At 40.8% G+C, this 72,089-nt stretch overlaps 2 protein-coding genes and 2 long non-coding RNA genes across 5 annotated transcripts; 1 reads left to right on the top strand and 3 right to left on the bottom strand.

Annotated features, from left to right (window-relative positions):
• Window positions 1-13,768: 13,768 nt before the first annotated feature.
• On the bottom strand, window positions 13,769-15,812 carry LOC120438798. The gene is made up of 3 exons (XR_005612147.1): window positions 15,670-15,812; window positions 15,207-15,380; window positions 13,769-14,946 (listed from the first exon to the last, which is right to left on the bottom strand). It is a non-coding gene; the product is annotated as an uncharacterized LOC120438798 (long non-coding RNA).
• Window positions 15,813-17,756: 1,944 nt separating this feature from the next.
• Window positions 17,757-23,559, bottom strand: LOC120435024 (ribonuclease inhibitor-like). Its single transcript, XM_039603758.1, has 3 exons — window positions 23,527-23,559; window positions 23,026-23,468; window positions 17,757-17,934 (listed from the first exon to the last, which is right to left on the bottom strand). The coding sequence occupies exons 1-3, from the start codon at window positions 23,557-23,559 to the stop codon at window positions 17,757-17,759; spliced, it is 654 nt and encodes a 217-aa protein (XP_039459692.1).
• Window positions 23,560-25,091: 1,532 nt separating this feature from the next.
• On the bottom strand, window positions 25,092-37,136 carry LOC120438799. Of its 2 annotated transcripts, none has more exons than XR_005612150.1 (4): window positions 36,998-37,136; window positions 28,448-28,633; window positions 28,083-28,184; window positions 25,092-25,152 (listed from the first exon to the last, which is right to left on the bottom strand). It is a non-coding gene; the product is annotated as an uncharacterized LOC120438799 (long non-coding RNA). The 2 variants fall into 2 exon arrangements; XR_005612149.1 differs by having other exon boundaries at window positions 36,688-37,080.
• Window positions 37,137-65,371: 28,235 nt separating this feature from the next.
• Window positions 65,372-70,869, top strand: LOC120438790 (H-2 class II histocompatibility antigen, A-U alpha chain-like). The gene is made up of 4 exons (XM_039609224.1): window positions 65,372-65,454; window positions 67,604-67,849; window positions 69,827-70,111; window positions 70,630-70,869. The coding sequence occupies exons 1-4, from the start codon at window positions 65,391-65,393 to the stop codon at window positions 70,749-70,751; spliced, it is 717 nt and encodes a 238-aa protein (XP_039465158.1). The 5' UTR covers window positions 65,372-65,390; the 3' UTR covers window positions 70,752-70,869.
• The last annotated feature ends 1,220 nt before the right edge of the window (window positions 70,870-72,089 follow it).

Below are 72,089 nucleotides of genomic sequence, written 5' to 3' on the forward strand. Positions count from 1 at the left end.
CCTCAAGGGCTGGTGTACTGCAACATTTTGATGTGTCCCTAGTCAAACACAAATGAATTTGACAGGGATTTCTGAGAATCTCCCAAATAGTTCTTCAGCTGAGACAAATGAGTCAGAAAACACAAACACTGCAGTTGATTTACTTGCAAGGGTGGCCACAGAGCGCTCGTACACAGAGAGGCACTCACGGACTCGCGCCCTGTCACTGTCTGCGTTCTTTATCTATACAAGCTGGTTACACGTGTGTACAAAGATAAAGTTATTCCAAGAACTCAGAGCTGAGGTTCCCTTTTCTACATCTGTATGTTCTCAAAACAGAGGAAGCTGTTAGTTGCTAAAATAAGTTTATCACACAAGAGTTTATATGAAATGTCACGTAGACATGTGGTTTGCTTAGTGATCCTAAAAGGGCACATTTCATGTAGCTGATCACACTATGTACAATTTTCTCTTAACAGAATTAAAGGGCTGAAATTCCACCTCAGCTTGCAGTCAAGTACTATAGAGTTTTCCTAATGACCTAATAATTTTACTCTGGTGTGTTGTGGCAGGGACATGTTTAAAAGTTTCAGGACACTGGCCCTCGAGGACTGGGCATTGACACTCCTGAGCTGAAGTGTTAATGTGTGTCTGTTTTTTTTTTTTTCAAATGCAGTAGAGTGACTATGTTTTAAAAGATTTGATTCATTTCAGCAGTCGAAATTACAAGTTACAGCTGGACCTCAATGTGAACCAACGGACTGCTTCACAAAAAGGAGAAGATGGAAAATCAGCTTCAGCAGAATAATGTTAGTGAAGTCTGGAGAGGCCTTAAAACCATCTCGGGCCAAAAAGATCAAAACTCGCTGCCCATGGGGGATGGGAGGTGGGCAAATGAACTGACTCATTTATTTAACCGGTTTGATTCATCCAGGATGCAGTCTTCAATATTTGTTGCAATTGTTGCACACTAGCCCACCCCTACTGCTGCTGTTCCACTTCTGACACCTCAGCCACTTCACACATCTTCCGCATACCCTGGTACTACTCCTCATCTCCAACCATAGCATCCAGTACACATCCAACATGTTACTCCAGCCTGTCTCTCTCAACCATCCAGGTTTGAAAGGAACTGAGGAGGATTAAAGCCAGGAAATCAGTGGGTCCAGATGGCATCAGCTCAAGGGTTGTCAGGTCCTGCATAGATCAACCGTGTGGGGTGATGGAGCACATCTTCAACCTAAGTCTGAGGCTGGGGAAAGTCCCACAGCTCTCAAAAACCATTCCAGTGACCTCAACAGCTACAGGGCGGTGGCTCTGATGAAGACCCTGGAGTGTCTTGGTCTATCATTGATTAATAGTCTGGTGTGAAAAATTGCTGCCACACCACCCACTCGGCCTGTGCTTCGAGGTTTCTGGTAGTTAGAATGGCTCGGGGGTGTTGATTCATTTAAACTAACATAAAACTAACATAATCATCCGGCTGCAACCAGGTTTCTGTAAAGCAGAGTAAATCGATTTGTTGATCAATTATTAAGTCATGTACTAACAGAGACTTGGAGGAGAGAGACCTAATATTTGATTGATTGATTGATTGATATACCTTTATTAGTCCCACAAGGGGAAATTTCATGTAATAATCCACATTTTATGTCTGTGAAGGTTCTCAGTCATCCAGGTCATCGTAGTCAAAGGAGTTTGCAAAGAAAAGCGTCTGGACTTCTTTGAGTTGCTTGAAGACGTTTCACCTCTCACCGAGAAGCTTCTTCAGTTCTAAGGTCAAATGGCGGAGAGTCCCAGATTTAAACCCAGTGGGAGTATCCCCAAAGAGGACAAAAGGACCCCTGATGATCCTCTAATCGCCTGGGTCCCAATCAGCCAGGGTCATTGTGAAACCCCCTGGGGCCAGGTTTCACTGAGCTCACTGAAACCCTGGTTGATAGGGACCCACACCCATTTTCACACCTTGGCTCAGGTGATTAGAGGATCATCAGGGGGTCCTTTTGTCCCTCTTTGGGAGTGGGAGTTTGGGGATAAATCATGACAGCACAGGAACAAGCTCTGAGCACAAGATCCATAGAGGCTGGGGTCTATCACACCAGGCAAGACCCCAGGTGCAGGCTGTGTAAAGATGCCCCAGAGACAATCCAGCACATAACAGCAGGGTGCAAGATGCTAGCAGGCAAGGCATACATGGAGCGCCATAACCAAGTGGCCGGCATAGTGTACAGGAACATCTGTGCCGAGTATAACCTGGAAGTCCCGAGGTCAAAATGGGAGATGCCCCCAAGGGTGATGGAGAATGACCGAGCTAGGATCCTGTGGGACTTCCAGATACAGACGGACAAAATGGTGGTGGCTAACCAACCAGACATAGTGGTGGTAGACAAACAGAAGAAGACTGCCATAGTGATCGATGTAGCGGTTCCGAATGACAGCAATATCAGGAAGAAGGAACAGGAGAAGCTGGAGAAATACCAAGGGCTCAGAGAAGAGCTCGAGAGGATGTGGAGGGTGAAGGTAACGGTGATCCCCGTGGTAATCGGAGCACTAGGTGCGGTGACTCCCAAGCTAGGCGAGTGGCTCCAGCAGATCCCGGGAACAACATCGGAGATCTCTGTCCAGAAGAGCGCAGTCCTGGGAACAGCTAAGATACTGCAGGACCCTCAAGCTCCCAGGCCTCTGGTAGAGGACCCGAGCTTATTGTTGTTTTGCCTGTTACTGTGCTTGAACAGAAGTGTTACACGTTGTTTAGTGAGTGTCTGATAAGTGAAAGAGCTTAAGGTGCAGTAGGCCTTTCCAGGGTGTACACCGACTTTCACCCTGTGGCAGCTGGAACAGGGTCCAGCCCTCATAAACCCTCAATTTGACAAGCGAAGAGAATGGTTGAGTCAAAGTTTCTGCACAAAATCTTTATAACTGGAAGTCACAAGTGAAGTTTCAGATCAACCATTTCATATATTTTCATTATTCTATGTTAAATTAAAATGCACACACACACATTTTCAGGCTTTTTAAAAAAAACATATAGCTTTTCATTTTGTTCACATTGAAGAATGTTCCTACTACAGATTGCACAAATTGAACAAACAAAAACAAAACAAAACTTCTCTCTGCAACCTCTGCAACCTCATAGTCACAGTTTTAGATTCCTGACACATTTAAATTTGACTGAGCTTCAAAGCAAAATCACTGCAGATATAAGTGAGCAGTTTTAATATTCATCTACTATCATTGTTCAGAGTGAAGTGAAATACAAACTCTGCAATGTTTTCCTGATCCTGGAAAAGCTGAAGCAGCGTTATGTCAAGCAAAAACAAGACTGTTTCTCGTGATTGTTAACCAAATATCCATAACATTAAAAAAAACATTCTGTAGTTTAATTTTAAGAAAGAGAACAGTAAATATCGTCCAGGTATTGAGGTAAAAATTATGTCACTGAAAAATGAAAGGCAGAATGAGGTTCAGAAAGGACAACATAGTTTTAGAAGCATGAGAGAGATTAAATACGTTTTGTTTGTCTTTGTTTTGAGTTGTTGGGTTTTTTTTTAGGGATTTTTTGTTTCTTAAATAACAAACTAAGAAAAATTATCTTTCTCCCTGCCTTTTTCAGGCCAATCAGCATTTACACCATACAAGTAAAAGGGGGGCTGCTCTAATCCCTATCACCGCTGGGGTTCTGCTCCACCGGAACGAGTCTGACCGCCACCCTTACACCTCTAAATTCTGCACATCAATAAATCATGTTCATTTGTTTCTCACATTTTAACTGTTTTACTCACCAGTAGATTAATATCCACTTCAGTCTTGCTCTCTTTCTCTCTCTCTCTCAACCAAAGAATATTTGAAAATAGGACGTGATTACATTAAGATCGTTTAATTACCAAAGCAACATACCAAAATGCAACAGAGGCTCTTAGATCTAGTGATGTTGAGACAAAAATACTAATATTGGGAATTTTAATTAAAAACTGCTTACAAAAACACACAAAACACTTACAGGTTGTCAACACCAACCTGGTGTTTTTGTAAATGGCTGTTTACAAAACAAAATAATATGCATTAAAAAAAGTAAAATAATCTGAAGCAGCAAACACTATAAGCAATGTTCCACCATGACTGCTCAGCAGTAAACAAAGCAATCAATAAACAAAACATGCTTGTTGCTTCCCCAGTTTAACTGAATTCAGCTGGTTAATAACCAAAGAAGCTTTTAATAAGAATAGTGCTTCTGAATATCTGAAGATCAATCTCAGATGTCCACTTCACTACTTTTATTAAGGTTGATGTTTGCTTAATTTATCTACTTCTTTCACAGAATCTTCCCCTTTTGTCTCTCTCTCTATGTTACATTCAACCACCTGTCTGATTATGTGCAGCTACATCTGCTGCAGTGCTGTGTACAGCACTGTACTGTTACAGTCACTGCAGCATTGAAGCTGTAGCATTTTATCTGCAGCTACTTCTCCACCAGTGTAGCAGCACAGAGACAACAGCTGATTGTCGATGGGGTCTTTCCGCATCACAAAAACCAAAATCACAGCCATGAAAGGATTGAACAGAAATAAATTTACGAAGATTATAGGAATGAGAAAATAAGGTGAAATTGATAAGATATAACAGATCATGAGAGGAAGGAATATCAGACAGTGATTAACTAACAACAGAACTAAGATTCCTACAATTCTCTGTTTTTCTTCAGTGGGCACTGAGGTGACAGCAGGCAGAGTTTTGAGGGTCCAAACCAAAGTGATGACGAACAGGAAAAAAGGGACGAGGTTAAAAAAAATTAACTCAGAGCATGAAATCATTTCGAAGAATGCAACAACAAATTCAGTGATAATAGACAGGATCCAGACCAGAACAGAGAGCAGCACAGAACCTTTGCATTTCCACTGTGGACGGGTGATGACCAAACACCTGCAACACAAGACAGACATACTGGTCAATACAGGAGGACATTTATCTTTAGAGGGACGCTTGAGAATGTGATTGAATGCAATACAGACAGAGAAAGACAGACCGATACCTTTCAGTAGCAATGCAGATCTTGAAGCTAATATTAGCAATCACAGCACAGCACAAAATGCCAAGAGAAACATAGCGATAGAGAAATAGTTCACGGGTTTTTTTGATGATAAAAATGATGATCAGCCCGCTGAACTGGATTAGATTGGAGATTAAGAGGTTTGTGTAGTAGGTGATGGGGACTTGCTTCCTTCGTACCTGCAGAAAATATCAATGCAGCAAGTCACATTAATGCAGTAATAAACATGACATTCAGAACTAAACATTTAAATGTTTACAGAAAATGATGTAGAGAGCTAGTCGTCTTTTAATAACAACTGTATTAAGTGTCCAGAAATTTTATTTTTAGTGTGATTTAGACATAAGAAACTCAAAAATGTGGAAAAGCTGCAAAATCTTCTGATGGAATAAAAAAAAGACAGATTGGTGGAAAATGTGCAATGAAGAAGCCTTCTTACATTCATTCAGTCTGCTGTCTGTTTTTTCTTTATCGGGTGATGTTTCCTGCTCCTTTATCCCACCTGACGCCTGGACTGCTGTCTGTGGTCTTCAGCATGATCACAATATGTTATTTATGTATTTTGACTGGTTTAAAATGACAGGACAGTAAGCTTATCAGTGTATATTCCAATAAAAGCATCTAGTTTTAACTCCAACGTGTTTTTCTTTTGGCGTTGGAAAGTCCCCTGAAATTAAGAGGAATTGAAAATCAATTCCTTTCTTTTCTTCTGTGATTATTATGTGCAAAGACTAGCCATAAGAGGAGTCTTTTAGGTTCTACTGATGAGACGATGTAATTGTTTTACTTTTCTACTGGTAAAATCTGAAGGATTATTCATACCATGACACTGTCATTTACTGAGTAGTTGATTATGAAAATGGCGTGATCATACACCATGGCTTTCACAGTCACCTGATGACAACCAAGACTATTCTGTGGAAATTTGACACACATAACAGATAGATAATAGCTCTGTTAAAGTTTCCTAATCAATTCCAGGAAAGTTGTTGCAGAGGCATGTGTTGTACAAATACTTCCAAAACTTGTCTTTGCCTGCTTGTACACATTGCTTCTTTGGTTCAGGTCTGTTATGTGTTTCTACAGAGTTGTGTCTACATGTCTAAGGCAGATTAAAGCCCAACTTAGGCATTCATTAAGTAATCCCAGGACTGCAAAAGAACTACAAACTCAAGGTCTTGCATTGAAAAGAGCTTGAGTCAATATATTTTACAGTATGTCACAATTTCAAACCCTTAGTTGTACCACTACCAATGAAAGGTTAATGGTGTTAGATTTAGTGTCTACTTTTATGTTTTCTGTGTTAAGTATCTACCAGACAATGTGAGCCCCAAAACGCTCTTCAATATTATACTGTCAAAGTACATGTGTAGTATGGTGAAGAGAAAAAAAAGATAATCAGTGACATATGAGTCTATGAGTGACCTTCAAATCATAGACTCAAGTCTACCATTTGTACAGAACCTACACAAACCTCCTTTAAATGCAAGAAGCAGTTTACGTAGTAGTTTACTTAGATATATATATAGTCCTCTATGAAAAAAGTTCTTGATTGATTTTGTCCACTTCTGCTTATGGAATATTAAATGAAGAGTTTGTCAGACAGTATTGCAAGAACATCGTGCATTGCACAGCTGAGAAGATCCTGAAATTCCTCTATGATGCTCTGTATAGTGCTGGTTGGTAAGAGCATTTTAGCCTGCATTTTTAAATTACACAAAGCCAACTGTCTCCTAATAGATTAACTGTGTCCTGTCCTTGTATTATGGCAAATTCCCCAATTTCTTGATGCCTTGACTGCTGAACTGTCTACTTATGTTTTCGAGAAATACGGCTGGAAAATGATGTTCGGACACTGAAGTATTTAGAGCGATCTTCAAATGGACATAATACTTTTTTCCCGTCTTTGATGTGAAATCTGAGATGGGCACAGAGTTGTACAGTTTCGTGCAGCATACCCACATCCAGGAACTTGACAGCTGAGGTCACCAGTGAACTTATAAAACTCCTCCTCAGTGGTCTCCCTTCTTGTTCTGTGATTCCTATGCATATGTGAATGAAAGGCAGAAAATGTTCTGAGCGTGGCAGGACAGTTCTCAGTTCCACAAGAAAGCTTATAGTTAGCTACATGTTTGTGGCTTTTAACATGCAAACTGAACAATATAAATTTGTGTGCACGGAAGCCACACAATTTATAAACACACATAGTTGCAAAAAGTTCAATGACCAATTACCTTTCCTAAATGAAAAAAACCCAGAAAGAAAAATAAGAGTATTGTCAATAGAGACCAATTCCCAGTTTTTACATGATCAAAATTAATAACAAAAGGCTTCAATAAACAGAAAATGTGTGCTGACAAAAGACGAGAGAGCAGTGCACAAAAATGAAAAGATATTTGAGCTCGACGCTTTAATGGGTTTATCATGACTTAGTCAGCACCCCGCACCGTACAGGTAGTACAAGCACACCTGAAAACACTGACCAGCTAACAGCTTTAAGCATTTGGGCGCAACCTCGGTAGTTCACCTGTTGCAAACGTCCAAGTTTCTATCAAGTCTCATAAATCCATCGGCAACTATTACCTAACTAGTCTTTTGAGTCTCCACATTCATAGATATTGATATTTTGTCTTAGCATTTGAATGAAAATAACCTGGCTGGGTAGCTTAAAAGTCAAAACAAACAGAAATAAGAACGCATTTCTGACTTCTGTCGAATAAGTGAAAAAACACTTACCTTCAGACTGATTAGCTGGTGTCAGTCCAACTTTAATGTTTCCCATGTCAGTCCGTTTTAGGGAAAAAGTGTTAAGTTTAGTTGTTTCATTTACTTTTGAGATACTCCCGCATGGACGAGAAATTTGGAGTCTAGCAGAGTTGTCATGAATAGCATACGATCTTCAGATATAATCCAATCAACCGTGCATTTAACCTGACTGAACTCCATCCAGTTACCTCTGACTACTTCTAAGTTCCACATGTTAACGGTCCGTAAATTGTCTCTGTTGTTCTTCCACCGTCTCATCATCACTCTGTGCTGCAGCGAGCTGGATCTGTGGCACAGAATAGTTGATGGCCATGTTGTTCTCCTGCTTTGCAGCTTTGTTTGAGTTTGAATTGCGTCTTAAACGTGCAAAGCTAAGAAAAGCAGATCAATATTTTCTTCTTCTTGTTATTTAATGGTGGTTGGCAACCAGCGAAAAGAGCATTAGCCGCCTCGATCAATATCTTCTATCCGCCATTGTTGTTTTGAAAGTGTGCGCCATACGTCACGTTGTACGTCAGGTAAAGGTGTGGTCTCGACTATTGCTCTGAGATGTGTAACCAGTGCTACACACACCTGTCGCATAATACGCTTTAAAAACGTAACATTGGCTTTAAAAACACAACCCAACGCGCTAAACATGAACAAACAAAAACACCCGTGTTACATTATCATGTGTATCCAGGACATCTCTTCTGAACCAAGACGAAGTGGTGCTACAAGGAGAGTGCATTTTATAGCAGTCTGGCCTGCCACAAAATGCACCGCTAAAAATACAGTTTCTGCTTGTCCCAGGATTTATTAAATTTGAGAGTGAAGTTGTAGGACTGATGCTGGTTAGTGGTGTAGGTTTCATGGATGTGACACCTGAACTTGTGTAAAATGACCACCAGAGCATATTCCGAGACTTCTGGTTAGTTCACTGTAGTTAGGCAGAGGTGTCTTAAAAGTACCACCTTATACAGAAACAATGAAGTTCCAGTATAAAAAAGAATAAGAAGAGAAAAAAGCTACACCCTGCTAAATGAAGTAACTTTTAAACATTACTTTAAATGTAACATATAGAAAGGAAATCAGTCTAAGTATACGTTACCTACATTGGCCCCTGTTTTAGTATATAGAGATATCTATAAGGATACTCCTTAACTTAAAAATGATGCTGCATATTGCAGTTTACATGTGATACTACTCTCACAATGAATTGCATTTTATGGTAATACACTCTGAATGAGGATTTAAGTAGTTACTCTTAGATCTACAGTAGAAAACAACAGAAATCCCGATGGTGTAATAGTATAATCTCAGTAACATCACCAATTGTTACATTTGCTGTATTTTACAGCTGTTTCCATGGGTACAGTGAGTTACCGTAAAAATAATGTAATCTCATGGAATTTTCCCACAATTACTTGCAAATTACAGTACTAAACTGCAAACATCCTTTAGAGTTTTTTACTGTTGATTTTGCAATACTAAGCTACGGAAATTACTGCAAAGGCTAACAGTGTATGTTGGTGGCTCTGGACTCTGAGGGGAACTTTGTTTGGAACAAACTAGATCAGATGTTGACGTCCTGGCAGAGGCAAAGAACTTTGATTTGATATTTGATTAGATTCATGTTTCAGCTCAGACTGACAGAAATATTTGAACTGCTGCTGTGTTAAAGGGAACACTGCTGTTAGAAAGCACCTGATTTGTTTCTGCACACTGAATGTTGCACTTCTCATACTGCAGTACTATTAACATAAGGACACATTACACTACTTTGAACTCATGATTGAATGTTGCTGTAACAAAGCCATTAATGGTGATTCAAAGTGTTCATGGTTGCCCAGCAATACAAATGATTGTATAAGTGTGACTGATCCACTTTCTAATGTGTGTGTAGCCACACTGTGTGTCCCTGTGTCACAGGTGAGTCTGTGTATCCAGGTTCTATGAGGAGAACAGGATATAGTGACTGAGTCCAGCAGCTTAAAGTCTGACTCCATCCTCCATTTAAATAACTCACACCAACAACTGAACAGCTTTGCCTTTGTGTAGCTGACACTTCATTTTAATGTCCTTCTGTTCTGGTTCATCTGGTTTCAGTTTCTATGAGCACACAGGTTTCATCAGTGACTCTATGACCTCAGTAATCCTTGCTGGGCCTTAATGCTCTGAACAAAGCTGCACATCACAAGACTAAATAGAATCAGTCTTTCATTTCTCACTGCTGTTTGACTTCAGCTCTCAATGTCCCACCATAACCCATGGAAGGAATTACTGTCCATCCAGGCTCCTGAACATGAAGCTGATGAAGGTGGAGTATTGTGAGGGCTGATGGAGATGATGATGAAGATAGTTAGCTGGTCTGCTAGTTAGCTGGTCTGCTAGTTCTAGTGAGCTAACTTACAAAAGTTTGACATCAAAGTAAATCTAATGTCTGTCACCAAATTCCAGCAGATTCTTCATCAGGACCCTTTGTGACAGTTTTCATGTTTCATACAAACTAAAGTGATACACAACATATGCAGTGCTATACACACATATTTACATGTTTCTAAGACTTTGATAACCAAGCTGTTGCCAACATACTGCACCGTGTTCTTGTTCACATGGGAAAAACACAAGACCAGTTTCACATGAGGATTGAAGCCTTTGCTGTTTATTAGATAAGCCACATGCATTATCATCCCTCAACACAATCATATTCTGCTTAGACTTGCATTCAAATCTATTGAGCCAATATTTTCAGCTCATATGGCTGAAACATTTTCAAATGATGAACTTCCAACAATGAGTGAAACAGTAAGAGCAGGTGGAGAGTTTGGAAACATCCCATTAAGAAAGAGAAATCAAACATTTGGATTCATTTTAATGAGCTCAGACTTGTTGAAAATGCAGAGGAGCTGGTTGTGAACTGAGCTTCAGAGAAACACAACATACTGAGATTCATTGTGAAGCTTTGAGTGGAAAAGACAGAAAACAACATGTGGATCCTGGAATAATGGGAGCGTCCATCTTTAAAGGACTGAAGAGGAAGAAGTTTACAAGGAATCATTTAGAAGAGTTTCAAACATCAACTGATTGAATCCATGAATGTGAAAACGTGTTTGTGAGTGAAAGAGACAGACATGTACAGACTGAACTATCTGTTCAACAGTCAGAGTGTTTCTCTAACAGGAGACACTCTTTACACTCAGCACAGGGACACTGAGGAACCTCGGTAGACCATAAACCCAGGATAAAGAGTTTGAGTGAATGTGGTGTTGAAGGTGTGGAGGTGGATCAGAGTGTCAGAGGAGACTCTGTAGAAGGACAGAGTGCCAGCAGGACAGTCCACATACACTGCTGCTCTGTTAGAGACAGAGGAGGAGGAGGAGGAGGAGATGGGTGTTCCTCTGTTATTGTGACTGACATAGTAACCAATCCCAGAGCAGTACAGACTCCAGGACTGATCATTGCATCCAAACACACAGTCTTCACTGCGTCCTTTCCTTCTGATGCTTCTGTAACTCACTGATATACAAACGTTTCCTCTCCACTCGACCTCCCAGTAACAGCGACCAGTCAGACCATTTCTACACAGCAGCTGATGATAAACATCAAATCTGTCTGGATGATCAGGATATGACTGAACCTCCTCCACACGTGTCACCTTCCTGTTGTTGTCAGACAGTTGGAGCCATTTGTTCACTGTGTTTGTGTCGATTGTGAGTTGACAGGAATCTGATGGAGAGAACAAACACAATCCAGCTGCAGTTATTGATCCATCATCTGTTCATTGATTGACACTTTGATGATGACTCCTGACATGATGAAGATGGTTGAATGTGTGCTGCTTTGTTTTCATGAATCCCATTAAAAACACACTTACACTTCCTCAGACCTGGTCTCAACCATCGGACTCCAGCAGGCTCCACCCTGAAAGGAGGAGGGGTCAGAGCAGCACAGTCTCTTTCAACATGCACACATTTACACAGCCCATAAACAGCATTAGCTTATCAGAGTTTCAAATATTTCCCAAATGTTAGTTGCTCCTGTCTGCCTCTTTGTCACACACACAGACTGAAATTCTGTGTGTGTCCTAAACACACAAGTACGACTTAACATAGACAAAAATTAGATCAACCATATGAATAGTGAAAATATACAGATTTATTAGGAAAAGAAGAGGAGTAGTGATAATAGTAATAGTAATCTGTATTTATTACATTACTATGTAGTAGTTGTGAGGGTCAATGCAATAATGGAAATCATAAATGCAAACTTAGAAGTTTGAGCTCATAATGTTGTGCTAGAGAGTTTCTATATGTCTGTGTTCTTCACACAACTGGACAAGAAGCAGATGTGATTCCAGCAGACTGATGTTCAGCTGTGGCTTTAATAGGTCAGTACAGCACTATCCTGCACTATAGCAGCCTTATGTAACTGCTAGCTGTATGTCTCACCCTGATTACGTCAATAAATTAAATCATGGTTAAAGTAATTTGTTTGTTTTTAAACATGGATGTCCTGATAAAGTTTATTTTATGTCATACTGAAAACAGAGTTTTTCAAAATATTGTCAATGACTAAAAATCTCTAAGATTAACTAAGTGATTCCATAAATATTCAGGCCTCGTACGTCCATATTTAGCAGATTCACCTCTGGGAGCAATCACAGCACTTCAAAGGGTCCAAGCTCTGTTAGGTTGCTCAGGGATTGGACGTGTTCTCTGTCAACTATTTCTGAGGAACTTTTCTTGTTGTCTTGCTGGAAAATCGATTTTCTCCCAAGTCTTAGTTTTCTTTAGTTCATTTATTAAAGTGTTAAAGGGCCGATGCCTAAGGTCATTGTGCTTTTCAGTCTGTCCTCCTCTCTCATTTCGCACATCCTCACCTCATGTTTTAGCTCCTCCCACCTGAGATGTGAGCAGCTGCATTTAACATGCTTTTGTTTCCAGCCCAATCTGGTTACCGACAAAACCACAGCACTAAAACACCTTTACAAATTGGACTGGTTCTACTCTAAGCACCACAAGCGCTTTTATACAATGTGCCTAATTCACCCATTCATACAAGCACTTTGTTCTATGCTTTTGTTATGTTAGTGCTTTCTAACACTCACACTAATTCATCACAGCAAATTGGGGTTAACATGGATTTTCATTACCTTCATTTTGAGTCACAGTTAATTCTAACTTTTCTTTTTAATCCTTCCACTCTATTGGACTTCATTTTTAGTGTCTGTTGTATTTTGTACTTTTATTGTGCCTTGCTTTTATCCACAACATTGTATGCTGAACAAATAAATGCAGACACACATTTTTCCATGCTTGCTTGTTTGTAAATGTACAGAATATGGTTCCAAAAGTTCTAATGATAGAACTTTCCTCCTTCATCCATCTACTCAGAGTCTCAGGGAGATTTTTTTCTAAAAATAACTGCACAGTTAAACAGAGATCTAACCAAATGGTAAATAAATGAAGAGTGATCTGTCAAAAGTAAGTACTGAATATGATGTCACTTATTTATGTGCGAATGTTTAATAACGAAGAACGATAAAACATTACTGTTGGCCACATGTTGGCAAAGTTGTGTGACATTAGTGATGTTTGTACTTTCAGTGTTGACTTAATTTTAAAGCCTCTACTTCTAAATAAATAAATAAATAAAATATATATATATATATATATATATATATATATATATATATATATCTATATATCTATACATATGTATATGTATATATCATAATAATAATCTGACAATACCATAACATATATATATATATATATATATATATATATCATAATAATAATCTGACAATACCATAACATTGGCTATATTAGGGCTGTGCGATATGACAAAAATCTCATATCCCGATATAAGACATTTATCGTCCTGACAACGATATAAATCACAAAAATGTATTATTTTCTGTAAATTCTATGAATCCCGGGCAACTCGACTTGCGTGAAGTGTTTCCAGCTGGGCGTCCTTTACCTGGAGTCGAGTGTTTTAACCGATGCATGAAACGATACATTTTTAGACATAAGTTGTAACGGCTGCTGTTATCTCTCAAAGTTTGAGTCTAAGGTTTATTTTTTAGCACCTAACGGCTCTTTTTTTGCTTCTCACCCGTAAACACTCTGCATACTCTTTCAAGTGATTCAGTTTATTTTGAAAAGTCTCAACAGGATCTTGAGCTTTATTCTGAAAGGTTTACATGGAAAACAAACAAGCATGTGCACCACAAATGGGCCTTATCACACATATATACACACACACACAGTGGGGCTGTCTTAAGTTCATGGGAGACGTTAAAATGATAATGAGACTCTTCCTGCTTATCAGGGATGTAAATCTCCAGGTGACAGCTCAGTGAAAAACATAGTCGTAATTTTCTTCCTTGAAGGGAATGTATAGGCCTGTGACATGGGCCAACATGTAAGAGTTGTGGAATGTCTTTGTCTGTGTGTGTATATAAGATGTGAGGGCGGTGACCATAGGAAGAGATCATAGCACATTGCAATGTGTTTATTAAGCTCACTTCAAATAAGGCTCACGAAGGGTGTTTGCAGGTTGTTTTAAAACTTCCATGACAGGTCCTATTGAGTAATGTTAAAAATCTGTTTAATTATTTTGAAATTCATGCGTTTCTTCTGTCATTATTTGAATTTGCTCTGGGACGAGAAAACAAGCTGATATTCCTACTGGAGCCTAGAACAGGAGGCTCCACTAGGAAGCTGAGATAGGACTTATTGAAATAATTGTCAACTAATCAACGAAAAATCCTTATCTTTTGGTTACTTACTTTTGGTTGTCGAAAAAACATTATCAACAACCAAAAGTAAATTTTAGTTGCCCTAGTACTGTTGTGAAAATCTTTACAGAGAGTAATTAAGACTCAAATAATCAACCCAAAGGTAAATAAAAAGCACCTGACAATAGCCATATATTTAGTAATGTAAGACTTATTCAAAAATAATGCTGAGGAGGACAGATTGAATCCTAACCTCAGAGTTTCCAGTGTACAATGTAAACTCGGCAGTGCAGCAGACAGAAGCTTCACTCCTGAATCCTCAAGGTCATTTTTACTCAGGTCCAGCTCTCTCAGACTAGAGGACTGGGAGCTGAGAACTGAGGACTGAGATTGACAGCGTCTCTCTAACAGGTTACAGCCACTGAGTCTACAAAAAAAACCCCACACACACACACACACAAACACACAGAGTTATAATTAAAAGTTTGATGCAGTGATGAGTTACTAGATCTGACAGTGCTTAATGTTTCAGGATTTTCTGTAATTGCTATTTCCTTATTTGAAACATGTCAGAAATTAGAAAATTGATATACAACAACAAATGCATTAAGCTAATATTTACTAGCTAAAAGTTTTCATTGGTTAATTATATAATTTGATGAAAAAATAAATAGCCTTTGATCTGACCTCAGAGTTTCCAGTCTCCAGTGTGGACTCTGCAGTGCAGCAGACAGAAGCTTCACTCCTGAATCATGTAGGTCATTATTACTCAGGTCCAGCTCTCTCAGACTAGAGGACTGGGAGCTGAGAACTGAGGACAGCACTTCACAGCTTCTCCCTGACAGGTTACAACCACTTAGTCTGCAATAAAACACACACACACACACACACACAAAGGGTAAAAATTTAAAGTATACCGATGACGCAGTGATGAGTTACTAGATCTGCCAATATTTAATGTTTCAGGACTTTCTGAAATTGCAATTTCCTTATTGTAAACATCAAAAATCTGAAAATTGAGATTCAGATTTAGTAATATTAAAAAATGCTAAGATACAACAACAAATGGATAAAGTTGATATTTATAAGCTAAAAGTTTTCACTGGTTAATTATGTCACTGGATGAGAAATGAACAGTCTTTGATCTGACCTCAGAGTTTCCAGTTTCCAGTGTGGACTTTGCAGTGCATCAGACAGAAGCTTCACTCCTGAATCTTGAAGGTTGTTGTTACTCAGGTCCAGCTCTCTAAGACTAGATGTCTGGGAGCTGAGAACTGAGACAGAGATTCACAGCTTCTAGCTGACAGGTTACAACAACTCAGTCTGAAAAAAAACAGAAAATACATATGTGTTTGTGTCATGTTTCATATGTTTTTAAATATTTGCATTGTTTGTCAATCACAATTTACTCCGAGTTTTAAAGACAAAAGTATTTGTAATAAAGGGATTATGCTAAAGTGCATTAGCTAATGAAATCTGAACTGAATGAAAGATTAAGTGAAGTGTTTTCACGTGTGACTGAATGTTCAAATGTAATGGAATTTTCAATGCTAAAAGAGAGAGATAGAGAGATTAGATGAGGCTGAAGATCAGTGAATCTTATGTAAACACCTGATTTAGTAACTTTATATTAGAGAACGAAAAAAAGGGGGCGAGTGGGCACTTGACAAAGTATAAATTGGGGTTCTGGGACAGTCTCCGGTGTGATCCTTCTCTAATTCTGAAAAGTATTTGGACTTTCATCTTTTTCCAGGTGGATTGCAGCTTCTCAAGACTTCCAAGGTTTCTCACCACCAACCTCTCTCCCCCCAAAAATTAGAACTAAATCAGCATTAGCTCAGAGTGGGTTCAGTAAATAAGATTTAATGTGATTTGATTATTCCGCTGCATTAATAAAATCTTCTGCAATTAAAGTCTAAACTGTGGACATTTGCTTTTTAACCCTCTGTGAAACAGTGAAGGCACAAATCTGAGTATTAATCTGTTTCAGTCTAAATACCTCTAATAGGTTGCTCCAGCCTTTGAATTGTGTTTTGAATTGTGTTACACAAAAATAAGCAAAGTTTTCACGTTGTTCAGGCAGAATTAAGCATTGGAGAATTCATTCACACGTCAATAAACATTTTCATCAGCACAAGCAGGACAATGAAAGTAGGAAATACCCCAAAACTGCCATTTCTCATTCTACAACTTCAACAACTGCACATGGATTATACTTCATACACAGACCCACAGGCTCTGATTGCTCTGAAATCTCACTGACAGCCAATAAAAATAAAGAAAGGTCCAGACTGACAGTCTCTGTGAGGTTAGGTAGTGAACTGCTCACGCTGTGTTCAAGTGCATCACAAACTATTGGAATTGGATCCAACTTTTGAAGCAGACTTCTTCTGAGCTGCTGTTTTGAACATTTCTCAAATCTTCACGAACTGTATTAAACTCTGTAAATGAACTGAGAACTATTTCTACATTTAAATCTATGGATTCATTGTCCCCATTCACTTCTGTACGTTAGTGTATAAATGAATGTCTGACTGGGCTCCATGGAAACACTTTGGCTGGTCTCAGCCTCCATCTTTCTGTAGTCAGTCCAACAGAGTCCTTTCTCTTCTCCAGCTTGAAATCCTCTCACAGAGCCTGAATCCTGCTTTGTCGTCATGTTTGGGCCTGTGTTCCTCTGCTTTAGCACACACCTCACCACAGCAGCTGTGTGGGTCGTCTCTGTAGCAGCCAGATCAGCTTCTGATACCATGAACATCATCACAGCTCCTAACTTCACCTTTATTAGCTTTGATATTCGTGTATTTCTTTTCTCTCTGTTTCCACACAAGCTCAAAGTCTCTGCAGCCTGTTTTTATCTGCTATCATCAGATCTTCATCATCCTCATTCACATCCCTCACACACTCTACAGCCTCATCAGTACTGACTTCATCTTCACTGACTGATGGAGCACAACATGAACCTGTGGAGGCTGAAACACTGTCCTGTCAAACATCTCCCCGTCACCACTCCACTTCTGTCAGCCTTTAAATGAACCCTGCTCAAGTCTGTCACTTCTGTTTGGAGCCAAAAGGAAAAACTGTTGTTCAGTCATTTGGAAAGACAACATTTCTGAAAGCACTCAAACTTCTTCACATTTGTTTTCAAACACATCCTGAACAGTAAGGAACTAAAGAAAGTTTCAAACATCAAAGATCTGAAATACAGAAAAACAACAACAGCTGCAGTCAGTGAACTCACCTCAGAGTCTCCAGTCGACAGTTTGGACTCTCCAGTCCAGCACACAGAAGCTTCACTGAGGAATCCAGCATGTCGTTTACACTCATGTCCAGCTCTGTCAGATGGGAGGGGTTGGACTTCAGAGCTGAGGCCACAACTTCACAGTGAGTATCCGAGAGTCCACAGTCAGTCAGTCTGTGATGATAGAAAATATAAAATGTGTTATTATAAAAGCAGAAAATCTGCATTATAAACACAGACTGAATGTATATGAAGACAAAACAGAGTGAGGTCATCATCTGATGAATCTGCTCTTCACATCTGTGCTTCAGCTCCTCTTACTGTGTTTGACACAACGATTGAGTCTCTCTCAGACCTGCAGACTTTTAATGAGAATCTTGGTGTCATGGTCCTGGGTCGAGCGACCCAGTGTTTGAGTTTATGTATCTTTTGTATTCTTTTGTGCATTAGCTTAGTTCACCTTGTTTATTTCTAGATTGCAATTTAGTCTTGTTCCTTAGTAGTTTATGTTGTCTCACCCTGCACCCAGTCTCCCTTGTTTCTGCGTCTACGTTTCTTGTCTATGCAGTTATGTTAAGTTCATGTCATGTTTTATCTCCATGTTTCCTGTTTTACTTTGAAAGTCTATGTTCAATGTCAGTGTATTTAGTTTCACTTCTCCTGTCCTGTCGTTAGGTTCATGTGTGTCAGCTGTGCTCCCATGTGTGCCCACTTCCCCTGATCATCCCTCATGTGTATTTAGTCTCTGTGTTTCATGCAGTCTGTGTCGCGTCGTCTGTGTTTCCACCCTCCATGTTGTCACAGCCAGTCTTTGTATTTATAATTCTGGTTTCACGTGTCTTCTTAGCTTTTCCTAGTATCATTTTCCCAGTTTAGTTATAGTTTAGTTTGTCACTGCGTTTCTGCCTTGTTTGCACTTCTTGTAACCGGCCACAATAAAGGCTCGCTTTCAGTTAAGTTTACTCCAGCCTACTCTCGTGTGTTCGCACCTGGGTCCACACCCACACACCACCGCACGGTCTGCCTCCGCAGATCGTGACACTTTGTTTGGCTTTAATCTGCAGATGAAGAAGGAAGATGGTGTCACATTTAGGCTTCCATAATGTCCACAGTCTGTCAGTGAGACTTCAGGTGCTGATAACAAGTTCAGATCTGACAGGAGTCTTAAATAAGTTTCTCTTACTCTGAGGAACAGACAGTAATCCACAAAGGTACAACTTAAACATAGCTTTTCTAATTTGACATGTAAAAATACAGGGAGTGCAGAATTATTAGGCAAGTTGTATTTTTGAGGAATAATTTTATTATTGAACAACAACCATGTTCTCAATGAACCCAAAAAACTCATTAATATCAAAGCTGAATGTTTTTGGAAGTAGTTTTAGTTTTAGCTATTTTAGGGGATATCTGTGTGTGCAGGTGACTATTACTGTGCATAATTATTAGGCAACTTAACAAAAAACAAATATATACCCATTTCAATTATTTATTTTTACCAGTGAAACCAATATAACATCTCCACATTCACAAATATACATTTCTGACATTCAAAAACAAAACAAAAACAAATCAGCGACCAATATAGCCACCTTTCTTTGCAAGGACACTCAAAAGCCTGCCATCCATGGATTCTGTCAGTGTTTTGATCTGTTCACCATCAACATTGCGTGCAGCAGCAACCACAACCTCCCAGACACTGTTCAGAGAGGTGTACTGTTTTCCCTCCTTGTAAATCTCACATTTGATGATGGACCACAGGTTCTCAATGGGGTTCAGATCAGGTGAACAAGGAGGCCATGTCATTAGTTTTTCCTTCTTTTATACCCTTTCTTGCCAGCCACGCTGTGGAGTACTTGGGCGTGTGATGGAGCATTGTCCTGCATGAAAATCATGTTTTCTTGAAGGATGCAGACTTCTTCCTGTACCACTGCTTGAAGAAGGTGTCTTCCAGAAACTGGCAGTAGGACTGGGAGTTGAGCTTGACTCCATCCTCAACCAAAAGGCCCCACAAGCTCATCTTTGATGATACCAGCCCAAACCAGTACTCCACCTCCACCTTGCTGGCGTCTGAGTGGGACTGGAGCTCTCTGCCCTTTACCAATCCAGCCACGGGCCCATCCATCTGGCCCATCAAGACTCACTCTCATTTCATCAGTCCATAAAACCTTAGAAAAATCAGTCTTGAGATATTTCTTGGCCCAGTCTTGACGTTTCAGCTTGTGTGTCTTGTTCAGTGGTGGTCGTCTTTCAGCCTTTCTTACCTTGGCCATGTCTCTGAGTATTGCACACCTTGTGCTTTTGGGCACTCCAGTGATGTTGCAGCTCTGAAATAGGGCCAAACTGGTGGCAAGTGGCATCTTGGCAGCTGCACGCTTGACTTTTCTCAGTTCATGGGCAGTTATTTTGCGCCTTGTTTTTCCACACGCTTCTTGCGACCCTGTTGACTATTTTGAATGAAACGCTTGATTGTTCGATGATCACGCTTCAGAAGCTTTGCAATTTTAAGACTGCTGCATCCCTCTGCAAGATATCTCACTATTTTTGACTTTTCTGAGCCTGTCAAGTCCTTCTTTTGACCCATTTTGCCAAAGGAAAGGAAGTTGCCTAATAATTATGCACACCTGATATAGGGTGTTGATGTCATTAGACCACACCCCTTCTCATTACAGAGATGCACATCACCTAATATGCTTAATTGGTAGTAGGCTTTCGAGCCTATACAGCTTGGAGTAAGACAACATGCATGAAGAGGATGATGTGGACAAAATACTCATTTGCCTAATAATTCTGCACTCCTGTATATTTACTTTGTTATTTTAGATTAAAATGATAAATTACAAGATAAACTTAATGAAAAATATCAAAGTTTATTGAAAGTATTCATTTATGTGCACTCAGTGTGCAAGTCATTATGCTGCTGGTTACTGCTGTTACTTCTCCTCGCACTACCTTCTCCTTTTTCCTAAAACGTGTGGCGCACTTCACACGTGGAGCAGACAGAGACAGGTGAAGTGAAATAATATTAACTGAGCTCTGTGGAAAGGTGTGAGAAGCCCTGATTTATCTCTATCAAACATGACGTAAAGGACTTAACATCCAGCCTCCTCATGGTTACAGTAACACAATAACAGAAAGTATATCTGAATGTAATTCTGTTCATAGTTAATCAGGCATCATTTTAATCATATAAAATTACAACCAGGCATAAACCTGATCAACATGATGAATGACAGAGTAGAAAGTTAGGAATATCAGCTGCACGGATGTGTGGGATAAAAAGAAGAGCAATAGAGCCTTTTTAGACAGGCTGTGTGTGTTAGCTTAAGACAAATCTCATTGGTGATTGTGGGGTTTATTTCCTACATTCAGGAATGATATTCATGATTCATGATGATATTGTACAAACTGATGTGACTTTAACTTCACAATCACAAGGAAGGATATAAAAAGTTTATAAAACAGATATAAGTTGATGCCATGGTCAAAAACATGATTGTTTTCAGTCTCCCACAGTCTGACAGTATCTTGACAAATGTAGTGAGATTACAAATATACTCTTTACTCTTATTAAAGATCTTTTGTGAATTTCATCATCCCTTCCATGTACAAACTTTTTCCATGTACACGTTTTTCCTTTCTGATAATTCAGTCATGTGTCTCTGACTTTAAAGTTTGTTTCATGTTGAGCAGTCTTTGCAGTGACCCTTTGACCCTCACTGACTCAAAGACCTCCAGATTTTGACCAATGATGCTTCCAGCCTTGCTGATTAGTTTGTTGATCCTGCTGCACCTCTGCTGATTCAGATAGTCTGTATTGATTCTCGTCATCACACATGCTTTCAATGAATTTTGGTCACTGTCTATATTTTATATAACTGTTTTAAAAACAGTTAAAAACTTTTCTGTTTAAACAAGCCTTTTGTTGATCTCTTCATATTTTATATTTTTACATTATTTTCATTTGATCTTTTATATTGTGTACATTGTCTATCGATTTTATTGTTTATCTTAATATTTATGTACAGCGCTTTGTGATTGTCTATCTGCGAAAAGCGCTTAATAAATAAAGTTTACTTTACTTACGTACTTACTTACTTACTTACATATCCTCAAGTAGAGACACAGTGATGTGAAGTGCATCTGCTTTCTTATGCATGACATGAGGCAAGATTTTCTCTCAGTGAGTATTTGGAGAATTGTACAGTCCCACATTCAGAGACATTTGGCAAATCCTGATCCTGTTAGAAATATTCATCTATAAAGTTCTGACTGAAATGATGTTGGAAATGTCAGAGTGGCAGTGAAGGAAGATTCAGCCTTTACAACATCATGAAATGTGGAAAAATGTCTCTTCTACAGCTACCTCCCTTTATACATGTGATTAAGCTCAAGCAAACACAGCTTATAAATGCGTACATATTTGTAAGTATATAAATATCTGATTATAATAGACTCAGTTGGTTTCCCCTGTATCTGTCTAGTTTGTATTTTCCCGCTTAAGTCATGCTCTCTTTCAGAGCCTCTGCTGTAACTGCTAAAGAATAAATCATTCCTTCATTCATTCATTCATTCATTCATTCATTCATTCATCTGCCTCCTACATTACTGATGTGATCATCGTAATGTACATTTTCCCATTGTCATTTTACATTTTCTCTACATGCCCTCATAGATGCTCTCTTTGTTCTGTCCATTGTTTTTGAAATGTATGTTTCATTATCATGAAGAAAAATAAAAATCGAAACAACAAACCAAATTACATTATGATGAAGTTTTTACAAAATCTCCTGTCACAATGATAGACAGTGAGAAATTTTTTTCACTTCAACAAGTCAAAGAAGGGTCCAGGCTAATGTTTTGACAATACTTTTTAGATTCAGGTGTTTAGCTGATATCTGTCCATTGACATTCACTAATTACTTTAATCTTAATTACTTATCTTTGATGTTAAAGAAGTTAACAGTGACTTATTCCACATCACTACATGATAAAAATTAATAAACCTGGGATAACCAAGGCGCATCAAAATTAAGTCACATAAAACCATGAAAACATTATTTATAAATGTATCTTAATGGCTTTGTTAAGTATTCATATAAAATATAATACTGACAGCTAATTTAATTTGGAAATCTGATCTGAAATCTGTAATTTTCCTTTATTTTAATTTCAGCCTTTTCAATAACCTACAGAACCCTGGTGTATTTCTGCATAAGAAATCTACTGCTCTACCCTTATGATATTGATGAACCAATCTGGACTCACCCAGCCTTCCTGCAGTTCCTCACAGCTGGAATCAGTCTCTGTCGTCCCCAAAATGATGTGTTGTACTTCTGCAGGTCCAACTCATCCAGAACCTCCTCTGACATCTGCAGCATGAAGGCCAGAGCTGAGCACTGGATCTCAGAGAGTTTCTTCTCTGATCTGTTCTCTGACTTCAGGAACTCTTGGATCTCCTGATGTACTGAGAGGTCGTTCATCTCCATCAGACAGTGGAAGATGTTGATGCTTCTGTCAGGAGAGATTTTATCACTGTTCATCTTCTTCAGGTTGTTGATGACTCTCTGGATGGTTCCTGGACTGTTCTCTGTCTGACCCAGCAGACCTCCTAAGAGTCTCTGGTTGGACTCCAGACAGAGGCCATGAAGGAAGCGAACAAACAGGTCCAGGTGGCCATTTTTACTCTGGAGGATTTCTCCATGGCTCGTCTAAGGAAAACATTGAGAGATGACTCAGTGTAGTCTGTTCTCATGAAGTCCTAGCGACCTTTGTTGTCGTGTTGGTGTGACAGTGGAACATGTAGACAGCAGCCAGAAACTCCTGAATGCTCAGATGAACAAAGCAGTAGACTGGTTTCTGGAAGATCACACACTCTCTTTTGAAGATCTCTGTACAAACTCCTGAGTACACGAGGCCTCTGTCACATCCAGACCACACTGCTCCAGGTCTTCTTGGTAGAACATGATGTTTCCTTTCTCCAGATGTTCAAACGCCAGCCTCCCCAGCTTCAGAAGAACTTCCCTGTCAGCCTCCGTCAGCTCCTGTGGACTCGTCTCATGTCCCTCATGGTACTTGTTCTTCTTCCTCTTTGTCTGAACCAGCAGGAAGTGTGAGTACATGTCAGTCAGGGTCTTGGGCAGCTCTCCTCTCTGCTCTGTAGTCAACATGTGCTCCAGAACTGTAGCAGTGATCCAGCAGAAGACTGGGATACTACACATGATGTGGAGGCTCCTGGATGTCTTCATGTGGGAGATGATTCTGCTGGACAGCTCTTCATCACTGAATCTCCTCCTGAAGTACTCCTCCTTCTGGGCGTCAGTGAAGCCTCGTACTTCTGTTAGCCTGTCGACACATGTAGGAGGGATCTGATTGGCTGCTGCAGGTCGGGAAGTGATCCAGGCGAGGCCGAGGGAAGCAGATTCCCTGGATGAGGTTTGTCAGCAGCTGGCTGACTGATGACTTCTGTGTGACATCAGACAGCAGCTTCCTGTTGGTGAAATCCAATGAAAGTCTGCTTTCATCCAGGCCGTCAAAGATGAACAAAAGCTGAGAGACAGCCAGCTTCTCTGCTGTGACCTTCTGTAATGTTGGATGGAAAACATGGAGCAGCTCCAGAAGACTGTACTGCTCATCTCTGATCAGGTTCAGCTCCCTGAATGAAAGCAGAACCACCACACTGACATGTTGGTTCTCCAAGCCCTCTGCCCAGTCCAGAGTGAACTTCTGCACTGAGAAGGTTTTTCCAACACCAGCCACGCCGTTGGTCAGAACCACTCTGATGGGTCTCTGTTGGTCAGGTAAGGCTTTAAAGATGTCCTGGCACCTGATTGGAGGCGTCATGGAGGCGTCCATCTTGGAAGCTGTCTCCAGCTGCCTCACCTCATGTTGGGTATGAACCTCTTCACTCTGTCCCTCTGTGATGTAGAGCTCAGTGTAGATCCTGTTGAGGAGGGTTCTACTTCCTGTTTCATCACTTCCTTCAGTCACACGTTCACATCTCCTCCTCAGACTGATCTTATGTTCATCTAAAACCTCCTGCAGACCAACATCTGCTGAAAGAAAGAAAAACAGAAAGAAAACTCTTCAATGTCTGAACAACAACAAGAAGTCCAGTTTTCAGAAACGAGTCCATCAGCAGACAGATGTTCAGTCTTACTTTGTACACAGCTGCTCTGACTGGCTGTCTGCAGTCCAGCTCTGCTTCTGGATCTTTCTCCACACTGGGGACAGGAGGAGTCTCCTGATGAAGCAGACTGGTCCCAGTATGAGGAGATGCACTGTCTGCAGAACCAGTGTCCACAGCTGGTAGAGACTGGATCCTTCAGGACGTCCTGACACAAAACACAGCAGGACAGCTGCTCCTCCTCACAAACACCACTCCTCTTCCTCTTCCTGTGAACACATTTCTTCATCACTAAAACTTTTGCTAAAAACTAATCAAATGTAACAGTTTGTGCAGAAGCTCTGATGGTCACAGAGTAAACTTGGAGATACTTTTGTGTTTGAAGGCAGCATTCAGTCTGGAAACAAAGTGATGCTTCATTGATTTCATCAACACTAAAGAGCTGCTTTTCTTGTCTGCCTGTCTTATTACACACTCAGTGATCTGCCTGCAGTTTGCTATGAATACACACTTCCTGAAAAGACTTCACAATAAAAGCCTTCCATCAGAGGGTGCTGCTTATATTCTACACGCAGAACCAGAAACACATCCAAGGTGAGCAGGTTCCCCTCCAGCATCAACTCTAAGCAGCTAAAACATGAATGAATGTAAAAAGTGTCCCAGCTGTCAGTCAGACTGTACTCTGCGCCACATTACAGATGTGGTTTCTGACAGCTGCTCCAGCTGCAGGATCAAACACACACAGGTCCAAACATCTTTGTCTTTGCTGCTTCTTTATTATTTAACACAACATGTAGTTCTTGTCCCAGTATTAGTTATGCAGCGTTTAACGTTAGCATTGTTAGCATGTCTGCAACAGAAACGTGGTCAGAAACTGTTGAGAGGGGCCGACACAGGAGAAGTTATTACAATCAACCCGCCGCTGACTCTGTCACAGTCAGGGGGTCATGCAGTGGGCCAACCCACTCCCACTCAGTCTGAGGGCAGCCCACACTGCAAACCGGTCCTAGTGTCAAATCAAACAACAATTACAAGGAAGGAGGAGAGATAGGAAAGACTGAGGAAAGGAAGCAATCAAAGGGAACACTAACAGATCAGCTTCTGTAGCGTCTCTGGGTTCTCCTGGTGACTCTACGGCCACACTGGCTCCATCTGCTCCTCTTTATATATTTATTCATTTATTATTTATGTGATTCTCCTGTTCTTTTCCCGCAACCTCATTTTGATCAGGGCAAGTTTTCCTCTGAGTAAAACTAATGAGACTGTTCTCTGCTGTGAGATGAAGGCTCCAGGACGTCTGCATAGGGTTTAAATATTTCACAATACTTCCTAAGTTCAGTCTCAGGAGTGAAGCTTCACCACAATCATGTTCACAGCTCTGCTCTCTGCTGATCAAACTACAACTCTTAGATTAGAACTACAGACCTTAAATGATATGTTAGGGAACTTATTGTCACAGGACAACATGACAGATTGTTTCCATGTTTGTCCAAATGGTCTTTTCATGACTTCCAGCAGTTAATCTAGTTTTTAAATGAGTTGTATCCAGGAAGAAAAAGAAAACCTGTTTCAGGTGATCATTCACTGCAGTATGATCCGTCTATAAGATCAAATAAATATGGGAAACATTGCTGACAGAATCTGCTGTGACGACTTTGTACAGCAGCTCTAAACATTTCTGTACCTGCTGATCGTTCCCGTCAGTTTGAAGCTTCTAAAACATTTTCTTACTTTTCTTTGGAACAACGACTTGTTTGCTTTGTGTCTGTCTTACTTTGTCCTGACACTTACTTCATTTACACAATATCCTCGTGAGAAGCAGCCTATTTATGTCCTCTGTAAAGGACATTTGTTTTTGGTCTATATCTTTTGAGTTATTCAAGCTACCCTACTAACTCCTGATGTGTTAGATAGAGGACATCCTGGGCTTTCCATTGATATCTAATGTTTGGTGGCCTCTTTGAGCTCTAAATAGGCAGGAAATCACAAGAAAAGTTTGATGGGACGATTCTTTTTGCCTCAGTTTTCAGGAGGATACTGCCAACAGGATTCACTCACCATCGAAAAGACTGAACTCAGGTGTTCCAGTCTCTCCCACGACCGTGTATGTACCAAATCAGCACCCAGGCATGCAGACTGCTTCTATAATATCTGTGAAAGGCTCGCTCTCGGGAGCTCAGTGAAGTCCAGCGTGGTGCTGTGACAGGACGCTACCAGTGCATCAAGTCCAGCTGTGAAATGACCTCACTACTAAATATTCCACAGTCAGCTGTTAGTGGGATTATAACAAAGTGGAAGTGACTGGGAATGACAGCCGCTCAGCCATGAAGTGGAAAACACAGAGTGGACTCAGTGGATGATGCTCTGCAGAGTTTCTGCAGAGCCAATCATGACTTCATTTGTCCTTCAGATGAGCTCATGAACAGAGCTCCATTAAATGGGTTTCCATGGCGACCAGCTGCATCCAAGCCTTGCATCACCAAGCACAATGGTGCAGTGTAGTGATGTGTCGGTCGTGAACGAAACGGCTCTTAGAGCCGACTCTTTGAAGTGAACGACGCGAGCCGGCTCCTTATCGCGAGCCGTGTTTTTTTTTTCTTTCTCTCACCCTCTCTCTCTCTGTCACTCTCTCTCTCTCTCTCGCACTTTTTGGTTTGGTGGTTGCAGGGCAACAGTACTTGTATGACAACATTGCGCCAAAAAATAAAGTTGTCATCAACACTTGGGTGGGCTGACATCATATTAAACGCTGTGGATTCTGAATTGGATGCTACTCAAGTTTACATGTGTGAAGGCAGACGAGTCAGTACTTTTGGTAATACAGTGTAAAGTTGAATATATTGATTGATTTCCATGAACAGCACTGTGGTTCAGTGTTGTCCTGATGGAGTAACAGCAGCCAGTATGATCCAGGCTTTAGCTGCTGGGTCTCTGTGTGACCTCTCAGACTGTTTAACACATCAGACACAAAGAGAATCAGAGCAGCTCTTTAAAGACAAACATGAACCCACTCAGGTCACACTTTCCCCACAGATATGAGCATCACTGTCCTCAAACAGCAAATGACCAAGTCTAACATTTGATCTTTTCTCTTTCATTGTTTTCTTTTTAATGAATCTTTGTAACAATCTGAGGATGTTTCAGGTCAGATTTATCCAGGAAACACAAACATGTAAAGGAGTCATCACAGCTCTCTGACCTCGTTGGTCCAGGTTCACCACTGAAGTGTGGAGGTAGATCTTTGGATGAGACACTCCTCACAGACGGACAGCTGGATCCTGCAGACTGTGACCTCTGACCTCTGCAGACACAAACATGATGAAAGTCATTGAAACAGCTATGATCACACAGACTGCAGATAATGCAGCTGTTTCCTGTCAGTAACATCCTCTTAGATTAGAGTCCAGCTTTTTACAGGAAAACTGGACAAAACTGATTTTGTTACAAATTCATTTTCATTTCCTCTCAGCTCACAAACACAGTCAGACAATCAACCAGAATCAACACTGATTATAATGTCAGTGCAGAATTATTTCTGTTACTCAGTGAGTTCAGCTCTCTGACCTCGTTGGTCCAGGTTCACCACTGAAGAATGGAGGTAGATCTTTGGACCAATCACTGGTCACAGACGGACAGCTGGATCCTGCAGACTCTGCTCTGTCCTCCTCTTCCTTCCTCCTCCTCCTCATCATCATCATCATCATCATCATCATCATCATCATCATCTTCTTCTTATGGACCTCAGTCAGTCTGAGAGGTAAACCACAAACACTCCATGAGTTCACATTAACAGGAGTAACAAACTCCGACCTCAGTATGAATTAAAGCTCTTTTATGGCCACTCAGACACTTTAGGATCACATGCTGTTCACACATGATATCTGTGACTGTCCTAGTTAACGTCATGTTGATTCAGATCTCAGCTCCACATCAGCTCTGCTGAATAATCTAAAGTTTCTCTGACATCAGGAATCAGACGCTGTCATGAACACACCTCCATGTTTCTGTTTCTCTGACACACTAAATTCAAACAGGAAACAAGGATGAACTTGGAGCTCCTGCAGGCTCTGACTTTATTCCTGGAGACGCATCAATCACATGGTTTTATCCACATTTGGACTGTTTTATCTCCTCAGTTTGAATTGAAGATGTTTAATCCTGAGTGAAACTAACACATCAGCTGACAGCTGTAATCAGCACCAATCAGCTGTCAGAGAGACTCATTCACATGCAGCTCAAACTCTTCTTTGCTGAATTGGAGGACTTTGTTTATGTGACTGTGTGAAACTCTGATCCACAGCAGAAGAATTCACCTGATGTCCACATGAAGAAGATCCACAGTGAAGCTTCTCAGTGTAGAAACACTTTGGAGACCTGATCATTGTTCCCATGCTGTCCTGACTCAGACCATTTTCTTGTTGCTTAGTTTTAGCTGTTTCCCTATTGCACTGTCATTTGTGGCAAGTGGAATAATACCATACAAAATCTGTTACAACTGCACACATGTTTAAATCTTGGTTTGTAACAACACACACACTCATCACACTTTTTGCTGATCTAACCAATCAGATCATTGCATTTGGCAACCACTGTGGCACATGTGGCACTTATAGCTCAAATCAAACACCTGTATTAAATGTACAACAAATAGTAAAAAATGCTGTTTTACTCTGACACACAGCTGGAGCTGCTCTGGTTCACTCAGCTCTCTGAAAGGATTCCTGACAGAACATTAGGAACAGCAATGAGTGTGATACAGTCAGCTCACTGCAAACTCCGACCTCAGTATGAATTAAAGCTCTTTTATGGTCACTCAGACACTAGGATCACATGATGTTCACACATGATATCTGTGACTGTCCTAGTGAGCTTCCTCTGCTCTGGTTCACTCAGCTCTCTGAAAGGATTCCTCTGCCTCCTCAGATGTGATCCCAACTCTGCTAACAAGAGTTCAAACTAAAGTAAACTAAACTAATCTAAACTCCTCACCGACATCCTGAAATATGAGCCAAAGCTTCAACTCCTGGATCTAACCCTGATACTCTCCCTGCTGCTGCTCTGAGAACCAGAATCTCTCTTTCTTTCTTTCTCCTTCAGGAACATCAGGAGCAGCTCATCATCACTTCATCTCAGTTTGTTTCGCAGTCCAATTTCTGAGGAGGACTTTTCCATAAAAACGTGTTTCTGTGTTTCTAGGTTACACGATCAGTTCAGATCTGTAAAATTCTGAATTTCATGTCGTTTTCATGCAACGTGCTGAGTGTGTAACTTTAACTTTCGATCCGAGGCTACCGAACAAACATCTGGGACAGACACAAACACCGAGACTAACGGAAAACTTGTTTTCTCTTTTAAAATCAAAGCGACAGCAGAGCGACAGATAAAGAAACATCCTTACAAACCAAATATTCACAGCATATTTCTGTTTGTGGCAGAAACATCTGTTTCATGTACAGCGGCCTCACTCAGGGCGCAGTCGGCCTCGTTAGTCCAGCTGTGAGTCCGTTACTGTGAACTATGGAGCGGCAGATTTGTGCTGTTTGTGCTCAAAGTAAGAAAGTCAAAGTAACTTGTTTCTACCACCTGTTTTGGTTCAAAGCTCACTGAACAAAGAAAATTAAATCAAATTTGAGGGGGTAGGGACTAATAAGTGTACACTTCTGCCTACTCCTTTTCAAACAAAAGAATGGAATTATATTTTGTAATGATTGTGAATGCACATGTTTGAAATAAAAATGAACTGAACATTAATATAATAAATATCAGTAGATGTGAACACAAACTTTTTAATTCTGATTGTTTTCAGCTTGAATCAAACACAGTTAGTCTGCCTCAGTTTTTTGCAGCATGTTTCACAATATGAAAAAACACATGTCACATGTACAGACCCGATATCTGATTTAAAAACATGTGTGAGATTTACATTTACAGTTTATCCAACACTAATAAGCAGTCTGTACCTTTAAATGTAAGCTCTCTTATCCCTGTCCTTCCTGATCTTTCTCCATCTCTGAGGGAGGTGAGCTCTCTTTCTTTTTTGTCTGTTAGTTTGTCAGTTGATGTTTTTGAGCTGATAAAAATGCTGCATTTGAAATTACCTGGCAAAATAAATCACTGTTTCGCTTTTAACCCACGGCTTTGGCATACGTCATCTGTTTTTATGTGACATCTCCTGGTGATAAATAAAGGAACAGAAGCATTTCATGTGTTTCTATTGAGGCTGAGATGTTTGACGGCTCGTAGTGATGTGAAGTAAGAACGCCCCAAAAATGTGTTACACAGAAAGTAACTGTTATGGTCTCTGACCCAGTGTTTATGTGTTCTCTGGGTTCATTAATATTCTTTGATTTAGTGTTAATACTGGTTCTGTTTCCTCTCCTGTGTACAGTGGTGGGTTTTGATACAGGCGACATGAACCCCTGCTCAGGGCGGCATCGTGGTGGGGGCGGAGCCAATGTTGGCATTGGCAAAAAAGGTTGCTCCCCCAACATCATGCCAGCACATTTTTGTGATTACATGGGCACCGATCGGTTTTCTATTGGTCATTGTGGGGAGTAAAGGCGCCCTCCGTTTGTGAAGTACGCCTGCTGCTTGCTGGGGGAGAGGGGCGGGGCGACAGGGGGATTCTCAGCATCTAATAACCAGCTCGCAAAATAAAACTGAAAAAAAACCCAACAAACACAAAAACTGAAGACATCATGATAGAGACTGGTCATTGCACCGATGTGTTTTCTAAATTCTATACGAGAAAAGTGAGCAAGGGCCCTCAGTGTACCTGCTACTGCTGAAGTCTCACAACCTGTCTAAAGGGGAGGGGGGGGCGGGGGGGTCTGCTTACAAAGAGAGCACATTTCATTCATAATGTTGTCAGTCCAAACATGTTATGTATTAATGATTTTTCCTGGGTTGTGTGAAATCCCAGGAATAAAAAACCCTAAACAAACTGACTCTGTGCACTGAGGTGTGGGTCTGTTAGGTTGTGTTGTGGTGACTCTCAGGTTGGGGGATTTGTGTTGATACTGGAGCGCAAATTAACAGCAATGGAAGATGGACAAGGTCAAAGGTCATCAGGTGCTCAGTTTAGAAAACAGAGAAAAGAAGAAATGTAAGCAGATGTGTGATTGGATACTGGCAGCTATTATGTATCCTGAAACATCATTAGTAGGAAAACTTCTGTTTACATTTGTCAGGCACTTGGCTGTGATAGTAAACAGCAGACAGACAATGGAGAGTTTGTTCAAAATCATCGCTTGATTTCTGCAATGAGAGGCATTTTCGAATCGCCATATCTCCCCAACGAAGCGAAGTTAAGACATAAGGCTTGTCCCAATATATCTTCAGACACTCCTGACGCTCACAATTCAAGAATTTTTCTCTCATCTATTACCGTTTGGCCATGAATTGGGTTTGTTTGAGGGTAGGAAATTCGTCCTTCGCTCAGATTTCTTCAGATTTCAAACTGTGGAAATGAACCACTTTTTTCTCTCGTCATATCTTTTTCATGGATTTCCACAAAGACCTGAAAATTTCCATGATTGTTCACCAACGCCTGCTGTCTCTTACGGTGAAAGAATGATATTGATACTCCAAATAGATTTAGAGTTAGAAAGCGTTGTTTGAGGGCAAGTCAAGGCAGTTTTTGCTTTGCTCTACTTAGTTATGGTGCATTAGAAGTCAAATATCTTTAATAATTCATATTTTAATGATAAATTGTCAACACTATAAGATTCCCCCATGTCTTCTGAACAAAACGGTGTAAGAATGACCGTTCTAGCCTCTACGGTTAGGAAATTATGGTCATTTGTTTGAGGGGAGTCGTCATTATGAGAAATAGACTGCAAAAATCCTGTGTCTCTCTGTGCTGCGTGCACCTGTTTTGGCGGGAAAAAGTGCACAGGCTCTCTGATTGGTGGATTCAAATTCAGCAGCTCCCAGGCTGCTTCATTGAGCTAGAAACTTACTTCTCTCTCCCTGTGTGTGTGTGTGTGTGTGTGTGTGTGTGTGTGTGTGTGTGTGTGTGTGTGTGTGTGTGTGAGAGAGAGAGAGAGAGAGAAAGGTTTTTTATGGGATGATCTCATTGTAAGATTTAAATTCAATATATTTAGACTGGTTGACTGAATTGGATCTTGTGTGTGTGTATGTGTGTGTGTATGTGTGTGACAGAGAGAGAGAGGGAGAGAGAGAGAGAAAGCCTTTTTATGGGATGATCTCATTGTAAGATTCAAATTCAATATATTTAGACTGGTTGACTGAATTGGTTCTTGTGTGTGTGTCTCTCTGTGCATGTGTGTTTCCATATGTGTCCATATTTGTGATTGTGTGACTGTTATACTTTTTCCTAATTTTTCTTTTCATTTAACAATTACATTTGAGGGACCCTTTGCATGTTCAGCATTTTTCCGCTGTCCATTTTGCTTTTCCAATTTTTCTATTTAAGTTATTACTATTGTGCTAAGTCATAGCATTTCTGCTGCTTTTCAGTATTTGTGCTAAATACAGCATTTGTGCTAAATCATACTATTTCTGCTATTTCATAAGATTTGTGCTAAATTTAGTATTTCTGCCAAATATAGTATTTTTGATTAATTATAGTTTTCTACCAAATCATAGTACAGTTTTACTGCTTTTTATATGGCTTCTAAGACAACCAATCATATCCGAGGGCTTGCACATTCAGATTTGCATATTGTTGCCTTCATGGCTTCCCAGCCAGCCAATCATATCTGAGGCCTTGCACATTCAAATTTGCATATTGGGGCATTCATGGCTTCTAAGACAACCAATCATCTATGTCATATATCTATGATATTTCATATTTTTATTTTAAATGGTCAACATTTCAAGATTCTCCCATGTTTTCTGAACACAACGGTCTAAGAATGACCGTTTAGCCCCTACAGTTAGGAATTTATGGCTGTTTGTTTTTGGGGAGTCCTCACTATGAGAAATAGACTGCAAAATCCTGTCTCTCTCTGTGCTGTAAAAGCCTGCACTTGATGCACCAGTTTTGGCAGGAAAAAGCACACAGCCCCTCTGATTGGTGGATTCAAATTGAGAATCTCACAGCTGTTTGACTGACCTAGAAACATGCTGTTAACAGCCCCTGTTCACTTGCTGATGCTGTGTGTGTGTGTGTGTGTGTGTGTGTGTGTGAGCGAGCCTGTGTGTGTGTGTGTGTGTGTGTGTGTGTGTGTGTGTAAGAGAGAGAGAGAGAGAGAGAGAGAGAGAGAAAGACACACAAAGACCCTTTTAGGGCAGCATCTCATTGTTGGATAAAAATATAATAAATTCAGACTGGTTGACTGGCATAGACCATGTGTGTGTGTCTCTCTGTACATTTGTGTATCCATATTTGATTTTGTGTGTATCTGTTGGCTGTTCTTATTTGTATTTCTAAATGTATTTTTATTTTTTTTTCACAGGTGAACAAAAATTAGTTTTGAGTGAACTTAATCATGTTACTTTTTATTCAGCTTGTCATTTTACCTTTCCAATATTTTCACTTAAGTTATTACTATTCTGCTCAATCATAGTATCTGTTCTAAATCATTGTTATTAAGCTATATTGTAGGATTTCTGCTAAATCATAGTATTTCTACTATATTATATTTTTCTTTCTAAATATAGCATTTCTGCAATAGAGTAGTATTTCTGCTATGTTATAATATTTATGCTAAACTGGAGTATTTTTGCTAAAACATAGTATTTATTTAAAATTACAATATTCATAGTATATTACAGTGTCTCTGGTAAATCACAGCATTTCTGCTATGTTGTACTGTTTTTCTAAATCATAGTATTTCTGTAATGTTTAAGAATGTTTGGCTAAATATATTCTTTCTGTTATCTTATACTATTTCTCCTAAATTCTTGTATTTTTGAGAAGTTATCGTGTTTCTGATAAGTTACAATATTTCTGCTAAGTTCTGCTATGCTATTCTATTTCTTCTAAGATATTGCAGTTCTAAGATACTACATTTTAGCAAAGTTCCTTTGCTTCTGCAAAGATTTTACAATTTTTGCAACTTTTCAGCTTTTTCTGCTAGTTTCAGCAGACAGCTTCAGCTTTAAAGCATCCACACTGCATTTTCGCAGGAAATGCAAATTTTTCTAGTTGTTGTTACAGTTCCTTTGTTTTTCAGCAACAAAAAAAAATCTTAAGGAAAAAACTGGAAATGTTGATAAATCTGTTTATTTCTAAGACAAACATAGCTCAGTTTGTGGAAAGCTGCATGAAGCTGACAGCGTGATATAAATGATGAGGATCTATTCAGGTTGGGATGTGTGGATTGAACCACACGCTTGTGAGTCCTCAGATGTAACACACATATCACTGCAGACGTGTGTAAATCTGTGGATCATATGGTACCCAGTCGAGTTACTCTAGAGACACGTTTCTCTGTTAATGAGCTGAGATCTTTTATTGGGACTCTTCATCCAAGAGAAGCCCTCCCTGTCACCTGTATCCATGGTTACTGACTGTCACCTGTGTGCACTGAGAGCAGAGAGGCTGTGCAGCGCTGATGTCAGTGTGCGCATGTAACCATTTTGTGTAATTATAACAATGTGATTTATGACCCTGTTACACGCAGCTGCAGAAGGGAGTTTCTCGCTGTTCTCCCGAATAACTCGGTGACGTAATGACGCTGGGCCTGCGTGTTTCTGTTCCTAATTATTGGGCGTTTATCAATATGCGTACTTGTGCGTACTTGCGTTCTCGTGTACTCGTGATACGTCATCAGTCGGAGACCAAGTACTGTTCCAATTCGAAGTACGCATCAAGCCGAGAACGCGAAAAAGTCCAAGGAATCTACTATACATCTTTTTTGGTTTTGTAACCTTGTACAAGATTTTTGGCAGAGTTTATGTGTTTTTATTTCAGAAAATATATTTGAAGGGTTTGTACTGTTTTGGAAATATGTTTTGTTTGGTCTGCACAAAAACCAAAAACAATTCAACTTTGATAACAGATATATGATTAATTTGTTAATTTTAATGGCTAAATTTCATATTCACAAGTCCAAATGTTTAGGAAGACATCCCTCTTTTTATGTATTCTCCTTTGAACTTGCACAATATCTTTACTCAATTAAGAACTCCACTAACCCAAAAGCTATAAAAACTATTGGTGTTTGTGAAAAAATCAAGATCTTTCAATCACTTTATTCTTTGGCTTGATCAGTTACTTTCCCCCTAGCTTGTTTATATTGTTGTTCCTGAATACTGTTCTTGTATTTGTTTATCTATGCATATAATTCCTTTGTAAGTACAACACCATTATTGTGGTACTGTTTGATTCCATTCTGTATTGTACTGATGTTTAAATAAAGGTTTGAAAAAAAAAAGAGAGAACGCGAAAAAGTCCCGGATGTGTTCTCGATCCGCCCGTTTTATCGAGCATGCATCGGTGTGGACTTGGGACAGCTATATATCCCAGAATGCATTTCGTCCAAAACTCAACAGCGGACTCCCGGAACATCGTTTCCACCCCCCCCGCCGCTCGCGGACTTCTCACTACTCAGGTTAAAGAAACCCCAGCAGCTGTCTATAGTATTGAGTGTCCACTAGAATAGAAATAAAAGCGTTCTAACATCTCACCTGCTTGTTTTTATTAAGGTATGTACACGTATGTACATGTACACTATTTTTATTAATAGAGGTTTCACTACTGAGGTTAAAAATGATATATAAGTTACTTAGATCACTTCTAAATGTTAATGTTTGGTTTATTTCAGTGTTTTATTTGTTCCTGAGTAAACCGGTTTGGCTGTGATTAAAGTTAAGCTTCATAACATGTTACTCACAGTTAAATTAGGAGGGGACGGCAGTAAAAACTCCGGACCTGTGACATCATCAAGTACGCAGGTGTTCCAGTTGTACAAATCGTGAGTCCGTGCTCGCGTACTTGGGCATTGATAAACGGCCAGTATATTTCTTCACAGCACATCTGTTTCCACGTCACGTACAGCGGCCTCACTCAGAGCTCAGGGCGCGGTCAGCCTCTCGGTCCAGCTGTGAGTCCGTTACCGTGAACTATGGAGCGGCTGATTTGTGCTGAACTAAGCTGCACACAGCTGATGTTAGCCAGGAAACATTACACACTGCTAACGTTACCTTAACACGGAGCTTCACACGGAGACGATCAGCGTCAAAGTTCAGGAGAGAAAAACTTCGGGAAGAGAAAAACCAGGGAGGAGCTTGTGGGACAGAGGGTCCACAATCCCACAGCCACAAATATTCTCACCAATCACAGCACTCCATTTCAGTCTGCTTTTGTTACATCCCCCCTGCTTTTCCACAGCAGTAAACTGCGTGTCAGTAACAGTCAGAGAGGATGGAGTCAGTGAACGCAGCACATAAGATTTTCTGTTGAACGTAGAAAAACACAGAATTGATTTTGTTTGAGTGAATGGACAGCACATGTTAGTCTGCACAGACCATAATAATACTGACAGGCGGCTGTTTGTTCAGAGCTGATTTATTTCTGCTCATTTTCCTGTTTGAAACAAACATCTGTCAACACTTTGTTTCAGCTCCACATTCATCCAAACATCCATGATGAAAGTGGTCATGGACGAGTGTGAGGTACTAAACTTCTACTGTAACACTTTACCTTCATCTGATGTATGAACATCAGCAGGATTCTGATGCAGGACTTTTACTGCAGTAAATACTCTGAATACTGATCCAACAGCAGCAATAACCCCAGAAAATACATGAAACTAAGAATAAAGCAGCGTTTCATCCTGACTGGGTGTTAAAACACACTGATCCAGGATCAGATTCATGTTTCTGACCTGAGAGTTTACCTGTACACTTATGATGCATTCAGGGTCCTGCAGCAGACTGTCGGCTCTACAGTACAACTGGGGGGGGTAATCCTTCAGTCACTGCAAAAATAAAAACTGCTGCCACCAGAGTCCATTGAAAAATCTGTAAATTTAAGAATTATGTCTAATATCACAATACTACAATGCCATTATAGAATAGACATTATACATCTTAGTTTACACTCATGAATCATGTTGTACCCATTCGTAGTTACAGTTTGTTGTGCCATTCAAAAACCATTATGGCTCAGTAGAAGCTCTGAAGTCACTCTGTCAACATATCAGCACAGAAGCTCACACATGACTGCTTCATCAACATGGAGCTCTGAGTGTTTATTAAAGGATCATTGTGTGAAAGAGGCTCTAACACAGCTGACTGCAGCCTTTAGCTGTGAGCACACAGTGTCTCACATTTACATTCACTTTACTGTCAAATACACTCAGTAACTTTAAACAGCTGCTGTTATCAAGCTCTGTTCTAGGATGCCCTCTGGACCCAGTGGAGGTGGTGAGTGACAGGAGAATGGTGGCTAAGCTGTCATCCCTGTTGGACAACATCTCCCACCCCATGCATGAGACTCTGACAGCACTGAGCAGCTCCTTCAGTGGGAGACTGCGGCACCCACGGTGTGGGACGGAGAGATTTCACAGGTCTTTCCTCCCCACTGCTGTCAGACTCCACAACAAAGACTCCAACTGATCAAACACACACATCCACCAGCAACACACTGACCTGCATTCATCCATAGATGACACTCAGGACCCTGGTTCCACAGCTGTTCTTGTTCACAGCAGCATCCAGTTAGAGAGGAAACTGGATAATGCAATGATGATGTTCCAGCGTCATGTTGTTGCTCCTCCTCCACATGCTTACCTGCCACAGTTTAACTCCGCCTCTCAGACAGTCATGTCACCTGATCTGCATGTTTTTTCTGTACGATGACGTCATCTTGATGTTGACGAGGAGAAAAACTAGTTTTGTCCTGCAGATGGCGATCTTGCACCGGGTTCAGAGAGCCGACACTTTGATGATGCTGCTCTACTCAACTTACTTTAGCCTGGGTTGGACTCTATATGAGCAGCTTCCACTCTGGTTTCACTGTTAAACACACTTGTTTGATTTCACTTGTAAAAATTTAAAAAATATTTTATTGCAAAATTATTTGTTGGTACATTTTTTTGAGGGTCAAATATCTTGTTTGATTTGAGGAATGAACTGTTAAGGTGGAAAAAATGAATCAGGTTAAAATACTTTAAATCAGTGCAGATGTATAATGTAATGTAACATGTTGATAATGGTTGTAGTGGGCTTGTAATGTAAATGTGATTAAATGTGACATTAATGGTGACGCTGCATAAACCTGATCAAACAGTTCTATTAGTGGGTCTGTGTGATCAGCATCAGTGGGTTAAGGTGAGGCCTTGACTAGTCGAACGTCATGTTGGTGTATGACAACACATGAGCCAACATCAGACTCCGAGCGCTACGATGCTAAAGAAGATCCAGTGTGACATCATCGTTACCTGGCAACAGCAGCCCTCATCTGACTTTATTGGAGGATATTTACACCAGCAACACTGTTTAGTTTGATATGACGGATTAACAACATGCTGTGATATCCAGTTCATCTGTAATAGATACTGGATCTAATCAGTCAGCAGATATTTGATCAGCTTATTTATAACTATACTAGAAACAAACACAACTGTGTTGGTGATTCATGCAAACTTGCATATCAGCCTTTGAAGGTTTTGTAGTATTGAGAACAAAGAGGTTGTGTTAGGGCTGAAAAGCCCGACTTGTTCTCCTCTGCAGGTCATCAAATGCACCACAGAAGTTTGTATTTGCACAGCCTGTATATGTTTGATGGCTTTATTATTCTCTGTTCAAAGACAATAAATGTGGAAAATGTCTCATGTAGTATCAGCTTCATTTAAAATGACTGCAAACATTTAGAGAACATGTGCTGCTGTTTGTCCTACATTTCAACACTGAATGAACCCTGAAAACGTGATGGCAGGTGGCAGATTGGAGTCCACATGAAATATCGGCTGTATGAAGACTGGAAAATATAGATGATACAAATATGCAGCCAAACATTTGTGGACATGGATAAACTCTCTGATCCAAAAAGCAGGAAGTGACACAGCTAGAAAATGAAAGTGTGTAACAGCTGAAGTCAAATGTAATGCAGAGTTGAATCTGCACTTGGATCCATGTGTGAAAGGTCCACATGTAGGGATCACATGAGTCCTGATGTTTGTCAGTGCAGCTTGATAACTCCATCTACTGTGGGCTACATATACTGGGCTGGTAGCTCCATAGTGTTGCAAAGAAACTATTCAATGTGCAAATTTAAAATCAGAGGCTCTTCTAACACAGGAGCCATGTTGAGTTTAGATCACAGCGACCACCGGCAGTCTGAAATGGAATGAAGCCCACTGACAGCCAGCAGGTCTAAACAGGAGCGCAGCCATTTGTATGCGTGGCAATGATGTGGCTGCAGCTGACACAGGATTGGTTCAAACTAAACATCATTTCACAGAGTTCACAAATAAACTCACGTTTTTATCTTTGAAGATCATCATAAAGTAGAATTGATGGTCCAGCAGACAACAGCAGGAGGTTTGAGCCCTTCTGATGCAGCAGAAACAGGATTTGGAGGAAGATGTTAATAGATTAGAAAGAATTGTACACTGTGAATCAATGCAAGTCTTTCTAGATAGACAGATCTTTAATAATCCCTCAGGTAGGTTCCTCTGGGACAGTCACAGATAGAGACACCAATTCTGGCGTCCTTTGAAAGTTTTCATCACTCGTCATGTACACAGATGTTAATTCTACATATTCCTAGTACTGAACTCTAAATCAACATGAAGAAAATGCTCCTACTAATCTGCATATATGTTGATATCAAATCCTTTTCCAACACATGGATAAATCTCTATAAATCTTTCAGTCTGATCAGAATGGGCACAGTGTTGTTATTGCAGCACTCCCTGATGTTTGAAAAGCTAAATGTCCATTTTAAAGTGGTCGTGTGTAGGATTGTGTTTCCTTCCTTTGTGCAGTTCTTACAGTAAACATGTTTGAATGTTTCCTGTTCCCCTGATGCTTCTTCCTGTTGGATAAAGTTGGTTTGAATAACATGTTCTTATAGGTTTCAATGAACTTCAAACTGGGATCCACTTACAAAACTGTCTCATTTTATTGGAACGATCCACATTTGCATCCATTCACGGTACATTTGACATCTGAACACGTTTGTACACATGATGAAAGGACAGATGGTGTTTGTGTGTCCTTCTTAAACTTAGTGTGAATGTTTCATCATGTAGAACTACTTAGAACAAAGTCTTTGGGAACATTTGGAGAACACGTTTAGGAAAGTAACATCCTGGTAGAACATTTTCTTAAAGCAAAGCAGAGCTGCAACATGACTGTGAGCATTCACAATAATAAAGTCACAATACTTTATTATTATGAAGACTAAAGTGCAGCTTAATGCTGCCAATGAATACACATGTTCTTTGTGAAAGCATGAGCACAGCTGACATGCACCACACTGACCCCACTCGCCCCATTTCTTCATCCACTTCTTGCTCTTGTGCTTGAAATGAGACGCAGAGCGCAGCAAAAGTCAGAGGCTCTAAAATCCACAAAAGGGGCTTGTTAGATCAGGATATTGATGTGATCCATAGAAAACATGGATAATACACCACTTTATTTGAAGACATCTGTAGCACTGCCTCAGGATGTTTCCACAGACTCCTCTGTGCACCTAAAGAAAAGGTCAAAGGTCAGCAGCACATGTAGTTGGGACAATTCTTCATTTACAAACAACAGTCGCACAAACTATACAATGATTTTCCTCCAATCAGGACTTTTCACTTGCAGAAATGGTCCTGTGTGATTTCTAGGCTGTGATATAAAAACTAGTTCCTAATGGCAGCGATTCACTCAGTAAACATGTGTTTCCTTCACCAACCTCACACACAGATCCAATAAGATCAGGAAGTGGGCAGTATAGTACAATATGTGTTATTTTGTACTGTGCTGCCCAAACTAAAGATCTGCTGAAGTGTTGGAAATGATTCAGATGTTTATTTTGGACGATACAGCAGAAGATCAGACATGAAAGTGGAGATAACACAGAAGACCTGCAGCAAAGGGTCAGAGGTCAGACTGGGCCACGTGATTCAACAATGAGCCAATGATCATCAAGTAGTGACTAAAGCAGAGCCCTGACGTTCTGACATTTATCACACAGTTAGAACAAATGTCTGCTGATGACTTCATCTCATGAAATGACTGATAGATGTCAATTCATTGATCAGCTGAGCTGCTGATCTTCATCGTGCACAGAAACATTCAGCTTGTTTCAATCAGTAAATAACTCCCACTACTCCCAGTTTGAACTGTTCCCACTCAAAATGCTGTCAGAACAATGATCATTGTAGAACTTCACAAACATCACGTGTTGTTTTCCACATGTAAGATCAGCAAACATACAGAAACCTCCTGTTGCCACACACGGCCTCTAAAATCTCTTCCACGCTTTCTGTCTGAAGTCCACTCTCTGTGTCGGATCCACAGGAAACAACAAGATCTTATTAACATGGTTTTCAATGTGTCTCCTTCCAAAAGTCCAACCAATGAACAAATGTGTATATTTGTGGAGGCCGAACAAAAGCATGACACATTTGTCTGTTTCTATAAACTGGTGTCAAACACAAATATGAAGAGTTTCATTGACAGACTCCAAAATGCCCCCACAGTGAATCACAGGGAAATCCTACAGTGTGCAGAGAATCTTAATGGCTCCAACATCAACACATCCACAATGTTGGATCCAGTTCTACCTCACAGAGTTACTAAGACACACCCTCTGCCAGCATTACAACAGCTCCACCTGCTTCACCTGCCTCCTCAGCCTCTGTACACCTGAAGAGAAAAGAAAGGCTCCAAAAGCTCAAATCTACAAAGGATTCATGAAGTTTCATCCAACAAGAACATGTTTGCCTTCCACAGTGTGCTGTTAGACACCACTGTACCTCTGCCATTTCAAAAGAGCAGCTTGGGAACATTTTGGCTCCAAACACTTTGTGTTTAACTTCCTAATCTTTGTTTTCTTTGTGAACAACATCTGGAGCTTTTTGACTCATAGAAACATCATTTTGTTCTTTAGATGACAGCAGATTGGGACTGAATAATCAATCACTATCAAACCAATAAAGATGCTGATTTTACAGGAACTTTGTTGGAGAAGCTGGAAAGACATGAAACTGGTGGAGATCCCAAACCAGTTGATAGTGCTGATTATTCCAAATAAAGCTGTTTTCCATTTGAGATGACTTTCTGTCCTGATATATAATAAAGATGTTGGTTGTTTTGAGCCCCTGTATTAAAAGTAGATCCAGTTTAAAGTCAGCTTGAGTTTGATGTCTTTATGTCAAAGCTGCTCATGATGTTGAGCTGCTGATGGAATAAAAACAGGTAAAAATCTGCCTCAATATAAAAGCATGTAGTCCAGACTTAAATGTAGCCTATTGTTAGCTGAGGTCCACACACAGTGTTTGACAGTGTAAACTGTGTGAAAGGGCTGCTGGTGGAGCTCACTAGGATGAGCAGGTGACCATGTGCCACGAGGTGGAGAGCAGCTGGCCTGGCTTTGATTCTGACCACGCCCCTTTCTCTCTCCCTCTGCTTTGCTGTCACTTATCTTCACTGCTCTGTCCAATAAAGCTGAAAAAAGGCCCCAAATCAAAGAAATCTGCTGCAGCCTCTGAAATGTCTTCTGTTTCCTTCCCGACGGCTTTTTCACCGTCAGCCCATCAGACAGTCCAGCAGCATTTATGATGATGTCATGATGTTGAAGAGACTGCTATGGTGGCCTCCCATGACCCCCAGCCTCATCTACACTGAGATGCAGACATTTGAAAAGCAGACGACTGAATAATAGTCCAACACAACAGTCTGTGTACAGACACACACTGAGCTTTCATAGAGTCAAAGGAGTCAATCAAACACAGCTAGTTGAGTCATTTCTTGTGTGAGTCTAAAGTGAATCTAGTATTTGAAAGTCCACTTCCTGTATTTGTTGTTGAAGACTTCTTCAGCTTCTTCTCAAGGACATCAGCTGCTTGTTTGGCAGCAGAGGCAGTTAAAAGCTTCCTGAAAAACACTGAACAGTGAGTTCACTGTGGCATATGACAAATTCAGCTTTCTATGTGCAAATGTGTCTGTGTCAACCTTTCAAATGCTGTTGAATCCAGAACATCAGCGGCTCCTTGGCTGCTCACTTCATGCACTTCTGTCTTTGTGACAGTCCAATGACATCACAGCTGTTTCCACCCCAGTGTCTCAGGACTGGACACCTTTAAACATGTGGAGGATCAAACAGCCGTCCAGCTAAACATACATGAAACTATCAAAGCTGACAATCATTCCAATAACATCTAATGGTGCATATATATAGACACAGGACTACAAGGAAATGGCTCTCAGCATCTGGCTGTGGGAACAAATGATCCCTGTTTGTGTTCAAATTGTGTGCATGTTTTAGGCGTGTGTCACATGTAGAAACACAAAAATCCCACAATGACACAAAGATGTGTTTGACACAACTGTGCAGCTGTAAGTTGTTTCTAATGATTCATTGAAGCTCTTCTAACATTCTGGAGACAATCAGTCCATGAATCTGTTCAACACCACAACAATTTGACTTCAATGTGAACGTTTGCCATTAAATAACCTTCTTCATCCAGCTGACAGCATCCTTCATTCTATGATATGAACAGTTCCTCCTGTTGATGACAAACCTCTGACATGATCTGCTTGAGGAGCTTTTTCATGTGAAGCTCTCTGAGCTCAGGGCTAAGTTGCTGTGTTTCATCTTTAAGAGCTGCTGCCTCCTCGCCGTTCTTCTTCTCCTAATGACACCATTTCTGCTTCAGATCTTTCACTGGGCCTAAAACAGATGAAGAGTAGATCTACTGCTGTTCACTGTTTGTGTCAATATGGAGAAATATGAAAGACAAACACAGCACATACAGAGAAATGTAGACAGAATGTGCAGCCAGTGCAGTAAATGGTCTAAATATCAGCTCTTTAGAAAATGATCCTGATGAACATGAAACTAACATCCAATGAGAAACACAGCTTCCTTGTTTCATGTCCAATAACAATAAATGAAGAGCTAATAAAGAGCTATTCTATTGTAAAATGCTGAGATGATTATTAGACAGAACCCAGCGGCTCACCAAAAGCCTGCATTGAAAATCTATATGAAAGTAATCTATGCTCATATATGGCAAAATCCTTTAAGTGTCACTGTGTTTTTCATCTGTGCTCTTGTTGGTTGGACAAGTTTGTAAATGACAAAGAGCTCAGTGGACTTTGCATCCATCAAATCCTGTTAGATGTTTTGTTTTTCCTTCACAGCTTTGTGATGAAGGCTAAAGAACAGAGATATGAACTATTGCCAATATGAATCCTGATGCATGACGTGGGCACAGACCCACCAAAGCAACACTCAGCTCACCTCATTCCAGGCGCTTGTCTGCTGGAGACCATGAGCCTTGTTAGTCACACATTAGCACCGTGGTAGGAAACAGCCTCCATCATTTCATTAGATCTGAATTTGGACTGTTTCCCTCTGGATGAGAACCAAGTCTGTCAAATCTATTGATCCAACACAAACTATCAAACACATTGGCTCACAGTCAGATTGGCTTTGTATGGATGGTGTAACAGGGGCTGGGAAAGGATGCTGAAAGCTGAATATAATACAGAACAATAACAGGACATATAATCATGTAGAAACATGATCTTCAACAGGCACACTTCTATTATTCATGATCACAAAGAACTTGTGCAGCCCTGATATCAGCCCTAATATATGAGTGTGTTTGCCCAAAGATTGAAACAGCATCAACATGACAGCTGTAAGAAATCTTCTCTCAGCCTTGTTTGGCAGAAGATCCCTGCAACAAAGATTGTAGCTGAAAGATGACGTGTGTAAAGTTTGTCTTTGGGAGGGTTGAGGCTGTTTTTAGACCTTTGATAGTTTCAATCCAGTTCTGAAGACACAAATAAAAACAACATCATTAAGATCAGATCATGGAGCTGTTTCCTGCCTTGTTTCTAGCTTCACATTACAAGACTTTACTACAATAAAGATGCTAACATGTCTCTGTAGGAACAACATCATTGAATCTATAACAACTGGAGCCAAACCAGTGGCTCTGCTGGGATCACTGGTGAGCCAACACTTCCTTGTTGATGCAGATTTCAGGGCTTCCTGTTGCTCCTCCGTTATAACTGTTCTCTCTTCTCAACACATGATGACACAAAGGAATCAGCAGTGATGAAGATGATGCTGAAGAGAAGCACACATGTCACACATATAACAGAGCAGTCCAGTTACACACACCTCTGCTTGACATTAGGCCTCAAACAAAGACACAAAACACTAACTTGACTCTAAATAGAAGAAACTGGCAGCTTTTTCTGTTCTGTGCTTATTTATATTTGACACACATGCTTCTCTTTGTGCAAACACACATCGCACTATAAGGGTAACCTAGCACACAATGATTGGACAGCACAGTGATGATGCTGGGAGATCCTATACAAGCAACACAGAAACACTGAGAACTTTAAACATTGATTATATTGAGATAAGCAGCCGACCCAGTCTAGATAAAGGCGAGCAGCTGGGACCGCTGCTGCACCAAAAACAGGTTTCAGTGTTTCCATGTGTGTGTGTGTGACGTCTTTACTTATACTGGTCAATAGACTTTAGTCAACACATGATTGAAAGGTGTTACACATGAAATAAAAACAGTGTTTCATCTTTATTCCTGTGAAGCAGCTGCATTATAACCAATCTGCTCCTTTGTGGCCTTTAAAACAGCTTAAATAACTGTTGTTATATTTGTTTCTGCTCCTCTTGGACAGACGACTCTTGAAAAGACATTTTTGAATTTCAATGTGACTTTAACTGGATAAATATGGGATATATAAACGTCCCTCTGCAACAAACTGATTCCAGCTTCTACCTCATGATAGGAATGTTTTTGTGGCTCAAGATGACCTGATATCTTTCATGATGGAGACATTTGACACATGTTTCACATATTATAGACCAACAAGTTATTCATAGCAGTTTAAATACGGGAGTCACTTTTGGGCCCAGCAGATAAAACAGAGCCAATATTTCCTTCTTTATTTAAGTGACGTGTGTCACAGATGTGACCTAGTAAAGTGTAGCTGAACATTAGTAACGTTATTAACACTCTCAGCTCGTCCTTGTTCCAGACCTGAAGATCCTCTTCTTTCATTCAGCAGCAGCTTCAGGTCTCTGATGGTCCAGGCTTGTTGTTGGGAAACAGCCCTGCTGGGATGATGGTGTCCTCACAGAAACAGTCAGTGATGCTGTTGATCTCCATCACAGAGCACGTCCCAGTCTGCAGTCTCAGTCCTGCAGGGCCTCGCTGGCTTCCTGACTCCACCCAGTCAACAACAGGAAGTGTTTGCAGGAACAAACTGAGGCTGTGGTCAAACAGGAGTTTTTATCTCCTGGCTCTGACTCTCACTGCGGCCCCGCTGCTGTGTCAACATGTGTTTGTGCTAAACAATGATGGAAAGTGTTATAAATGACTTGTTGGCCTCTGATCTGTCACAAACAGCTGAAACGTGTCTCTCATGAGTCACATGAAGGTTTCTGACAGAAAGGACAAAAAGTAGCTGCAGTCAGTTTGTGTCATTTTTATATTTATTCATCTGGGAGAAAATCTGAGGGACATTAAAATGTGTTTTCAACAGAGACAAGAACATAAATATAACGTCACAGGTAAATGAACATATTTCAAGTAAACAGCTGGACTGATCAGGTCCAAACACAGAGTGATCAACAAACAGCTGTCATATCTTTATATATAAGCTCTTTATAAATCCTGTTCACTGCAGTCTGTTTACTAATAATGTCAAACTGTTAGAAACACAGAAACATCAGAATCGTCTTTGTTGACATAAACCTGTCTGGGATCCTTTGTTGTTCTTTTGATGCAGAGTTACATTATAAATATAAAGAGTTATTTCAGACTCTCATCAGTTTTCCTGCATGTCTTTATTGAACACATCAGCAGGGCTGAAGCTCTCATGTTAAACACACACTGATCTATGGACACGTTCATGTGTTTCTAACAGAACCAGGCTGTTATCAGCTGCACTAACATGATGTCACACACACTGAATGTAACAGTGACATCATCACACAATCAGCTGTGATTGGTTCACTGTCATCAAACTAGTCAACAGGAAGTAGAATCAATAGAAACCAATCATTTACTGACAGCATGTCTGATGGAAATAAGTGCAGATTATGTATGAAGTATAACTGCACACAGTAACTGTGTTACAATAAGGACTTAACAGCGCCCTCTGCTGGAGTGTTTCAGTACTGCGTTAACTAGAATACACCACCTCCTCCTCCTCCTCACACCACCTGCTACAGCTCTACTCTTCTATGACTACAGTCATCCACAGCACTGATGTGAGGTCACATGGTTCATATGTAAGGAGCACAGAGACGTCCTAGCAGCTGACCTCAGGTCAGTTTAATGACTGTGAGCAGCAGCTGTGTTCTTGTCACTGTGACAGGGAGACACTCTCAGACACAGCGCTCATGTCAGCTTGTTCTCATGCAGGAGGATCAGGAGCTCCATGTTTGTCTTCATGTTTGAATCATGATGTGTTTGTGCCATCAGAGTCTGTCATGAGTACTCAGGGTTTCACAGCAGCTCTTCTGGATGCTGACGAGGACTCCAACCTCATGTTTCACCTCTCTGAGCTTCTGATGTCTGTGAACACTCGTGTTTCTTCTCTGGGCTCATCTGGACAAAAACACCTTTCTGTGTTTGGCTCCAGCCTCATTGTGACTGACAGGAAGTGTGTTATCCATGAGCTTCTTTGTTTCCTGCTGTGTTTCCTGTCTGTGGACAAACACGAGTGTTTCAGCTGAGGACTTGGTTCCTTCCACCTGTCCATACAGGACATCACGCTGTCTTTTCTCTTTAAATGCAGCTCCAGGTCCTTCCACGTGCTGTATTTGTGCAGTTTGTAGTGTGTCCTGGGAAACGTAGCACACATGGTGTTCTTCTGGTGTTTCCTCCTTTCACTGAGTGTGAAACACTGACGCTGTGCTGTTGTTCACAGAGCTGATTCTAGCTGCAGCTGGACTCTGTCATCTAACTGAATGTGTTGGTGCTGATCACGGGGCTCTGAGGGGGAGCAGCAGGAGGACTCTGGATACTGACGTCAGTGTATCTGTGGAAGCTCACACAGCGTCTCTGTCATTCAATATTGTGCTATATATTGTATCTATGCAAAGATGAACAGACTGTGTGTTCACTGGTCTCTGTGCTGCTGACTGCTTTGCTGCAGCTCTGATGTCATCATCACTCCCTCCTCCACCCTCAGCAGTCCCAGCATGCTGCTGTGGTGCACCCCACCCTCACTCTACACCTGAGCCATAGACCACACCCTCCACCTCAATATACACCACAGTTTTCTCTGCTGTGGAAATGAGATCAGGAGGAAATCATCATTATTATTATTTAATAAATGCTCACATTAATGTGGGCTTATTTGTTTCATATTAGAAACATTAGTTGAGTGTTTTAGTATAAAATGGTGAAAGTCCTCTTTTGCTCCTCCCCTCACCTGTGGATGGACGGTGCTGTTACCGTGGTGACAGCTGTGAGCTTGGATGTGTTTCAGTCCTGCCTGGTTATCACTGCAGGAATCTTTCACATTTATTACAGGTAATAACTCTGATTTTTCTGTGTATTATGAACTAAATGTATCCTGATACACACAGAGATGGATGAGCAGAGGTCACATGATGAAAGAACAAACATGGAGTCTTTGATTTATTTAGATATTTATTGATGAATGCAAACAAACCCTGACACTGAACCATCGTCCAGCTTTCACAGAACAAACCTGATCACATGACCTGCTGACCCAAACAGTGAAAAGCTCCATGGCAACAACAACAAACAGCCTCACATATGTTAACAGAGGCTGTTAGAAGCACAGAGTCTTTACAGTCTTTCTCCTGTTTGGACACAGATCTCTGCACATCTTCATCACAGTTACTCACAGACGTGCAGAGTGTGTGGATATCAAAGCTAAGTTTCCACCATGTTTGTAGTCTGTACTGGGACTCATGGAGCATCTCTCTATGAGCACTCAGTGCTTTAAACAGTGAGTCCCAGTTTAACCAGCAGCCTTCACACCACACATCACACAGACATGGAAACTTCAAACCCTCAGACTGAAGTCACTGGCAGTCTCTGGCATCAGTGACTGCGCTAACAAACATACAGCAAACAGTGAAGGTTTGGTAGAGAAAGCTGGTTGGGTAATACCAAGTACACTCAAAAAACAGATTCAGGTCCTTCTTTCAAAGAACACATACAAATTTTGTTAGTTGTTCATAAATGTAATTAAAAAATACCAAATTAATTTGATTTTCTTTGTGTAAACCTAAAATTATTCTAAACCAGCAGAGGCTGATTCTGAACACAAAATGAATGAGTTTGTTGGGGCACTGGCGGTAGGGGGAGCACATTTTTGCACTTGCGCATTTGTAAACTCAAAGAAAAAAATTCAAGCCCCTCTTTAAACTTAAACATTTTTTTTAATCTCACTCAACGCAAATGTAGCACTCCAGCGTTACTGCAATTATTATTCGTGTGGTGAACCTAAATTATTTTCTCTCACAGCAGTCTTTGTTACAAGAACACAAAGTTATTGAGTTACACAACGGTCCGCCCTCTTCGAAAATTTTGCGCTCTTTCGTGACCACCTAAATGAATGCAGCTGCTCTTGGCCTCTCTGTACTTTTTGGATAAAACTACACCTTCAGGTAAGGTAACATATTATTTTTTTCATATATCCAATTGTGTATTTCTTTATGAGCTGAATGTATGGCAATGCTATTTATCATAGAAGCTTGTAACAGTTGTTTTTTGAACTTTTGGTGGTGCTACCATTCTCTTCTCTGCTTGAATACTAATTTTTGAAAATATAGACAGGTCTTTTCAAAAGTGCCTTGTTTTAGAGGAGAAATTGTGTAGCTGCCAACTTTATTTACTCAGAGCGTGTGCTAGCTTATTAGCAGCTAGCCAGCGGCCATGTGCTCAATGAAAGATGATGTCCTATATCTAACTTCTTTCTTACTGTTTTCTTTTTATAATCTAATAATGTGGTATTCTGTGTTTATTATTATATAATGCCATTTTGTAGTAGAAAGTATTGTTTTGAGGTGTCTTTAAAAGCACTGCATAGTTAACTGAGGGTGCTACCAAAAGTGAACCATGTGGCCGGAAGAGTAACTGCAGTCAGCACAATGCGCACTCAAACCTATGTATTATTATAAAAGATTTCGGCTGCGTCCACACGTACACGGGTATTTTTGAAAACGGAGAATTTCCGTTTTAGTTTTTAAAAAATAATCCCGTCCACACGTAAATGAAGGAAAACGCTGCTAGGAACATTCCAAAGCAACAGGTGGCGATATATTCCTAAACTCAGCTACAAACAGTTTAGGTCTTGACAAACTTCACTGATGGTTCAAATGTTTCAGTGTGTTGATTCAGCAGTCTGTATTTAAACTTCTAGTTTACTATATTTATGTATGTTTTATTTCCAGGTGAATGCAGAGTTCCTGCGGATCACTACAAAACCCCTGCAGGCGAAGTTCTTGGCTCAGCTGGACAATTTAACAGACAAGCTGATGCAAATTTTTGAGGGGAGCAAAGGGCCAAAAGATCTAGGATATCATGGCGATCAGTAGTTTGGTCAGTACTAATGATAAACCCATCAATTAAATGCAATCAATGAATTACATTTTTTTCACCCTTTTTTTCACCCTTGCATTAGTGTGATGACATCGACATAAAGAGGGAGCATACTCTTAAAAGCCTGGTGATCTACTTTAATGAAGATCCAGACCTACTGTTCAAGGAGTATCTGGTACGCTTATCACACTTTATTTTCTAGCTTCAGCTTGAGTTAGGTTCATCGCACGCAAAATGCTCATATATTCAAATAAGACAATATAATTGTGAAATATGTATTATTCTTAATAGTCATTGTTGAAACTTGTACTGGAGAGCACCTTTTAAGGGGACAGATTCAGCAAAAATTCAATTGTTCATTTTTTTGGTGCTGCCATGTAGGTATCTACTGCCTCTATAAACACGGTAAATGTGAAGAAAACATTCATCCGTTTTCTGTCAGTGTTTAAATTCAGTTTATTTATATAGCGGTATATCACAACAACAGTCATCTCAAGGCACTTCATAAAGTAAACACTCCAATGAAGTTCAGTTAATTATGCCCATTATTAAAAAGTCTTCTATATAAGGAACCCAGCAGATTGCATCGAGACACTGACTAGTGTCACTGTCGTTACAGCAATCTTCTGGTTTCCGGAATAATGTGCCTAAAACAAGCTGTTTCAAAAGGTTCCCAATTGTCATGAAATAAGGGAAATTGACCCAGCCCACACACACACACCTACACCTATAGATACTTGAGGAGCTGCTCCTCTATTTCAAGCCCCTCCCAAGGGGAGGTACATAATATCTAAACCCAAACTATTGATAGAAAACAGATTGATAGGTTTTATTCATGTTTGGAGTGTTTATAGAGGCAGTAGAGACCCATATTTCAGCACAAAAGGATACAAAGCTGAGTTTTGCATTATATTTCCCCTTCCAAGTGACAGAGCCCTTAAACCTGAAACATCCTGTTTTTCAGACCTCCACTGAGGATGAACGGTTGAGATCCACTGCAGCAACTGTCATGGGTATTTACACCATCAGAAGAGAAGGCGTTCAGGAGCCGGAGGATGTTGGAGTTGTCATTGAAGGTACTACAGTTATGAACAACCTCGGTAGTGTCATCATGGCATTCATCGTCCTCTTTGGACTGATTTATGCACTTGATCTGAGCTATCCAAATGACCTCAAGTACACTTTCGACTTTTGTCAGAAGATGTTAACGAATCTGGATGGACAAAGGCTAAGTACAAAGATGCAGCAAATGAAATTGAAGATGTTTGCTTAGGCAAACAAGACCCCAGCACAAAAGTTGATTTTGGCCTTTTTATCTCTTTTGTTCAAACTGTGACCTTTTTTGAAAAATGGAAGTTGTCTATTTTTGTCTGCTGTTCTGTTGTATGTTGTATGTTGTAAATTTATTTTGTCATTATTTTGATAATTAAATTAGTTTTCTGGTAATTAAAATTATGATTTAGTTGAACTTAAAATAATCATTTTAATTCTAAAGAAAATATAGCTCAAATGAATGACATTGTATTGAGTTGAACCAACCAAAACCTTTCACATCTTATTAATGTAATTTTTTTCCTTTTAAATGTGTTTAAAAAATTGTGTTCTTATGACTCAATTTAATTAAATTGTCATGATGTATGTAGATTTGGTTGAACCAAAATAAATGTATTACGTGGAAAACCTGCCATCACTCAAATTGAGTTCATCCAATGACTAATTTTTATGAGTGTATGCAGCGAAGGAGGGGGGTTACATTACTAGATGATTAAACATGAAACTATTTTGCTGATAATAATTGAAACGATTAAAGAAAATCAAGATAACTCATAATTTTATAAACTGGAATGATGAAATTATATTGGCTGGATCTGATCATTGGGGGGTCATGACCCCCGTAACCCCCCTGGAGATTACGCGCCTGGTCCTGAGGTCAAATCCACCATCTTTGTTTCAGTGCTTCATGTTCTCCCGTGTTTGTGTGCGTCCTCTCCGGTACTCCGGCTTCCTCCCACAGTCCAAACACATGCAGTTAGTGGGGTCAGGTTAACTGTGAGTGGTTGTGTCTCTGTGTTATTCGACCTTAATCAATGACTTTCTACACAGCAGCTGATGAACATCAAATCTGTCTGGATGATCAGGATATGACTGAACCTCCTCCACATGTATCACCTTCCTGTTGTTGTCATTAAGTTGGAGCATTGCATGTACTGTGTTTGTGTCGATTGTGAGTTGACAGGAATCTGATGGAGAGAACAAACACAATCCAGCTGCAGTTATTGATCCATCATCTGTTCATTGATTGACACTTTGATGATGACTCCTGACATGATGAAGATGGTTGAATGTGTGCTGCTTTGTTTTCATGAATCCCATTAAAAACACACTTACACTTCCTCAGACCTGGTCTCAACCATTGACTGTAGAAAACATGGACGACGCGACTCCGCCTCCTACCATTGTGCAAAAATGAAGCCGCTTGTGGAGGCTGCCATCTTGCAAATTTGGAGCCAGAGTCTGCGCAGTAGTGACTTGAGGTGGAGCGACTGTGTAACGCTCCCGCCCACACACCCGCTGGACATGACCGCAAACACGCCCCCCTACACTTTTTACTTAGCCCGGCTGCTCGAGTTTTTTTGCTGGTTTACCGCGACTGACGACTCCTTTAATTAAGGTAAATACAACCATGTCACTGTTATAAAACAAGACGCACAGCTTATCATCTTATAGTTCTAAAATCACTCTGTTGCTAATTCGTTAGCTAGATTAGCCGCTAGCATACGCGCTGTGTTGGAGGCTTGTTGCTAGCTAGTTAGCGATGCTACACACCTGCTACTCTAATAGTCTGTGTTATGGAAGGATTCAGCACTTCTTATGTTTGTTTTTATCCATTTTTAAACAGCGATGAGATCATCTGCACACTCTACAGAAGCCCAGAGTTACTGTTAATATAAAAAATATCATGCTGTCCTTTGAGATTTTAACATAAGACTGTGAGTGTCATGGATCTAAAACTGTTTAAATCTTCAGAGCCCTCTACAGCCTGGTAACATGGAAACTTTAAAAACATCAGTAGAACGTTTCAGTAGTGTAGTGCGATTTGTTCTTTTCATTTAATAATAGAGTCCATATTATATGAACAGCTACATTCACCCTGGAGAGAAACTAGTGAGGGAGACCACCAGGACCAAGCTGGGTTTCCTGGGTCCAGAGGTCTGGAGAAACTTCTTCCCTTTCTTTCATCACAGATGTCCTGTGCCAGATGTTCTGTTGACCTACTGAGAGAGGCATCATTTAAGAAACACCAGGAAGACTGAAGCTCATCGCATTGATCAAGCAGGACTCCTGATCTTGAGCTGCTGGTGATCCTGATCCAAGAGATGGATAAACAGCATTTCATGAACACTGTGATGGAGACCTTTGGTTTGTGTAATGTTATAAATACTCAGATACTCCCTGGAGGTTCCAGACTTTTACATAAAGATATTATATTCAGTCCTGTAGAAAGTTATATATTTAAAAATATATGATCCTCTCTGGTTACTCTGGTATGAATAACTCTGAATCACTTTATGGTAAATAACACACTATCTGCAAAAAACTGTGAAAGAATTCCAGATGACAAGTTTGTAGTTCAACATACAAGTGACGACCTTTGACCTTCATCAGGTTTTATTTAATTGTGCCAGAGAAAATCTCATATGCTCTTCATGCAGCTGAGTACATCAAGTGTTTAAAACGGAAGCTGTGCAGGTCTGAGATCAGCAGCTTTGTGAAACACCAAACTGAGGTCCTGTTAATGCTGATATATAGTGACACAGTTACATGAGTGATTAATCCTTTTGTTTTTTGTCTTTAACTTTATCAATAAAGCTGCAGCTTTCACTGACAGCACGTGTAGTACTTTAACCTTTGCACTGTTTTCATCAGTTCATTTTGCAGTTAACATGTGAACATGTTGGATGATCTGTCTGCTGTCACTGGGTGGTGCTGAGGTCTGAATCTGAGGGCAGCTCCTGTAATCACAAAGAGAACAGAACCATCAAACTCAAATATAAATTTTATCCCTCAAAACTGGAATAAAGCTGATTCTTCTGTCCTCACACACTCAGGATCTGAAGTTCTTCTCTTACATTTTTTCAGTATTACAGTACACTACAGTACTTTAATCCATAGTTACTGATTAATGAGGAGTTACTGAAGTACAAGCTTTTAAAAAAGATGTTACTGTCTTTACAGATGTGGCAAGAGACTGAAAACATGCTGTTGTTTGCACATATTTAATATTCAGCTCTGCACAGGAGCTGAAGCGGGGTGCAGCCTGTTGCTTTTACAGTATAATACTTGTAATAAAAGTACAGTAACAGTAATTAGTGACTGATTAACCCGGGGCGTTTCTCTTGATTTCTTTAGTAAATTCATTCACCTGCACAGATTAGCTAAACGAACCCCGATAGCCGAAGGGTCCTAGTAGTAGTAGTTCTAGTAGTCCTAGTAGTTCCCAGGAACTACTTCCTGTCTTGTTAACATAAGAGTATGTTGCCCTTCAAAACACCTCCACTTCTCCTCTTATTAGAGGACTGCCTTATTATTAATCTGCTAATTCTGTCAGTTGAAGAAAGAAAAATGCTTGATCTCACCTGAGAGTTTCCAGTGTACAGTGTGGACTCTTCAGTCCTTTAGACAGAAGCTTCACGCCTGAATCCTTCAGGTTAATGTTACTCAGGTCCAGCTGTCTCAGATTAGAGGTCTGAGAGCTGAGAGCTGAGGCCAGAGCTTCACAGCTTCTCTCTGACAGGTCACAGTGACTCAGTCTGAAAAATAACAGATAAACCATTACAAAAAACACTTATGTTGAAGTGTAATGAGATACTATTATATTCAGCAATATTTAATCTTGTTTTTGTCAGGAAACTGAACACTGATGCAGAGCAACATGTGGAGAGAATCAGAGGAGAAGAAGTGAAGAGAGAACTGCAGTAAAACAACACTGAATTGTCACTAGATGGCAGTGTAGGCTTTGGTGTGTGTTTGATCACTTTGTGTTTGTCTGTTTCTGGTGTGATCACAGCTGAGACGTGTTTGGTTCTGTGGGCCTTTCAGTTTCATCTAAAACCTCCTGAAAGTCTGAATAATCGTCTCCTTCGTTGAGATCAGACAAAAGCACTAACTAACAATAACGACTAGTAAGTGCCTCAGTTAGCAGAAATTACAGTCAGAGATCAGTATTTATGAAACCTCAGAGAAATCAAACTTCATAACATTTATAGAAGCAGAATTATCCTGTATGTTAATCATCTGAAACATTATTATTATCTAAATACTTCATGAATCATTTTCTAAGTAATAAACCTATAATTTACAACCATAACAGCTCCTAAATAACTGGTCTGTCTGTGATGTAATACTTTAGACATATAAACTGCTGTCACTGATGATGTTCTGAACTTATTGATCCAGATCTTTTAAATCTGTCTTAATGTAACCGGCGTGTTCCTACATTGTGTCTGACAATGAAAGGTCAAAGAAACAAAGAGCTCCAAGTCACTAACTTGCTCGCTCCAGCTGCTACAACCAAATGCAAACAGTAGGGAAGAGGGTTAGCTCCACCCACCACAACTTCCAAGCTAGCAAGAATGATCTATTCATGCTAGCATAGCCTGTGCCTGTAACACATCTGTGGCACACACGTACTACACATTTACAGCATCTAGCAAAGACACAATGATGACAATAATTGAACTAAAAACACAATCAGAAACATCAGGGTGGCTAAATATACGTTATATGTGTGTTGTACAGTATTGGGAAAGAAATGACACCAACCTCTCCCACAGGGGAGTTGTAGAAAAGGGGAGGGGCCAAAGGGGTACCCCAAAATTTACAGGATTGCACCAAAGACAAAGAAGAAGAATGAGGAGGGGCTCCAACTGATAATAAACATAAGTGCAGACTTGGAGGTCCTGAAAGTATAAAAGGAACAGTTTGGGTCTGGTTCCATTAATAAACTACATACTAATGCTCACTATTGTGTCGTTATTATAAAGTGCGACTAAATCCTCCCTCTGGATGGGAAGAGTCCATGTGTCAGTATTCAGACACCTGGCTTGGGTTTCTGCAGCTAATGTGTCACCTGTGAGGACTCTGAGACAAACCCACAGCATGCAGGTCATTTCTACATCTGTTGGTGTGTCCTCAGTTTCCCAGCATGCCTTGGCTGTGCTCATGGAAGTGAATGAGGGGGAAAGATCTGTCCTGCTGCCCTGTCAGTACTCGGATTTCATACCTGGTGATCTCAGAGGACAAAAGCAGCGTTACAGCGGCGCACATCGATGAGAGCTGATGCTCTCAACACTTCAGACCTCCGCCTGTCTCTGAGAAAACCAACAATGGCTGTCAGCAGCAACTACACCTGCTCCACCAGTGCTGGGAGAGAAGAGCTGAGACTGACAGCTCTTTGTACAGGTCAGTACTGCAGAGGTCAGAGGTCAGTTTGCTGACAAACCATTTAAAAACATTTTTGAGCTAAAATCCATGGAAGTCACAGAGGAAAGAAGAGACACTGCAGAGAGGATCCAGAATATTTGATGTTTTCTGATGACAGTTAAAGTTTCCAGCTATCAAAAAGTGTAACAGCGCAGCCTTCATGTCCTTTCAGTTCTCCATCATTAATGATGACTGTCCGTTATAAACCATGTTGGCTAGTTTTCTAACTCAGTCCATGTCTCCACAGCAAACTTCTGTGCCACACTTTCTGTGCTGAGTCTTCAGGGATTCTTTTCACTTGGTGCTGAACTAACTTTAATGAATTGGGGCTCCAAAGAAACCCCAGCCCTCCCTAAACAAGGCTAACAAGCAATGCAACAACTCTTTGGGCTCTCTGTAGTGTAGCTATTAATCACAATCAGCTTTACTGACCACAGATATGCACACATGACACCTTCATGACAGACACTTACTATATGCACAGCATATGCATGAGGACTGACTATAAATATCTATAGAGCCACTTCCTCTCTCTGCTGGTGGTACATACCTGTCCTTCCATCATGGCTGCTCTCCTTGCTCCTCCTCTTTCTCTGCTTTCTGCTGTCTGAGGTTTTCACTAAGTACACGGTCAGTTGTGGCTGATGTCTGTGGTCTCGTCCTGAACAGTGGTTCTGCTGACACTCACTGGTCCTCTGACTCGTTCCTTTCTCGTGTCAGTGCTTTCAGTCTTCTCCTTTGGCGAGCTCATTATCCCAGCTGGGTATCTGATCAGGGCGCCAAGGCGCAGGTGTTGATTGGCCACAGTCAGATCCACCTACAAGCATCTTTGAGGGAAACATCCTGGTGGCAAAAGAAGCTGAAAGTCACTGTAGAGTGTAGCTAGCATACAGCTAAAGCTAAGTCATTTCAAAGAGTTCTGTTCAATTCTAGTTATCAGTCACGTCTGAGCAACAACAGGAAGTGCTGTGGACTTTTGGAGGAAACAGAAAGTTCATGTTGATGTCACAGCTCATTGCTCGCCCAGATCTTTGCACATCTGTAGAACTTTGCTGCAGAATGCAAAGCACACGTGGCTACAGGAAGAGTTTTAGCTCAAACTTTGTTGGTTGGGAGCTGAACATGAGAAATCCTCAACACCAAGACTGATCACAGACACACAAAGCCCCGGGTCCACTCCACAAACTGTACGTGTCTCATTGAAACACAACGTGACCAAACAACTATGTTAATAAGGTGAAAGCTGGTCTGGAGTCATTAGTGACCATCACCTCCTCTGTCTCCACCCTCCTGCAGGCCTTCACCTCCTCATTCATCCACAGTCTGCCTCCCTCTGCTCCATCAGCTGACGTCCTCTGTACAACTACCTGCTGTGTGCACATCTTTGATTCTTCTTTTTATCCTGCAAAGTTCAAACTTCACTATAATACAAAGACATTTCAGAAACGCTGCACTGAGTGAAAGATAACAGCAGTGACCTAAATCAGTCTCCAGCGTATTCAAATAGATTTTCTGTGAAGCATTAAAATCAAACTTTTGTTTCTCATCCTTTCAGTTTTGTGCTCGTGCTGTTAGTCTGAGAAGCTCCTTGTTTGAAGTCAGCTCAGGATCATAAAGACTTCAAATCTATTTGATGCCTGAGTAACTTCCATACGCAGAAACATCTGGATCAAATCCACACTGAATGTTTATGTGACACATTTAAAAGAAGTCTGTGTTGTTCACAGTCGTGCTTGAGTGCTGACAGCTGACAGGACCAACAGAAATAATGTGTCTGTGCTGAATGAGACACTAACATAACACATGATGATGAGTCTGTGATGGGAACACTGGTTCTTTCAGTCACTGGTGTCCTCACTCCAGTCCATGTCAGCTGGAACTAATGATTTGGATCTTATTGTGCGAATGTTGTTGGATCTGTTTACATATTTTTATTAAAAACAGTTTTATCTAACGTGATCCTTTCATATTTTAATAAGTGTTATTATGGGCTGTAACAGGCTGACTGTGTTACAGAGGATTTCATCCTTTGTCCATCAGGACAGTCAGACAGAAATCTGCTTCCTGTTCCCAGTGTGAGCGTTTGTCAGCCTCACTGATGGAGGACGGCTCTCTCACAGTGTGCAGACATATTTAATGAGTTACTGCTAACAGTCACAGTTCATCACAGCAGCTGTTTAATATGGACGTGAAAGAATCAGAGATCCAACATGTCCTCTGATCTGGACCCACAGCACTGATCACTGATCACAGAGTCTGTTACACAGACTGACCGTTCTGTGGTCAAACATGAAGGCATCAACGTGACCTCTGACCTTTATCTACAGTGTTTCAGTCTATTTGAACTTTTACATTGAGCCTCATGATCACTATGATAACATGTGATCATTCAGCCCCACGAGTTCATGGATACACTGGAGGAAATGCATCTTTATTAGAAGGACCAGACCTCACACTTCCTTTCTTCTGTTTGTCTCCAAACACCTTCTCACATTCACATCTCTGTTCTGGTGTCCATGTCCCGCCCTCTCTCTCTTTGTAACCAGGGAGATCTGCTGACCCAGGATCAGACACTGAACCTCAGCCTGAGGTGTAGATAATTGATTATCATTCATTCAGCTTAATTTGATTTATACAGCACCAAATCATCACAGCTGTGGACTCTCATCTTCTATCAATAAAGTTATGTTGTATATTCACTCTCATGTCATTGACCTTTTACATTAGAGCAAGTCATCTATTTAAAAACACTGAAAACTTACTGCAGCTGGAACAGCTGGAAGCATGACCATGTGCTTCTGTGCTTATGCAGGATGGTAGGTCTCTCTCTCTCTCTCTCTCTCTCTCTCACACACACACACACACACACACACATACACAGCCTTTATCTTAAATGATGCAACATAATTGGTCTAATGATCACATGTCTAGTCATTAGCACAAACATTCATTATGTTTTCCTTTGAGGATCAATCAGTGAAGGAGGCGCACTACCGTAAACCTCAGTGTAGAAGCGCAAGGAAAATCCACCCGTGTCACCTGACCGCATGTCCCGGTAAGTCATGTGTGTGGAGGCTCAACCGCAGCACTGTGTAGCTGTAGTGTCTCCGTGATTTACAAACATATATAAAGAGGATCCCCGCAAAACGCTCGTGTCAGTGTTGGAGTTTAATCTGTGACATAGAGGAGCTCGTTACCATGGAGCCTGACGACAGGAGAAGGGGTTTCCCTCTACGGCAGCACTTTGAGCTGATCTCTCCCAAAGAGATACCGCACACAAATACCTCCATCACCCATCCATCCATCCTCCATCGGTCCACCCATCCTTCATCCATCTATCCTCTGTCTATCCTCCATCCGTCTGTTCTGCTGAGCCGTATCAGCGTCACGTGACCACAGTCACTGCCCATGTTGGAAACGCTGCAGCAGCTTCAGCATAAACATCTCATTTCCTGCTGGATTTATTTACATGTTTATTGAAACCACAGTGACACATTTTTGATCTCAGCATCTCCCATCTATGAACAAAAACACGACTGAATCACACAAAGTCACATGTAGCCGTTTCCGTTTCCATGGCAACAGCTGAGAGGCATCACCACCCAGTGGAGCACCAGTCTGATCACAGGCTGGAGGAAACATGTTGGATGGTCACGTGAGCTGTAGTCGGCTCCTGATAAACAATCAAATCAAAGACAGAAAACAGGATGAAGCTTCATGAATGACAACAAGGGAAATGATGACATCATTACAGAAACACAAACATGGATATAAAACATGCCAGACTGAAAATGAGACGTCAACAGCATCACAAACATTAATGTTTAAAGCTTCCACGTGGTTTACATTTCCTCCATGGAAACAGGAAGTGCTGCTTTTAATTTGAAAACACATTTAAGGATGTGGAAAAGTACAAATCTGGCAGCTTTTGCTGGACAGGAAGTCGGTAATGTGTCTGTATGACAGCTGTGGAAGCACAGGAGCAACGTCTGTGGGAAAATCCACAGACTCTGTACCACTCGGACATGTTTGAAGGAGGTTTTTCACAATAAAAGCCAAGGTTCAGTTTAAATGAAACTTCCTTCACCTTGTAAGGAAACATTTTGTGGACACGATCGTTGTCCAGCTGACAAAGTTAGTCCAGTGAGAGACGGCAGGAGGAGCAGAGGTCAGCTCATTGTGACAGAGGTCAAACAGATGTGAACAGGACACACTGGTGTGTTTCATCTCCACACACAGACAAACCACAGCAACACTGACTCCACACTCAGCCTCCCAGTGACCGTGAGCTTACCCGTGCCACCCTCTGTGGACCCCCCTGTGTCATGTGATGGTGATACAGGACGTTTTCCACACCCAGCTCCACACTGAGTCCTGGCTTCAGTGGGTGAGTCCATCCAGCAGAGACGTGGAGACACAAAGATCTGCTGGAAAGTTTCAGGTGTTACGTTTCAGTTCAGGTTCATGGTTGTCCACTAGAACCTGATGTAGAAGCTACAGCATGGAAGCACACGATGATGGGGCCGAGGAGCAGCTCTTTACTCACATCTACTGCTTTTATGTCCTTTTGCTGCTTAATAAAGTTCAGCTTTCTTCTCCTGCAGATGCTTTGACAAGTCGTTTGCTGTCCCCATGACTCAGGACCAACAACGTCGGTGCAGCACTGCAGCCGTCTGTCTGAAGGCCTGAAACTCCTCCCACGCTGATCACAGGTGAGCATGGTGACCTTCAGTCAGGGAAACCTGTGATTGTTTCTGTCCAGCTCAGCTGTTGGACAGTAAAGAACTCCAGCCAACCTCCAGCAGGGAGAAAGAAACGTGTCTGTATTATGATTGGTTTTCTCTGAGAGTGATCACAGATCCCTGCAGGGTGACTGAACACTCGCACACACTTCCAGCTGTGGAGGCGCAGTGATGGCGCCCTGCAAACATGAATGAACCCTGTGCACTTTGTTTACATGCTGCTTTATGCTCTTTGCTGTAACTGAACTTCATGTCTCCTGAGCACGACCCCGGCGCTCTCCTCCTGTTACAGGATGTGATGTGTCAGATGGGTGTGTGCCCGTGGGGATCTGTGATGTTCAAGGTCAGGACGTGTTTCAGCCCCTGCTGGCGTTGATGTCACAGAAGAGTTAAATCCTTCCTGTTTCATCGTCCTCGTCTTCTGACAGCGAGCAGAGACGTGTCTGTGACAGCGTTTGGTCGTGTCGACGTCTCGTTACGACGCAAGCGTTTCATTTGATGAACAGTCCTGATGGATTGTGATTGGTGAAACTGGAGACTTGCTCCGCCTCCCACCTCGTCCATCATCTTCCTGTGTGTTGTCCCAGTGTGTGTTTGCTTTGATGTGGATGTCACAGAGTCCTTCACTGATGCAGACGCCTCCTGTCTGTGTGGCTGCTGCTGCTCTGTCTCTAGTTTCTCTGCTTCAGCTTTGTTTTCTCAGTCTGCAGGAAATGGCTGTAATGCCCCCCTCATGCCTACTTTAGGCCCCTCCCACAGGCTAGACAGCGAGACTGTGACATCATCATGTGACGCAACCTATTGAGTTAAATCTTTCTGTACTTCCTGTTTAGTGACCTCATCATTTAGCACAGCCTCATTAAATCTGCAGTATTTAGATAGTTTACTGGGTCCTCACCATCAAACATACTGGTTTGTGTCCTCACACAGTGATTGGTTCTGTACTACAGTCAGCTGTGGCTACAATGTAGCTTGCCAATGCCAGTGACATACCCATATCCCAGTCAGGCGGCCTCATTGGTCCAGCTGTGAGTCCGTTACCGTGAACTATGGAGCGGCAGATTTGTGCTGAACTAAGCTGCACACAGCTGATGTTAGCCAGGAAAACATTACACACTGACTTTAATGGTGAGACCAGAAATACAAACACACACAGTTTGTTGTGTGAAGAAATCAAATATGAGCTGAACAAACACTAAAGTTCCTAAAGACAAACTGTTAAAGGAGGAAACAAAGCAAACTTACAGTTTCTTCACACACCAACAAGAAGCTCCACTCCACACCTGAGGTTGTCTATTTTTTATTCTAGCTCCAAATACTCTTTGGGCATGTTTCTTTCTCCACCCATAAGAATATGGAGCAGCTAGTGCTAGGTTATGAAGGACCACAAGAGCCACGCGCATCAAAATAAAGAATTCTGTGCTGAAATAATGAATTGTAGAATAAATTCTGCATTTGTAAATTCATTTTGAATTCCAATTTAATAAACTGATTTTTAAAATGCTTTTAAAAACTTCATTTCAAAAACCGTGGGATGTAAGGAGCTCACTGACTGGTTGGAAAGACACAGGCTGTCTGCTTGGATTTTTCTAGCTCATGGCTTCGCCCTGCTACTGGCGTATGTGCCTGTATTAACGGCCGTTCAGCCTCGGGATTTACACTCGGCTCGACACGGATATGTGAAGAATGAACTGAAGCGCCTTGAGGCAACTTTTGTTGTGATTTGGCATTATTTATTTAGTGTTTCTATTTCTAATTCTTTAGAAGTACTAAAATACCTTATTTTTAAAGCCAACCTAGACTTTAACCATTCATAACAGGCCACTAATCTGGTTTATGTCTTTGGCTTTTGGCTTTCCATAACCAAAACTTGTATCTAAACACATCTTTTTGACAAAACAAATTATCATTATTATTATTATTATTATTATTATTGATAATAATAATTTATTTTTGTTAATTATTATTATTATTTGAAATGTAATTAAACAGAAATGCTCGTTAAATATAAAAACAGTTTGCTTATGTTGCTGAAGAAAGGCTAGATTTAACATTAACAGATGCCATGGATGTTCAAAAGCTGCCACAAGGCATTACACAAAGCACAAAGCATTTAGCAGGGTGAACTGCCTTTCCTCTCATCAGAGCATCAGACTCTGGAGGTTTCAAATTTTACCATCAGGCGAGTCCTCGCAGCATCTCCTCCAGAACTCATAGATGGGTTACCTCTGCAGTTCTCCATCCGTCCACCAGATGTCCTCAGTTTACCAGCCATCCCAGTTCCTCTAGGTCACTTGACACCCTGACCAACTGTTCCGTTTCATGGTTCCCTTCTCATTTTCTACACCAGATTCAACTAGGTCATTGTCATCATTACCACCACATTCTATTAAAATCATTTTAAACTGAAATGTGGTTAATAATCTCCAGCTGGGGTGTGTGTGTCTACCTGCTCACTGATGACATCACCCGGTCCCTTCTCTGTGATTGGCTGCTGTGTGTGTGGGTGTGTGTGTGGGTGTATGCATGTTTGAGCACTCACAGATTTAGAGAGTGAGAGTCACAGAGCTGCTGCTGCTGATGAAGATGAAGGTGTGGGTGCTGCTCTTCATTCTCTCCTCTGCCCTCTTTGTCTCCGCTGATCGTGAGTCTCTGATTCCCTTTTAAAAGATAATTTAAAGCTGTATATAAGTTTAAACAACCAGGGAATAAAGCATGTACCGTTCAAATTTCTAAAAAGTATTGGACTACTTACACTTTTAGGAATTTTGATAAATTCTAGTTCCAAAATTGATTTTTCTCTGATCCAGAAGACCATTTTGTAAGGTCAGGCACTTGCAATGTCTGTTCAAATTTATACCAAAGGAGTTTAATGTGATTGAGTTCAAGTTAGGCCACACCAAATTCCTCCAGCCAGCCTTTATGTAACTTATTTTGTGCACTGGTGTAGAGTATTGCTGGAACAGAAAAGAGCCTTCCCCAAATTATTCTCAGAAAATTGGAAGCATTAAATGGCTGAAAATGACTTGTTAAGCTGAAACATTAAGATATTTTTTTTCCACTGAAAGTGAACATATACCATCAGGGTGTACACCTCACCCCTGGCGTTGTTGCCCACCTCTCAATTTTAAATACACGTAGACATTGAGGGCTATCAGGAGGGGCTATGCGCTTAAATGCTGCTCTCTGGCAGGTAGCTCGATGCCCTCCTGGGTTTTAAATGCACCTTAGAACTCACATGCATCAACACTACATATGAGCGGGTGGAGGGAGGTTTGGAGTCTTCCCACACCCCCGTTCTCTGTGACCTGCTGGAGCGGGGGGCCAGGAGGAGGAGTTGGCCGTCGGATTGGGGTCTGGAACGTGGGGCCTCCCTGCTGCTGCGGAGTCGGGGCGGTCTGCTTCTCCCCACTGCAGGGAAAAGGGTAACACCACCTGGGTCTGGGTGCAGTTTCCTCCTCCAGGGACAAGGGTACCTAGACCCGGTTCTTAGAGTACGCTTGGGGAGTGTGATTGTGTGTACAGTGTCTCTTTATGTCCGTCTCCACGTTGGTTGAGTGTGGAGTAATTGCATTTGAGAGCATGAGGGTGGGAATGGATGTTTGTATCTGCGTGTGCCTGTATGTCTGTGTCTATATGTCAGGTTGGGTATCAGACGCCACCTCTCTGGGGACATCTCAGGCCCTCCAAGGTTTGGAGGCCTATCTCCCCCCGCCACTTCCCCTGGCAGTGGCAGACGCCCTCAGACATCGGTGAGTTAGTGGTTCTTCGTGTCCGGGGGTGTGCGCCCAGGTACCCACCGGCTCACTCCTTGGCGGCTGCTTATCGGGGCATGGAGCCTGGGGCTCCCTCGGGCCCACTCGGGGTGGGGTGCCTCGGCCTCGGCCCGGGCTCGGTCACTCAGGCACAGCTGGCTGCCGGCGGAGCTCACGGGCACGTCACTGCAACCCCCCCTGGCTTCTGCTCCATGGCTGCTGAGTGACCCCTCATCTGGGACTCTCCTCAGCTCTTTCTGGGATAGTGGCGCGGCTGCCCCTCTGTTGGTCTTCCTTGGTCTCTTGTGTTCTGAGGGCCTCTGGATGTCTGGAGTTTTGATCTCCTCCATACCTGCTTCATGCCCTGGAGGTCGGGGCAGTGGCCCCCCACACCCTCTAACAGATCATTACATGAAGGAACCTTTTAAATGTCCATGCTGACAGGTGTACACACAGGTGATCACACACACAAACTACACCCTTTTTGGCTCTTACCTCAAAGCACACTGTGCACTGTCGATCTTACGTGCTGCACAATAATGTTTAATATTTAGTATTTACTGTTATATTCCCATAGATCATCGTGATGTTGGTTATTCTATTGCTCTCGTTTTCTTTGCTTGTTTTCTCTTTTTTTCTTTCTCAACAGGTGATCCAGGTGATTGGTATATGTATTTTTTGTTGGTTTTTGTTTTTTGCCCTTTATCACCGTTCCTCTTCCCAGCTGTTTTTCTTTCCGTCTTTCTTTCCCCCAGTCAAGTCTGTCCCGTATTCAGCAAGTGAAAATAAAATAAACAATAAAAGGTGACTCAAATAGACCATTACAGCAATGCTGGGATGGTCCATTTGGTAAAGTAAATCCGTTGGGCATCTTTCTTTGCCTTTAGACAATAATTCTGATGGCAAAAGAGCCAAACGGGACAGGCAAAAAAAAAAAAAAAAAGAAAGAAAAAGAAAAAAGAAAGTGAACATATACTGTACTATACTGTGAGTAAGGACTGAATAACAGACATTGAATCAGTCCTCTTTTCTTCTCAGTTCTACACGAGAGTACCCGAATCATTGCCTGTTCAGACCATGATGGAGAGGATATGTATACACTGGATGATGAAGAGACCTGGTATGCTGACTTCATCAACCACAGAGGAGTTGATTGTCTTCCCGACTTTGTAAGTCATCCAAGCTTTGAAGGACTGTATGATCTGGCTGTTAGTCAACAAGAGCTCTGCAAGTATAACCTGGAGAAAATGCGTCAGGGTATGAAGGACATCCCCACAGAACTCGGTAATAACAAATCCGCTGCCATTTATTTGTTTCCACTTTTTATTATTTTATTCTCTTAGAGAGTTATTCTAACCTTCCCCATCTATCTACCTGCCTCAAACAGCCTGTGGACTGATTTGTACACGAAGGAGAAATTTTGCATTAAAAATTCAAAGGATGTGACATTTTTGCTCCAAGTGCACCTCTTTTCTGCTTCCACAACTGTCTTCCGTAGAGATAAGCTCAGCTAACCAGCCAGCAACAAAAGTTTCCAGTTTTGGCAAATGTTGCCTACAAATTCACGTCATTAAAAAAAAAAACTTTTTAACAAATGTTCAAAGAACATATACATTCAAAAGGTCATTTAGGTTTCTGTTAAAAGTGAAACTGAAAAAATGTTTTGATTGTACCTAAATTATACTTTGAGAATATTCTTGTAGTTCAATATTACAAACTTATAATGAAAAAAAGAAAAATACATCTCAATGCAACATGTTTCAGGAACTTATATTGAGATGTATTTTTTCATTTTTCACTCTTACCATGAAAAAAAAAGGCCAGCTTTAGTGACAATCCTAATAGTATATCATATTCCAAGGGTATGGGGCAGCACGGTGGTTAGCACTGTTGCCTTACAGGTCCTGACTTCAGCATCAGGCCGGGGTCTTTCTGTGTGGAGTTTGCATGCTCTCCCATGTCTGTGTGGGATCTCTCTGGGTACTCCAGCTTCCCCTCAAAGTCCAAATAAGTTAGCAGTTAATTGGGGATCCTAAATTGTCAATAGGTGTGAATGTGAGTGCAAATGATTGTCTGTGTCTGTTTTAGACCTGTGGCAGACTGGTGACCTGTTCAGTGTGTACCCTGCCTCTCACCCTAAGAAAGCTGGGATAGGCTCCAGTCTACCTGTGACCTTAATAAGGATAAGTGGAAAAGGATCAATGGATGGCTATTCCAAGGGTCTACATCTTGTCAGTTTAGGACATTGGCCAATTTAGATATTTTTTTTATTTGATACGTGGCCTCACTGCAAGAAGGTTGTGTGTTCTAACCTGGCGCTTTCAATGTGGAGTTCTGTCCTTCCATAGTCTGAAGACAGATATTTTAATAATCCATAAATTAACTTCAACTACATTCTGGAAACATTTCAAAATCCTCCCAATAAAAATTGGGTTCTTAGGGTGTATTATGTAACATTATTATTGCTTGACCAGATGCATTTGCCATTTATGTAGAGAGCCTTATCCTGCATTTTTTTTTTTAAAAAGAGACATTATCAACAAAATAATTCCACACTCATGGAATACAGAACATGGAAGTTAATGACATGCAGTAGTGAGTTAGGGTTAGTCAAAAGAGTTTCTTCTGTGTATCATGGGAAGTTCCCAAAACAGCCTGAGATTGAATAAATAAAAAACCTTCTCAGTAAATGCAAGAATAAAATAAAATAACTTTCAACACCTGATCTCGTCTCAATGAGTGAGCAAAAGATCATCCACAGATGATCATCCACAGTCCTACCGGTCATACCAGAAGTGTTTCAGATTTTCTTTTCTGAATAACAAAGATTGAAAGAATTTGTAAAAACACACATTTTTTTAAATCAAAGAAAGTAGAAGGAAAAATCTTCAGAAACATGACACACAGGAGTGAAACACAGAACTTCCTGTTCATCACATGACTTTGGTAATTTTCCTAACATCAGTTCTCACATATTCATATTTTTTTGAAAACACATTTTATTAACAGACACTTATTCATTTCAGTGTTTCTATGCTTTTTTGTTGTTTATAAGGTCTCACATTCATTTTTTTTAATTTTATTTGAATAGTTTTATTCTGTTAAATGTTATTTATTTAGCATCACACACTCCTGATTTGTACACCTTATGCAGTTCCAGTACATACTGTACACCGATTTCTGTTTCTTATAATGGTCTTTTATATATTTAGTACAGCCTTTTAGAGCTGAGTTATTGATACTGTACATGTTTGTGCACAGATGCTCCTTCCAGTCTGATCATCTACACTACACTAAATGTGGAGCTCGGAGTACAAAACACTCTGATCTGTCATGTGACTGGTTTCTATCCCGCTCCCGTCAACGTCACCTGGACCAAGAACGAACATCAGGTCACTGAAGGAACCACCATCACTGTTCCCTTCCCAAACAAAGATGGTTCCTTCAGACAGACGTCCAGACTGGACTTCATTCCACAGCAGGGTGACATCTACAGCTGCACTGTGGAACATGTGGCCCTGACCCAACCAATGACCAGGATCTATGGTGAGCAAATTCAACTCAGTTTTATTAACTTTTTACCAGTTCACAACATGTGTCTCATTGCATTTTTCATATAGTCTAAAATAACCATTACACAGTTCTAGTGTAGATAATCCAGTGAAACTTCTCTCCCCTCTTGTTTACGATTCTATGATAAAATTTACTCCATCCATGACTGATCCAAGCTGACCTGAATTCAACAGTCATCAGTCAAATTCTTGGAAGTCGAACATATTGTGTTCCATACTCTTTGCCAATTTGTTTTTTATTTAGGTTATTGAGTTCTGATTATAATGGAAGTCGTTATTCATCCAGTAACCCTGGGGCAATTTGGTGACACTGCATTTTCCAGAACATTAAAAGGCAAAGTTTCAGATCCCATGTTCTAATAACATTAACCATGAAAGCACCTGCAATAAAATAAAAACAATTACTTGTAGCACGGAACCTTGTGGAACTTCAACACTAAATGACTGTATCTAAATGAGAAGTTTCATGTCCCTCTGTGTTTCTGTCTGTAGATGTTGAGAGTGCTGAGCCCAGTGTTGGACCTTCTGTGTTTTGTGGAGTGGGTCTAGCTATCGGTCTGCTCGGAGTGGCTGCTGGAACCTTCTTCCTCATCAAAGGAAATGAGTGCAGCTGATTGGCTGGAGCTGTTGTTTTAATAAGTCAGGTTTAGTCTGTAATTTGATTACACAGAACCAGAAGTTGTACTAGTAATGAAGGAAGACACCATTCTCTGATAAACTGTTGCTTTTTAATGAATTTGTGTTTATAATATAATCGAAACATCTGGATAAAGACTTGTCACACAAAGCAGTAGCAGATATTCAGAATGACCTCAGACCTTTCAATACACACGTATATGTTCATGGGTACTTACTCTTCAATTGTAGGGAACATTTCTTTTCAGACTGTTGTTTTCTCACCAATAACAGCGTTGAAAAGTTATATTTTCTTCAAGCTTGGAGGCAAAGCCAAAAGTAATAATGTTTCTACATAATTTGTAGGAAGAAACATTGTGCTGACACTTGATTATAAGAAATGAGCACTTTCCCTTCATTAGGATGTTTCAGATATGAAAAAGTTTTGTTGTTTTTTTCATTAACATGATCATCAATGTCTGAAAGTGGATATTCAGAAGTCTCTGAACATTTACTGAGGAAAATTAAAAACATATTTATTTCACGCCAACTTAATTTTCCCTTCTTATTTGGTGGTGTTGTAGAAAATAGTTTAATGGTATTTTTGTCTTGTTGATCAGTTGCTCTTATTATGTTGCTTATTGAGTCTCATGTTTTTTTTTTTAAATTATTAAACTGAATCTGTCACATTGATTCCAGAACTATAAACTGATTTATTTTCCTCTACAGCTTTGATTGCTAATTCATTATAACTTTAATTAAACATTAAATAATAAAAATACAACAATGTATCAATCTGTCCAAAAGCACAGCCCAAACCTGCATCGTGTGATGGATGTACACACAGATGCGGCTACAGCCACAACATTTTCATGGTGTCTGAAGAAGAAGACTGAAAACTGATGGTGAACCAGGCTTCACCATCAGTTACCAGGCCACAACCAGGCTCCACCATCAGCCAGCAGTCCACAACCAGGCTCAACCATCAGCCAGCAGGCCACAGCCAGGCTCCACCATCAGCTAGCAGGCCACAACCAGCCTCCATGATCAGCTCAATGAGGAGGAAATGGAGGACATAAAGAAATCTCTGAACTTTATGTCAGAAGAAATAACAACCATTGCAAAACAACAAAAATTTATAATCAACTTAAATGAGGATATTAAAGAATTAAGAAGGCAAAGTGAGGAAAAGGACAAGAAAATTGCGATGTTGGAAGGACGAGTGGCAGAGTTGGAACATGTGATAGTAACAGGTCTGGAAACCAAGCACCAGACATATGCACGGGAAGCAGCAGAAGAGAGAGGGGAGCCACCTGAGCAAGAACTGTGCTCCCTGG

Source organism: Oreochromis aureus, linkage group 3 (genome assembly GCF_013358895.1).
Source record: "Oreochromis aureus strain Israel breed Guangdong linkage group 3, ZZ_aureus, whole genome shotgun sequence".
Taxonomy (NCBI): domain Eukaryota; kingdom Metazoa; phylum Chordata; class Actinopteri; order Cichliformes; family Cichlidae; genus Oreochromis; species Oreochromis aureus.

Coding starts and splice junctions, on each gene's coding strand:
- LOC120435024 (XM_039603758.1), bottom strand. CDS start 23,559: ATGTTCCACTGTCACACCAACACGACAACAAAG. Junction 23,469..23,526: donor ACACCAACACGACAACAAAG/GTCGCTAGGACT, acceptor TGTTTTCCTTAG/ACGAGCCATGGAGAAATCCT. Junction 17,935..23,025: donor AGGAACTGCAGGAAGGCTGG/GTGAGTCCAGAT, acceptor CTATCATCACAG/ACTGACTGACTGTGGACTCT.
- LOC120438790 (XM_039609224.1), top strand. CDS start 65,391: ATGAAGATGAAGGTGTGGGTGCTGCTCTTCATTCTCTCCTCTGCCCTC. Junction 67,850..69,826: donor GGACATCCCCACAGAACTCG/GTAATAACAAAT, acceptor GTTTGTGCACAG/ATGCTCCTTCCAGTCTGATC. Junction 70,112..70,629: donor ACCAATGACCAGGATCTATG/GTGAGCAAATTC, acceptor TTCTGTCTGTAG/ATGTTGAGAGTGCTGAGCCC.